This window comes from Triticum aestivum, chromosome 1D (assembly GCF_018294505.1).
Source record: "Triticum aestivum cultivar Chinese Spring chromosome 1D, IWGSC CS RefSeq v2.1, whole genome shotgun sequence".
Classification (NCBI taxonomy): Eukaryota; Viridiplantae; Streptophyta; class Magnoliopsida; order Poales; family Poaceae; genus Triticum; species Triticum aestivum.
The window spans coordinates 351,256,017-351,328,105 of record NC_057796.1 but is presented as its reverse complement, the minus strand read 5'-3'; the positions used below and the strand labels follow the sequence as shown (position 1 = coordinate 351,328,105).

General features: G+C 48.7%; 1 protein-coding gene across 1 annotated transcript; it reads right to left on the bottom strand.

Moving 5' to 3' along the window:
- Nucleotides 1–49,997: 49,997 nt before the first annotated feature.
- Nucleotides 49,998–51,467, bottom strand: LOC123182003 (probable carboxylesterase 15). Its single transcript, XM_044594436.1, has one exon. It carries the CDS (start codon nt 51,363–51,365, stop codon nt 50,289–50,291), a length of 1,077 nt encoding a protein of 358 aa, XP_044450371.1. The 5' UTR covers nt 51,366–51,467; the 3' UTR covers nt 49,998–50,288.
- Between the last annotated feature and the right edge of the window lie 20,622 nt (nt 51,468–72,089).

The window sequence follows — 72,089 nt, the reverse complement described above, 5'->3', positions numbered from 1 at the left end:
AGCCTCCCCTAAGCTTGAGCGATGCTTGCTCCTTCGCGAGGCCAAAAATTATATATATAATTGCGATCACGATGAACATGATGCATAGGATAAAACTTCTGATGAAATTCCAATTTCATTCGTTTGTAGTTCCATGATCCCATATCATCACATAGCCTATACCATGTCAATGCATCTCCCTTCAAAGATAAAGGGAAAACCTTCTTCTTAATAACATCATCGGGCACACCCGCAAGCTTAAATAATCCACAAACTTCATCCACATATATTAGGTGCTCATTAGGATGCATTGTTCCGTCTCCTGCAAAAGGATTAGCTAGCAGTTTTTCTATCATACCTGAAGGAATCTCAAAATAGACATTTTCATTTTCAGTAGATTCAGTAGGTTGAGGAGCAACTCTTTGCTCTACTGGTCGGGGTGAAGATACCTCGAACAAGCCCCTCAGAGGATTACTTTCCATAGTAACAAGTGACAGTAAATTTCAGCACACTATATAAAATTTTCCTTACCAAATTCCACCTACCAAAGGCGCTTCACTCCCCGGCAACGGCGCCAGAAAAGAGTCTTGATGACCCACAAGTATAGGGGATCTATCGTAGTCCTTTCGATAAGTAAGAGTGTCGAACCCAACGAGGAGCAGAAGGAAATGATAAGCGGTTTTCAGCAAGGTATTCTGTGCAAGCACTGAAATAATAGGTAACAGATAGTTTTGTGATAAGATAATTTGTAACGAGCAACAAGTAACAAAAGTAAATAAAGTGCAGCAAGATGGCCCAACCCTTTTTGTAGCAAAGGACAAGCCTATACAAACTCTTATATAGAGAAAAGCGCTCCCGAGGACACATGGGAATTATCGTCAAGCTAGTTTTCTTCACGTTCATATGATTCGCGTTCGGTACTTTGATAATTTGATATGTGGGTGGACCGGTGATTGGGTGCTGTTATTACTTGAACAAGCATCCCACTTATGATTGACCCCTATTGCAATCATCTGCAACTACAAAAGTAGTATTAAGGTAAACCTAACCATAGCATGAAACATATGGATCCAAATCAGCCCCTTACGAAGCAACGCATAAACTAGGGTTTAAGCTTCTGTCACTCTAGCAACCCATCATCTACTTATTACTTCCCAATGCCTTCCTCTAGGCCCAAATAATGGTGAAGTGTCATGTAGTTGACGTTCACATAACACCACTAGAGGAGAGACAACATACATCTCATCAAAATATCGAACGAATACCAAATTCACATGACTACTAATAGCAAGACTTCTCCCATGTCCTCAGGAACAAACGTAACTACTCACAAAGCATATTCATGTTCATAATCAGAGGAGTATTAATATGCATAAAGGATCTGAACATATGATCTTCCACCAAATAAACCAACTAGCATCAACTACAAGGAGTAATCAACACTACTAGCAACCTACAGGTACCAATCCCAGACTTAGAGACAAGAATTGGATACAAGAGATGAACTAGGGTTTGAGTGGAGATGGTGCTGGTGAAGATGCTGATGGAGATTGGCCCCCTCCCGATGAGAGGAGCGTTGGTGATGACGATGGCGATGATTTCCCCCTCCCGGAGGGTAGTGTCCCCGGCAGAACAGCTCCGCCAGAGCCCTAGATTGGTTCCGCCAAGGTTCCGCCTCGTGGCGGCGGAGTCTCGTCCCGAAAGCTTGCTTATTATTTTTCTTCGGACGAAAGACTTCATATAGCAGAAGATGGGCACCGGAGGTCCAACAGGGGGCCCACGAGGCAGGGGCGCGCCCAGGGGGGTAGGGCGCGCCCCCACCCTCGTGGCCAGGGTGTGGGCCCCCTCTGGTATTTCTTCCGCTCAGTATTTTTTATTATTTCCAAAAATAACTTTCGTGGAGTTTCAGGACTTTTGGAGTTGTGCAGAATAGGTCTCTAATATTTGCTCCTTTTCCAGCCCAGAATTCCAGCTGCCAGCCCTTGTAAAATAAGAGAGAATAGGCATAAGTATTGTGACATAATGTGTAATAACAGCCCATAACGCAATAAATATCGATATAAAAGCATGATGCAAAATGGACGTATCGGAGTTCTGGCCCCAGGCCAAACCCTCTAGTTGGGCGGCTTTACCATGATCGCCCGTTCGGCCGTTGAGCCTACGATGACCTCTCGGGCCATCGAAAATCCCCTTCGCATCAACTCCGAACACTCCAGGCAGATGGATCCGGCAGAGTTTTCATCCTTGAACGAGCTCCTAGATCGCATCGCCGCTTTGGGAATCGCCACAGGTTACGATCGGATCGGGCCTAAAACCGATCAAGGAGAAATTAAAACTCCACCGGTCGCCCACCAGATAGTGGTAGTCGAGGAGCAGGACGGCGAGTCTTCTTCTATATCGAAGACGGACTATTTCCGGATCGCCGATCTGGAAGAACCGGATACCCACCAGTGCTCTGAACATAGAATCGGACGGCAGTCCTAAACAATCAGAAGATACTCCGGAGCCCGGACTGTTGAGTCTGGAAGGTCTTCAGACTACGGGTAATCAATCGGGTCAGGGTTCGGATTTAATTCCACCCACCCACCCGGACATAGACGCTCTCAGGAGCATCAAAGAAGCAGTCTCAGGAAACGGTCCACCACCTCTGGGCCAAATTCCTCCTTGTCAAAGATAAGGTAAAAGATTGCCGTGACGAGGACGCGATATCAGCGTTCTGCAACAACTGCGCGGACGAAGGTATCCTTAACGCCATCAATCTCCGCCGCATACTGAAGTTCGCTGACTTAGCAACTATCATACAAAAGTATAGTGCGATGGAAAGCGCCTGGAAAACTTAGGCAGCTTGCTGGGAACCGTCGGTCCCAACTCAACCCCTCCTACAGGCGAAGAGGGCGCACCCCCGTGGCACGCCCAGTCCAACAGTCAAGAAACATAAACCCATTACGCGGCACGACACCGTTCTGGAGGGATGGCTCGATGGCCCATGCAAAATACACACGATGCCAGATATCGTGGCAACCCACAGCCTTAGAGCATGTTGGATACTCCGGCAGGTCGCCAAGAGTGGCGAGGACATCCTTATCAAGGACACCCCAGAACGGCACCCTCCAGAAAACGACGACACAAGAGTACTGACAGTCTTCGAGACATTCGCTTCAAACAACAAGCGCAAAAGGGCACTTCGCGACCTTGCCGAAGTCTGCCAAATCGCTGCAATAAACCCTTGGAACGACATGGCTATAACATTTAATGTCAGTGACGAACCAAGGTACAGGACAGTCCGAGTGCCAGCCTCATTAGTCCTCAGTCCTATCGTGGACGGGGGTTTCGACTTACTAAGGTCCTCATGGACGGCGGCAGTGGACTAAATCTCTTTTATGTGGACACAGTCCACAAAATGGAAATAGACAGGAGCCGCATCAAGCAAAGTAGCACAACCTTCCAAGGAATCATTCCAAGTCGGGAGGCACGGTGCACAGGCAAAATCACACTGGACGTGGTATTCAGCACGTCGGAGAATTATCGGTCCGAAGAAATCACTTTCCAAGTGGCCCCTTTCAGCAGCGGATACCACGCCCTGTTGGGGCGGGATGCTTTTACACGCTTCCAAGCTATACCTCATTACGGGTATATGAAGCTCAAAATGCCCGGACCAAACGGTATAATCACTCTCGTCAGTGATCCGGACATAGCACTCCGCGCTGAAAACAAAACCGCATCCTTGGCCCTTGAGGCGCTACCCGAAGCCCTCGCGGCCGAAGAATTAACCGCACTGCGCTCCGCGGTGGACAGGGACGATGTGATACTCGACAAACGCCCAAAATCCACCTCCTTCAAACCAGCAGAAGAAATAGTCATATTCCAGGTCCACCCAACGGACCCTAAGAAGACAGCATCCATCGGAGCGCAACTGAACCCAACAGTTGACGCCGCACTACGAGAATTCCTGTGCGAAAACTGGGACATATTTGCCTGGCACCCTTCAGATATGCCAGGGATCCCACGCAAGCTGGCCGAACGTAGCCTCAATATATTAAAGGGATTTAAACCGGTCAAGCAAACACTGCGGCACTTTTCCGAACCCAAGCCACAAGCCATGGGGGAGGAGCTGGCCAAACTTATCGATGCCGGATTCATTAGAGAAATCAAACATCCGGACTGGCTGGCAAACCTGGTGATGGTACCAAAGAAGGACAAATCCTGGCGCCTGTGTGTCGATTTCAAAGACCTCAACAAGGCTTGCCCTAAGGATCCCTTCCCCTCCCCCACATTGATCAAATCATTGAGGCCACCGCAAGACACGACTCACTGTGTTTCCTCGATCCATATTCCGGATACCATCAAATCAAAATGAAGGAGTCCGATCAAGCTGCAACAACATTTATTACCCCAAATGGGCCATTCTGCTTCAAGACCATGCCCTTCGGGCTCAAGAACGCCGGCACCACATACCAACGCATGATTCAAACCTGCCTAGAGAAGCAGATCAGCAAGACAGTAGAAGCTTACGTCGATGACGTCGTCATCAAAACTAGGCATGTCAAAACACTAATAGACGACTTACGTCTTACATTCGACAACCTCCATGCGTATGACATTAAACTCAACCCGGAAAAGTGTGTCTTCGGCGTCCCTGCTAGAAAACTGCTGGGCTTCATCATCTCCAATAGAGGGATAGAAGCAAACCCAGCTAAAATCTGAGCCTTGTCATAGTTGGCTACGCCAACAGACCTCAAACAAGTCCAAAAACTAGCTGGTTGCGTGGCAGCGTTAAGCCGCTTTATCTCCAGACTAGGAGAAAAGGCACTGCCACTCTATTGCCTCTTACGACGCACCGATAACTTCGAATGGACAGATGCGGCGACTGCCGGACTGGAGGAAATAAAGGCCCTCCTAGCAAGCAACCCAATCCTGGCCGCACCAAACGCTGGAGAACCCATGTTGCTATACATATCGGCAACACATCAGGTGGTGAGCGCCGTGCTCGTCATCAAACGAGAAGAGGACGGACACAAATGTCCACTTCAAAAACCAGTATACTACGTAAATGTTGTCCTCACTCCATGCAAATCCCGGTACCCCCATTATCAAAAGATAGCATACGCGGTCTTCATGGCATCCCGAAAGCTACGACATTACTTCCAGGAGTGTTCAATCACGGTGGCTTCTGATGTCCCGCTCAATGACATAATAAACAACCGCGATGCCATGGGACGGATCACCAAATGGGCCATAGAGCTACTTCCATTTGACATAACATACAAGCCACGTCGAGCCATCAAATCCCAAGTACTGGCTGACTTCGTCGCCGAATGGACAGAGGTCGAACTCACTAAAGAGTACGGCGCATATTCCAATTGGGTTATGTATTTTGACAGCTCCAAAATGCTGGCGGGGCTAGGAGCGGGAGTCGTGTTAACATCCCCCACTGGAGACATCGTCCAGTATGTACTCCAAATACTATACACAGACTCCAACAATGCAGCTGAATACGAGGCCCTATTGCATGGCCTTCGGATAGCCGTAGCCATGGGCATACAATGCCTAGAGGTGCGCGGGGATTCAAACCTCGCAATATCTCAAATAAATGGAGACTTTGATGCCAAAGATCCAAAGATGGCAGCCTACCGTAATGTCGTCTTAAAAATATCGGCTCGGTTCGAGGGGCTCGAATTTCATCACGTCGCCTGGGAAGGCAATCAAGCATCGGACGTCCTTGCTCACATTGGCGCCAAGCGCGACCCTGTCCCGCCCAACATTTTCCTGGAAAGGCTTTTCAAGCCATCCGTGGTGTGGCAAGGGGAGGGCAGCAACGACAGTCCAGATCCGAATACAACCTCAAATCCCGAACACACCGATAGTATCGGGGGATCAGCTACCTAAATAACACCGTCGACCAATCTCATTATGGCAGTCATTGCCCCATGGACCGAACCCTTCTTGGCCTACATTAATAGGAAAGAGCTTCCCAAAGACCAGAATGAGGCTCGCCGCATTGTCCGGCGTTCGAAGGCCTACAAGGTCGACGACGGAGAGCTCTACAAGAAAAGTACTACCGGAGTACTTCAACGATGTATCTCCGAGGAAGAGGGGTGGCAGCTTTTAGCAGAAATTCACGCTGGTCTCGGCGGACACCACGCCGTAGCTCGGGCCCTTGTTAGCAAGGCCTTCCGCACTGTGTTTTATTGGCCGACAGCCCGAGCAGACGCGCAGGACCATGTCCAACGCTGCGTCGGATGCCAACTCTTTGCCAACCAAAGCCACATGCCCCCAATTGCCTTACAAACTATCCCCATCACTTGGCCTTTCGCGGTCTGGGGACTGGATATGATCGGACCCCTTAAAGGGGGAAGCCATAAGAAAAAATACCTGCTGGTCATGGTAGATAAATTCACTAAGTGGATAGAGGCCAAACCGGTCAAAATGGCCGAGGCCGGACCAGTGATAGATTTCACATCCGGTGTTGTGCACCGCTATGGTGTTCCACACAGCATCATCACCGATAACGGCTCCAATTTCACAGCCGACGAGGTAAAAACCTGGTGTGTTAATCTGGGCATTAAACTCGATTATGCCTCCGTCTATCACCCACAAACAAATGGTCAAGTCGAACGAGCCAATGGTCTCATTATGAGCGGCATTAAACCCAGACTAGTGCGGTCTTTGAAAGAATCAGACAAGCACTGGGTCGAGGAGCTCGACTCCGTACTTTGGGGGCTGCGGACCATGCCCAATCGCACTACCGGATACACACCCTTCTTCATGGTGTACGGCGCAGAGGCTGTGTTACCCTGCGACATTATTCATGACTCACCTCGAGTGCGCATGTATGAAGAGAGAGAAGCCAAGCTTGATCGGCAGGAGAACTTAGATGCCCTGGAGGAGGAGCGCGACGTCGCAAAAGCCCATTCCGCATTTTATCAACAGCAGGCTCAAAGATATCAAAGGAGAGAAGTACGGGCCAAAACTTATAATGTTGGCGAACTAGTTCTACGCTTGCCGGAGAAGAAAAAGGACAAACTCAAGCCCAAGTGGGAGGGTCCCTTCATCATCGACGAAGTTCTCACCGGAGGAGCGTACCGCCTGCGTGATGCCTCAGACAATCGCTTAGAGCCGAACCCATGGAACGCGGCCAGACTCCGAAGATTCTATGCCTAGCGCTGAAATCTTTGTTCGTCCCCTTCTCCCTACTATATACCCTATTTTTTTCTCTCATTTTTGCTTTCCTTTTCTTTTTAGCCTTAAAGCTTTCGCGTGGCTCAACCGCGCACTTGTGACGTATACATCTTTAAATATGTACGTCCATTATACCTGGGGGCTTCTGGGACAGAAGCTTTGTATTATTATTCCTTGAGCATCAAGCTCTTCACATATGAGTTTTTCCATATGTACCTTTTCTTCGCCACTATATGCACCGATATGACTTAAGTTTTGGCCAAGCTGGGTTGCCTGGCTCCTGTGCTTATGCCCTACGTTCCTGTTAGTTCGGCTAGGGCATAAAGGGAGCACCTCTGCGATTGTTACTGCCGGGTCATCCGGATGTGTACCTCAGACTGGGTGAAGCCGAAAGCTAGCGTTCTTAAGGGAATATTCGGTCGGTGAATTAAAGACGTTTTTGGCAATCACCCCATTGTGAACCCCCAGAAGATATACACACTGTGATTTTCACATCACACTTCAGACATGTACACTAATACATGCACACCCAAGGAAAGGAACCCTTAACGGAACTATTCTCTCTGGAAGATGTTTCTTACTATCTCAATGTAATATAACATAGCTAGCCGGATACAACTTGTCTGTTCAAGCAACTATGACCCCTACGCCTAGTTTCCGTGCATACCCCGGTCTATTCGGCCGTGCGGGTATTCGGAAACACTCCGCACCTTCGGGTCCGGAGGTTGAAGTGAAAAGGTCCGCCATGACAAATGCTATACAATTCAGCTAGAGTTACATATATCAAGGAAAGTACATACTCACTTGGACTCAAACACTTCCTCCTCTACACCGTCCAAAAGGCGGTCCAACTTACAATCCTGTTGGGAATATTTGGCGGCCACCTCTACTTGGTCATATACTAAACTAACAGGAATTTCTTCCCCATTCGACCCTAGCGGTCCGACACGGGCCATGTGATTAGGATACAGCTTGGTATATCGCGTCTTCACCATGGCCCAGGCTTCTCGCACACCCTCTCGGCAGGCCGATATCTTCCATAGTCGGATACGCCGCCGCGCTCCTTTGAACAGCTCTACAAGCTCCTCCATACTTCCTGGAGGGGAGGCGGATGGCCATAGGGCCTTGGAAACACTCCGCATCGCCAGCCGAGCCTGTTCGTGCACTTGCGACAGCCCTTGCAGCAGATCACTTGATGATCCGGATACCTCCTCTTCAGGATGGCCCGTCAATATACCTGCAATCATAACTATATCAGTTCCATCTATCTCCGAACTACTTTAAAATAGTTCAGACACATACTGAATATGCCGCCCCGCAGCTTCTTGTTCTCCTTCACGGAATCGGCTAGCTGGGCCCGCACATCCGTCAGCTCTTCGCCCAGCTGGGTCTTGCAATCCTGGAGTTGGTTTTTCTCAACAATGACCTGCTTCAGCACACGTTCGCCCGCAGCATATAGCCTTTTGGCTTCTTGTTCATTCTCTTGCGCGACTTCCAGTGCCTCCTTGAGTTCCTCTGACAATTATGTCATGGTATAGGCAACACTGTTAGCATTAATGGCATATAATTACATTTTCTTGATGGAGGGGAATATTACCAGGTGACGCCTTCTTGGATTTCTCCAGTTCAGCAGCGACAGCAGTTAGCTGTGTCTGACACCTTTTTAGCTCTTGGGCTAACAGGACGTTCTTCTTCGTAAGAGCCTGGTTAAACAACAATCCTCAAATCAGTTGTACCAACTACTTTAAGTCTCGGGGGCTACTGGCACATGGCTATCATATTTTGGGCACAGTAAACTTACCTGCACGTCTGTTAAATACTGCTTTGTGGCTCTACTAAGCCCGTTTCGAGCAGCTCGGATGTATGCGTCAGCCGAGCTGAAGGGATTGAATGCCTCTTCCGAGAACTCGGGGTCTCGTAAAACAGCCCTGCAGCGCCGATGATTCAGGGCGCTCTCTACTTCCGAGTTGGTAACGGACATATTTTCCGAACCCTCGGCCGAAGGACAGTCCGGTGTTGTTTCCGTACCGGCTCCCATTTCTCTGGGGGGTCTAAATCCCGGTTGTTGGGAGTACGGCTGGCCGGACCCCCGGACATAGTCCGGCGAACCTTTTTTCTGGTGCAAGACAAATGCACAAGTTACATTTGGATGTGACTAATAAAGTATACCTTCAAATTCGTACCTCTTCGACGAGGGACCGGTCGTGTCTTCACCGGCCTTCCTTTTAGAGGACTTGCTCGGCTCTAGAGCCGCTCTCTTTGGAGTCGCCCCCGGAGTAGCATGGCGTGCCGAACGCCTCCCTTTGGAGCACGAGGTAGTGCGGTAGGTGAGGCAATGCGAGGAAACTCTTTCGAGGGGGATTTTTCTTGATTACTTACGTGGGAAGCAGGAAGAAGACCAGGATAATCGGCGATAATGGCCACTTCAGTGCCATCGTAGCTCGCCTGGTAAAACACCCCTTCCGCAAGTACCACGAATATATCCGAGTCCTCTTCAAACCCAGGATCCAGCTCTAGGTTGTGGTTCTCAGGCTGTGGGGCGGGGCTGTAAAGCCCCTCGGTGATTTTTCGCCAATGCTGTTATAAGCGGATTAGAAATTTATCAAAGGTGATTTGGTAAGCGGAATGAGTGAATCAGAAGGATTGGGGCTTACCCAACTGGGAGGATTATACATAGAATACCCATCTCTGCAATTGATTCGGAGAAATTCCTCTTCCTCCCCTTTGAACAGCTCGGCTAGAGCGGCGGGGGTGTCCGGACCTTTTCGACCACAGCGGGATGCGTCATCCTCCCCGTTGTAGTGCCACATTGGGAGCCCTCTATATTGAAGTGGCTAAACCCCTCGTGCTATGGAGGCCGCCATTACCTCAACTATTGTTAATCCGGACTGGGCGAGCATCTTTATCTTGCTCATGAGCTGACCAACTTCCGCACTGTCATCCTCTTCAAGACTCCGGGGACGCCAACTGTGGCGTTTCTTCAGCGGAATGCTTGCAAATTCGGGAAGACCCTTTTGAACTGGGTCGCGAAGTGCGACGTCCTCAATGTAGAACCATTCGGAAGGCCATTCTTCAGATGCCCTCCTCGGTGTGCCGGACAGGTATCCGGTATCGGCGATGCGCCACACTTCGGCTCCGCCCATTTCAAATATTGACCCCTCATGGTTACGCGGGACAAGACAGAACAACTTTCTCCACAGTTCAAAATGGGCCTCAGCACCTAGAAATAATTCGCATAAAGCGACATAACCTGCGATGTGCAGGATAGAGGCGGGAGTGAAGTTGTGCAGCTGGAGGCCATAGTATTCCAGAAGCCCTTGAAGGAACGGATGGATTGGAAATCCGGCGCCTCTTAGCAGAAAGGGGACGAAACACACTCGCTCCCCTGGACGGGTTGGGGAAGTCCTCTGCCTGGGTCTCGCCATTAAAAGAGGCCAGCCCTGCTCAAACAGGGACGAGATCCGCCGAAGGAAGAAATCCCAGCGTTTGCAATTTCGCCAATTGACTGTGGGATACAGAGCACTTCTCCCACTCGCCTTTCTCTGGGCCGGAACGGGAGGAGGAGCTGGGAATGCTAGCCATGTCGGAATGGTTTCTCCTGACGATCTCTGGGGACTTTCTCCGTGTGGCGCCGAATGGATCTAAGATCCAATCTCTTTAAATAAACGCTCTTCCTTGACTAGACGGGGTGTTATTTGCAAAAATACCCTGACCTTCCGCATTCGCTCGACACGTGGAAGCCGGAGTTATTAGCGTACAGAAGCCGAGGGGAGCGATATTGAATCAACGGCCGCATACATTACTTGGAGAAGGAACCCGTCTTGCAATGCCGAAGACAATCTGCGCGCCGAACACCCCATCATTGAAGCTTGGTTCGGGGGCTACTGAGGGAGTCCTGGACTAAGGGGTCCTCGGGCATCCGACCTATTATCCATGGGCCAGACTGGTGGGCTGTGAAGACATGAAGACCGAAGACTATACCCGTGTCCGGATAGGACTCTCCTTGGCGTGGAAGGCAAGCTAGGCGACCAACTATGAAGATTCCTTCTTATGTAACCGACTCTATGTAACCCTAGATCCCTCCGGTGTCTATATAAACCGGAGGGCGTAGTCTGGAAAGGATATACTCGTTACCATAGTCATACAGGCTAGGCCTTTAGGGTTTAGCCATTACGATCTCGTGGTAGATCAACTCTTGTAATACTCATATTCATCAAGATCAATCAAGCAGGAAGTAGGGTATTACCTCCATCGAGAGGGCCCGAACCTGGGTAAACATCGTGTCCCTTGTCTCCTGTTACCATCGACCTTAGACGCACAGTTCGGGACCCCCTACCCGAGATCCGCCGGTTTTGACACCGACATCCCTGGAGCGGGCGCTGATCCTGACAAGGCTCCAGCCGCGACGCCACCCTCCTGAGGTCCTGCATGGCGCATCTGCTTCTTCTTCTTGGGGGTGGCCTCAGGAGGGCACTCGCTCTTGCTGTCAGGGTCGTCGATTGCTGTACCTTAAAAGGCACGCTCAAGGGAGCACACCGCATCTCTTTCTTCACATGGGACCGTGATGATTCCGCCGCTTCCCGACATCTTGAGGACATTGTAGCCGTGATGGGTCACTGCCATAAACTTGGCCAGGGCTAGATACCCGAGGATGGCATTGTACGGCAGGCGGATGTGCGCAACATCGAAGTCGATGAGCTCGATGCGGTAGTTCTTGCGTTCTCCGAAGGTGACGGGAAGGCGAACCTGCCCTATCGGTGTGATGGAGCCGTCGATCACTCCTGAGAAAAGCTTGGTGGGCTGAAGCTGATCATACGGCACTTGGAGGTTGTCGAACGTGTCGACAGACAGGACGTTGAGCCCTGTGCCGCCGTCGATGAGGGTCTTGGTGACTTGCACGTTGCTGATGACTGGGGAGCAGAGCATCGGGAGGGCGCCTGCGGTGGCCGCGCACTTGAGCTGATCCGCCGAACTGAAGGTGATGGCGCACTGGGACCACCTGAGCGGGCGTGTGGCCTCAAGCTTGGGGAGGACTGCATTCACTTCACGAGCAAACTGTTTGAAGATACGCTGCGAGGCTGGGGCCTGAGCTCCGCCCAAGATGCAGGCGATAGCACGCAGCTCCTGGAAGCCCCCAGCCCCCTCGTCCTGATGATGGTCGTCATTCCTTCTTGGTGGTGGCGACAGCGGAGGAAGGCCAGCGTTGCCTTGTGGACGGTCCTCACGAGGCTGATCCCTCCAGGCACCCTCGCGAGGGTGATCCTGCCAGCTGTCATCACAAGGCCGGTCGCGCCACTCCTGGCATGGGCCACGGTCGTCCCAGCGTCCGCCACCACGTCCTCCTCCTCGGCTATAGCCCCGGTCACTGCGCTCGGGGCGTCGACCGAGGCGTCCTTCCCGAATGGCTCTGAGCTCTTGACAGTCGTTGGTGTTGTGGGTATGCAGGTTGTGGAAGGCGCGGAACGGTCGGCTGCTCTTGGATGACTCGGGCTGATCTCTGCCTTGCTTGGTGTCCGGCTCCGCCGCGAGCACGGCTGCTCCCTTGCGCTTCACGTCCTTGGCCTTGGCTTTCTTCTCCTCCGGGTCCGCAGCCGGCAGCTCGAGGAGGGAGAGGCGCCCTTTCGCAGCTCTTGCGCACTTGTTCGCCAGGTTGAACAACTCCTGAGAGGTGCACAGCTCCTCGTGGATAGTGAGCTCCTCCTCCATCTTGACGTCGCGGACACCATCAGAGAACGCAGAGATGATGGCCTCGTCCGTCACCTTGGGGATCTTGAGATGAACGTTGTTGAAGCGCTGGATGTATTTCCGTAGGGTCTCTCCTGGTTGTTGCTTGACGCGGCGCAGGTCACCCGCGGCTGGCGGGCGGTCGCGAGTGCCCTGGAAGTTGGCGACGAAGCGGTCGCGCATCTCGTCCCAGGAGGGGATCGAGCCTGGAGGCAGGTTCAGGAGCCACGGACGGGCGCCGTCTTTGAGCGCCATAGGGAACCAGTTCGACATGACTTTCTCGTCCCCGTTGGCCGCCTCGATGCTTAGCTCGTAGAGCTGCAGGAACTCCGCGGGGTTGGGGGTGCTGTCGTAGTGAGGAGGCAGATCTTGCTTGAACTTGCCCGGCCAAGTGATGCTACGCAGCTCGGGAGTGAAGGTGCGGCAGCCGGCCGTGGTTGCCGGGGCCCGTCTTGGAGGCGGAGCTTGGTCTTAACGCCCACGCGCCGCTTCGGCAAGCTGTGCGGGGCCCGGCCGTGGCAGACGATCCTGGCGCGGTGGTGCAAGGAGTGGCGAAGCGTTCCCTTGCGGTCGAGGGACTTCTTGACAGCTTCTTTCTTCTCGCGCTGGCGCCGGGCACGGCGGGTCGCGTCATGGAGGCACGCGCCTTGGCGCCAGGGCGCCGTCTTGGGGCAGAGGTGGCGGAAGTGCTCCGTGAGCTACGTCGCCTGTAGCTGGCGGAGGGCGAGGCAGAGAGAGGGATGGCGCAGGGGAGCCCCCTGCGGCGCGGACAAGCTCGGCGATGCGGTCGAGCTAGTCCTCGTAGAGGTCATCGACCGGGCGGTAGCGCAGGAGCTCATGCGCCATGAGGAGCGCGGCCCGCGTGGCCATGGGAGCGCGAAGAGCGTGGGACGACGAACCTGCGGGAGTCGGCGATGGGGTGGCGGTGCGGCCGTCCTGCCGCACCGAGGGGTGCAGCGAGGACGCTTGGTGCTCGTTTCCCGCTGGGCCGGTAGCGGCGTTGGCGGCAGGCGACGGGGAACGACGAGGTGGCCTGCCGACGGGTGCAGCCCGGCGCTCAGCACGAGCACGGCGAGCGTCCGCCATGGAGACGACGGAGCAACTGGACGCGGAGCGACGGAAAGGAAGCTTCGGCGCACCCCTACCTGGCGCGCCAAATGTCGGATCACGGGTTCCGGCAAAACACTTAATGTTCAAACTCTGGGGTGCGCACGAAGTTCTTTCCTCCCTACCGATCCACGCCCTAGCTCGCTAAGATCTCGCGGACGAACTCGACGAACTCACAACACAAAAGACACAAGATTTATACTGGTTCGGGCCACCGTTGTGGTGTAATACCCTACTCCAGTGTGGTGGTGGTGGATTGCCTCTTGGGCTAATGAACAGTACAAAGGGAAGAACAGCCTCTTGAGGTTGAGGTGTTCTTATGCTCTGTGAGCTTGTGGGTGAGAGGATGGAAGATGGAATCTCTCTCCCTGCTGTGGTGGCTAGTTCTACTTATATAGGCCTTGGTCCTCTTCCCAAATATTGAGCGAGAAGGAAGCCAACAATGGCCAATTTGAAAGGGGACAGCTAGTACAGCTTATTCTACAAAAGTAGTCTTCGCCCGCAAAAGGCTCTGGTGGTGACGCCGCCTTGGGCTCCATGGTGACCTCCGTCTTGCCGTCCTGCTGGTCTTGGTCTCATTGCACTGATATGGAAACCTTTGCTTGACGCCTCGGTACTCTGCGCCTGCGCTTGCCCCCTTAGCACCAAAGAGGAAACAAGGATGCTGCGCGCGCTGGCGCCCGCCTGGTCTCGATCGTCATGGCTCACGTCACGAGAACCTCACGAGGTTTGCCCTGCCTTGATCTCTCCGCTCCTCGCGAGCCAACCTGGTGAGGTTGCTCCCGAGGAGGTCTTGCACCGTTCGCCTCGTGAGGCTTGGCCCCTCGCGCGGGTCTTGAATGCCTTGTTGATGAAGATGGGCCGTAGGGGCCTGCTAGCACAGCCACGTCGTGGGCCGCTAGCAGGCAAGTCTGGGGACCCCCGTTCCCAGAACGCTGACAAGTTGGTCATCAAGAAATTCACCTAGTGGCACAGTATTATCAAGCATAGGAGTAGTTTCATCATAAGTATCATGCATAGCAGAAGTGGCATCATCAATAACATGTGACATATCAGAATCAATAGCAGAAGCAGGTTTAGGTGTCGGAAGTTTACTCATAACAGAAGGTGAATCAAGTGAAGAGCTAGATGGCAGATTCTTACCTCGCCTTGTAGTTGAGGGATAAATCTTGGTTTTTTCATTCAAGTTCCTCATAGTGATCAGCAGATATAAATCCCAAGTGACTAAAATAATAGAGCTATGCTCCCCGGCAACGGCGCTAGAAAATAGTCTTGATAACCCACAAGTGTAGGGGATCGCAACAGTTTTCGAGGGTAGAGTATTCAACCCAAATTAATTGATTCGACACAAGGGGAGCCAAAGAATATTCTCAAGTATTAGCAGTTGAGTTGTCAATTCAACCACACCTGGAAAACTTAATATCTACAGTAAAGTATTTAGTAGCAAAGTAGTATGGAAGTAACGGTAACAGTGGCAAAAGTAACAGTAGCAGTTTTGTAGTAGTTGTAACAATAGCAACGGCAAAGTAACTAAGCAAAGATCAATATGTGAAAAGCTCGTAGGCAATGGATCAGTGATGGATAATTATGTCGGATGCGATTCCTCATGCAATAGTTATAACATAGGGTGGCACAGAACTAGCTCCAGTTCATGAATGTAATGTAGGCATGTATTCCGAATATAGTCATACGTGCTTATGGAAAAGAAATTGCATGACATCTTTTGTCCTACCCTTCCCTGGTAGCGGGGTCCTATTGGAAACTAAGGGATATTAAGGCCTCCTTTTAATAGAGTACCGGACCAAAGCATTAACACTTAGTGAATACATGAACTCCTCAAACTACGGTCATCACCGGGAGTGGTCCCAATTATTGTCACTTCTGGGTTGCCGGATCATAACACATAGTAGGTGACTATTAACTTGCAAGATAGGATCAAGAACTCACATATATTCATGAGAACATAATAGTTTCAGATCTGAATTCATGGCACTTGGGCCCTAGTGACAAGCATTAAGCATAGCAAAGTCATAGCAACATCAATCTCAGAACATAATGGATACTCCCTCCGTCTAGGTGTGTAAGTCATCTTACATTGCGCACCGTGACCAAGGTGGATGGGAAAACGAGAGAACTTAATGTAAGATGACTTACACACCTAGACGGAGGGAGTACTAGGGATCAAACCCTAACAAAACTAACTCGATTACATGATAAATCTCATCCAACCCATCACCGTCCAGCAAGCCTACGATGGAATTACTCACGCACGGCGGTGAGCATCATGAAATTGGTGATGGAGGAAGGTTGATGATGATGACGGTGACGGATTCCCCTCTCCGGAGCCTCGAACGGACTCCAGATCAGCCCTCCCGAGAGAGTTTAGGGCTTGGCGGCAGCTCCGTATCGTAACACGTGATGAATCCTTCTCTCTGATTTTTTTTCTCCCCGAACGTGAGTATATGGAGTTGGAGTTGAGGTCGGTGGAGCCTTAGGGGGCCCACGCGACAGGGGCGCGCCTAGGGGGGTAGGCGCGCCCCCTGTCGGTGTCAAAACTGGCGGATCTCGGGTAGGGGGTCCCAAACTGTGCGTCTAGGATCGATGGTAATAGGAGACGGGGGACACAATGTTTACCCAGGTTCAGGCCCTCTCTATGGAGGTAATACCCTACTTCCTGCTTGATTGATCTTGATGAATATGAGTGTTACAAGAGTTGATCTACCACGAGATCGTAATGGCTAAACCCTAGAAGTCTAGGCTATGAGTATATGGTCATGAATCTGTCCCCATCCGGACTACGCTCTCCGGTTTATATAGACATTGGAGAGATCTAGGGTTACATGGAGTCGGTTACATCAATGGGAATCTACATAGTCGGTCGCCAAGCTTGCCTTCCACGCTAAGTAGAGTCCAATCCGGACACGGGTGCAGTCTTCGGTCTTCATGTCTTCACAGCCCATCAGTCCGGCCCAGTAGATAACGGGCCGGACGCCCGAGGACCCCTTAGTCCAGGACTCCCTCAGTAGCCCCCAAACCAGGCTTCAATGACGAGGTGTTCGACGTGTACATAGTCTTCGGCGTTGCAAGGCGGGTTCCCTCTCCAAGTAATATATTCGACCATTGATCCAATGTCACCTCCTTGGCTTCTGTACGTTAAATAATCTTCACCCTCCACGTGTCGAGCGAATGTGGAAAGTCAGGGTATTTTGCGAATAACACCCCGTCCATGCAAGGAAGAGCGCCTATTTAAAGAGATTGGATCCTAGATCCATTCAGCGCCGCGCAGAAGAAATCCCCAGAGACTACTTAGGAGAAACCATTCCAGCATGGCTAGTGTTCCCAGCTCCTCCGCTCATCCCGGCCCAGAGAAAGGCGAGTGGGAGAGGTGTTATGTGTCTCATAGCCAATTGATAAAGTTACAAACACAAGGATTCCTTCCCCCTGCGGATCTAGTGCCTATTCAAACGGGGCTAGCTTCCTTCAATGAGGGGACTCAGGCAGAGGACTTCCCCAATCCGTCTGGGGGAGAGCGAGTGTGTTTTGTCCCCTTTCTGCTAAGAGGCGTTGGTTTTCCAATCCATCCATTCCTCCGAGGGCTTCTGGAGTATTACGGCCTCTAGCTGCACAACTTCACTCCGGCCTCAATTCTGCACATTGCGGGTTACGTCGCTTTATGCGAATTATTTTTGGGCGTCGAGGCTCATTTCGAGTTGTGGAGGAAGTTGTTCTATCTCGTCCCGCGCAATCACGAAGGGATCTATCCGGCACTCCAAGGAAGGGGCCTGATGAATGGCCCTCCGAATGGTTCTATATTGAGGACGTCGCGCTTCCTGACCCGGTTCGAAAGGGTCTTCCTGAATTTGCGTGCATCCCGCTGAAGAAACGCCACAGTTGGCGTCCCCGGAGCCTTGAAGAGGAGGACGGCGCGGAGGTTCGTCAGCTAATGAGCAAGATAAAAGAGCTCGCTCAGCCCGGGCTCACAGTTATTGAGGTTATGGCGATCTCCATAGCGCGAGGGGTCCAGCCGCTCCAATACAGAGGGCTTCCAATGTGGCACTACAATGGAGAGGATGACGCCTCTCGCTGTGGCCGGAAAGGTCCGGACACCCCTGCCGCTTGGGCAAAGATATTAGCCGAACTGTTCAAAGGGGAGGAAAAGGAATTTCTTCGCATCTAACTCAGAGACAGGTACTCTATATATAATCCTCCCAGTTGGGTAATGCCCAACCCCTCTGTTTTTGCTCCTTCCATCTCCGAATTGCCTTTGATAAATTTCTAGCTTGTTTGCTTATGACAGCACTGGCGAAAGGTCACCGAGGGATTTCATAGTCCCGCCCCGCAGCCGGAGGATCACGATCGGGAGCTTGATCCCGGGTTTGAAGAGGATCCGGATATATTTGTGGTGCTCGCGGAGGGGTTGTTTTACCAGACGAGCTATGATGGCACAGAAGTGGCCATCATCGCCGACTACTCTGGTCTTCTTCCTGCTTCACAAGTAAGTAATCAAGAAACACCTTCTCTGAAAGGGTGCTCTTACTCTGCCTCACCCACCGCATTGTCGCGCGTTCTACACGGGAGGCGTTCGGTGATACCGAGGAAATCGGTTCCTGCGCCGGACAGATCTTCGAAGAAGAGGGCCGTTGAAGGCACCGCCAGGCCTTCATCGAGGAGGTACGGATAAATATATATTTCAGCGGCCGTATCCAACTGTGACCTATGCGCCTGTTTGATTACAGGAAAAAGGTTCGCCGAACTGTGCCCGGGGGTCCGGCCGGCTGCGTTCCCAACAACCAAGATTTAGATCCAGTCGGGGAGACCGGGGCCGATGTAGGAACAAAGCCGGACTGCCCTTCGGCCGAGGGTTCGGACAATATGTCCGTTACCAACTCGGAAGTAGAGAGCGCCATGAATCATCAGCGTTGCAGGGCTGTTTTACGAGATCCGAAGTTCTCGGACGAGGCATTTAATGCCTTTAGCTCGGGCGACGCATACATCCGAGCTGCTCGAGATGGGCTTAGAAAAGCCACGAGGCAATATCTAATAGATGTGCAGGTAAGGTTACTTTGTCAAAAAAGGATAGCCTATGCCAGTAGCCCCCGGGACTGAAAGCAGTTGGTACAACTGTTTTAAGGACCGTTGTATGACCAGGTTCTTACAGAGAAGAACAACCTGCTATCCCAAGAGCTGGAACAATGTCGGACGTAGCTAAATGCTGCTACCGCTGAACTAAAAGAGTTCAAGAAGGCGTCACCTGGTAATATTCCCCTCCAACGAGAAAATATACTTACATGCCCAGAATACTAACAGTCTTGCTTATACCATGACATAATGGTCAGGGGGGGCTCAAAGAGGCGTTGGAAGTCGCGCAAGAGAATGAGCAAGAAGCCAAAAGGCTACAAGCTACAGGCGATCGTGTGCTGAAGCAGGCCATTATTGAGAAAAACCAGCTCCAGGATTGCCAGACCCAGCTAGGCGAAGAGCTGAAAGATGTGCGGGCCCAGCTAGCCGATTCCGTAAAGGAGAACAAGAAGCTGTGGGGCGGCATCTTCAGTACGTATCTGAACTATTTTGAAAGTAGTTCGGAGGTGGATGAAACTGATATAGTTGTGATCGCAGGTATATTGACGGGCCGTCCTGAAGAGGAGGTGTCCAGATCATCGAGTGATCTGCTGCAAGGGCTATCGCGAGTGCACGAACAGGCTCGGCTGGCGATGCGGAGTTTTGCCAAGGCTCTATGGCCATCCGCCTCCCCTCCATGAAGTATGGAGGAGCTTGTAGAGCTGTTTAAAGGAGCGCGGCGACGTATCCGGCTATGGAAGATATCGGCCTGCCAAGAGGGTGCGCGAGAGGCTTGGGCCATGGTGAAAACTCGGTACACCAAGCTTGATCCTAATCACATGGCGCGGGTCGGACCGGTAGGGTCGAATAGGGAAGAAATTCCCGTTACTTTAGTATATGAACAAGTAGAGGTGGCCGCCAAATATTCCCAACAGGATTGTAAATTAGACTGCCTATTACATGGTATAGAGGCAGAAGTGTTTGAGTCCAAGTGACTATGTACTTTCCTCACCATGTGGAATTTCTAGCCGAATTGTATATCATCTGTCATGGCAGACCTTTTCGCTTCGACCTCCAGACCCGAAGATGCGGAGTGTTTTCGAATACCGTCACGGCCGAATAGGCCGGGGTATGCGTGGAAAACTAAGCGTAGGGGTCATAGTTACTTGAACAGACAAGTTGTATCTGGCTAGTTATGTTATATTACATTGAGATTGTAAGAAACATCTTCCAGGAGAACAGTTCCGTTAAGGGTTCCTTTCACTGGGTATGCATGCATTAGTAGACATGTCCGAATTGTGATGTGAAAATCACAGTGTGTATAACTTCTGGGGGTTCACAATAGAGTGAGTGCAAAAAATATTTTTCATCCACCGACCGAATATTCCCTTAAGAACGCTAGCTTTCAGCTTCACCCAGTCTGAGGTACACATCCGGATGATCCGGCAGTAACAATCGCAGAGGTGCTCCCTTTACCACCTAGTCGAACAATTGGGAACGTAGGGGTAAGCACAGGAGCCAGGAAACCCAGCTTGGCCAAAACTTAAGTCATATCGATGCATATAATGGTGAAGAAAAGACATACGGGAAAGACGCGTATGTGTGATGAGCTTAATGCTCGGCAAGTAATATTAACAAGCTTCTGTTAAAAGAAGCCCCCATGTATAATGGGCGTACGTTTGTAAAAATGTGTACGCCAGCAGTATTCGGTCAAGCCGAATAAGAGCTTTAAAGCGAAAAAATGTGTAAAAGGGGGAAAGAGTTATGGAAATTGTAGGGCAGAAGGAGACTAACAAGGGGTTCGGCTCTAGGCATAGAATCTTCGGAGTCTGGCCACATTCCAGGGGTTCGGCTCTAGGCGATTGTCTAATGCGTCAGAAAGACGGTACGCTCCTCCGGTAAGAACTTCGTCAATTATGAAGGGACCCTCCCATTTGGACTTGATTTTGTCCTTTTTCTTCTCCGGCAAGCGTAGAACGAGTTCTCCAACGTTGTAAGTCTTGGCCCCTACTTCCTTGCTTTGATATCTTCGAGCCTGCTGTTGATAAAATGTTGAACGGGCTTTGGCGACGTCGCGCTCCTCCTCCAGGGCATCTAGGCTGTCCTGCCGATCCAACTCGGCCTCCTTCTCTTCGTACATACGCACTCGAGGTGAGTCGTGTATAATATTGCAGGGCAATACAGCCTCTGCACCGTACACCATGAAGAAAGGTGTGTATCCGGTAGTAGGGTTTGGCGTGGTCCGCAGCCCCCAGAGTACGAAGTCGAGCTCCTCGACCTAGTGCTTGTCTGATTCTTTCAAAGACCGCACTAGTCTGGGTTTGATGCCGCTCATAATAAGACCATTAGCTCGCTCGACTTGACCATTTGTTTGCGGGTGGTAGACAGAGGCGTAATCGAGCTTAATGCCCAGATTAGGACACCAGGTTTTCACCTCATCAGCTGTGAAATTCGAGCCGTTATTGGTGATGATGCTATGCGGTACACCGTAACGATGTACCACATCGGATATAAATGCAATCACCGGTCCGGACTCGGCCGTTTTAACTGGTCTAGCCTCTATCCACTTGGTGAATTTGTCCACCATGACCAATAGATATTTTTTCTTATGGCTTCCCCCTTTAAGGGGTCCGACCATGTCCAAGCCCCAGACCGCAAAGGGCCACGTAATGGGGATTGTTTGTAGAGCAGTTGGGGGAATATGGCTTTGGTTGGCGAAGAGTTGGCATCCGACACAGCGTTGGACGAGGTCCTGTGCGTCTGCCCGGGCCGTAGGCCAGTAAAATCCTGTACGGAAGGCCTTGCTGACAAGTGCCCGGGCTGCGGCGTGGTGCCCACCGAGACCGGCGTGAATTTCTGCCAAGAGTTGCCGCCCCTCCTCCTCGGAGATACACCTTTGAAGGACTCTGGTAGTGCTTTTCTTGTAGAGCTCTCCTTCGTGAACTTTATAGGCCTTCGAACGCTGGACTATGCGGTGAGCCTCGTTCTGATCTTCTGGGAGCTCCTTCCTATTAAAGTAGGCCAAGAATGGTTCGGTCCACGGGGCCATTACTGCCATGATGAGGTGGGCCGATGGTGTTACTTCGGTGGTTGAGCCTCCGATGATATCGGCGTGTTCGTTATTTGTGTTTGTGTTCGGAACGGGACTGTCGTTGCTATCTCTCCCTTGCCATACCACGGATGGCTTAAAGAGCCTTTCGAGGAAGATGTTAGGTGGGACGGGGTCGCGCTTAGCGCCGATGCGAGCAAGGACGTCTGCCGCCTGGTTACTTTCACGGGCAATGTGATGAAATTCGAGTCCCTCGAACCGAGCCGACATCTTCAAAACGGCATTGCGATAAGCTTCCATCTTTGGATCTTTGGCATCAAAGTCTCCATTAATTTGGGATATTGCGAGGTTTGAGTCCCCGCGCACCTCCAGGCGTTGTATGCCCATTGATACGGCCATCCGGAGGCCATGTAGCAAGGCCTCGTATTCGGCTGTGTTGTTGGAGTCTGTGTATAATATTTGGAGTATGTACTGGACGATATCTCCTGTGGGGGACGTTAATATGACACCCGCCTCTAGCCCTGCCAACATCTTGGAGCCGTCAAAATGCATCACCTAGTTGGAATACGCGCCATACTCTTTAGGGAGTTCGGCTTCTATCCATTCGGTGACGAAGTCAGCCAGTACCTGGGATTTGATGGCTCGACGTGGTTTCTACGTGATGTCAAATGGTAGGAGCTCAATGGCCCATTTGGCAATCCGGCCCGTTGCATCCCGGTTGTTAATTTTATCATTGAGGGGCACTTCGGAAGCCACTGTGATAGAGCACTCCTGAAAGTAGTGTCGCAATTTTCGAGATGCCATGAAGACTGCATATGCTATTTTTTGATAATGAGGGTATCGGGATTTGCATGGTGTGAGGACGGTGGATACGTAGTATACCGGCTTCTGGAGCGGAAATTTGTGTCCGTCCTATTCTCGTTCGACGACGAGTACGGCGCTCACCACCTGGTGTGTTGCCGATATGTATAAGAGCATTGGTTCACCGGCATTTGGCGCGGCCAGGATTGGGTTGCTTGCCAGAAGGGCTTTTATTTCTTCCAGTCCGGCCGTCGCCGCGTCTGTCCACTCGAAGTTATCGGTGCGCTGTAGAAGGCGATAGAGCGGCAACGCCTTTTCTCCCAACCTGGAGATAAAGCGGCTTAAAGCAGCCACGCACCCAACGAGTTTTTGGACCTGCTTGAGTTCGGTTGGTGTAGCCAGTTGTGACAGAGCTCAGATTTTGGATAGATTTGCTTCAATTCCTCTATTGGAAACGATGAAGCCTAATAGTTTACCGGCAGGGACGCCGAAGACGCACTTTTCCGAGTTAAGCTTGATGTCGTATGTGCGGAGGTTATCGAATGTGAGACGCAAGTCGTCTATTAGTGTTTCGACGTGTCTAGTTTTGATGACGACGTCGTCCACGTAGGCCTCCACTGTTTTGCCGATCTGTTTCTCGAGGCATGTTTGGATCATGCGCTGGTAGGTGGCGCCGACGTTCCTGAGCCCGAAAGGCATGGTGTTGAAGCAAAACGGCTCGTATGGTGTAATGAATGTTGTTGCGGCTTGATCGGACTCCTTCATTTTGATTTGATGGTATCCGGAATATGCATCCAGGAAGCACAGCGAGTCGTGACCTGCGGTAGCGTCAATGATTTGATCAATGCGGGGAAGAGGGAAGGGATCCTTAGGGAAAGCCTTGTTAAGGTCTTTGAATACCAAGTTCGCCAGCCAGTCCAGATGTTTAATGTCTTTGATGAATCCGGCCTCGATGAGTTTGGCTAGCTCCTCCCCCATAGCTTGTCGTTTGGGTTCGGAAAAGCGCCACAGAGTTTGCTTGACCGGCTTATATCCCTTTAGTATGTTGAGGCTATGTTCGGCCAACTTGCGCAGGATTCCTGGCATATCAGAAGGATGCTAGGCCAATATATCCCAGTTTTCGCGCAGGAAATCTCATAGTGCGGCGTCGACTGCAGGGCTGAGTTGCGCTCCGATAGACGCTGTCTTCTTCGGGTCTGTTGGATGGACCTGAAATTTGACTATTTCTTCTGCTGGCTTGAAGGAAGTGGATTTGGGTCGTTTGTCCAGGATCACATCGTCCTTATCCATGGTGGAGCGTAGTGCAGTTAGTTCTTCGGCCGCAAGGGCCTCAGACAATGCCTCGAGGGCCAAGGATGCGGTTTTATTCTCGGCGCGGAGTGCTATGTCCGGATCGCTGACGAGGGTGATTATTCCATTAGGCCCAGGCATTTTTAGCTTCATATAACCATAATGAGGTATGGCTTGAAAGAGCATGAAGGCCTCTCGCCCTAACAGGGCGTGGTACCCACTGTTGAAAGGGGCCACCTGGAAAGTTATTTCTTTGGACCGGTAATTCTCCGGCGTGCCGAACACCACATCAAGTGTAATTTTTCCTGCACACCGAGGTTCCCGGCTGGGAATGATACCTCAAAAGGTTGTGCTGCTTTTCTCGATGCGGCTCCTGTCTATTTCCATCTTGTGGAGCGTGTCCTCGTAAATGAGGTTTAGTCCGCTGCCGCCGTCCATGAGGACTTTTGTAAGTCGAAAGCCGTCCACGATGGGACTGAGGACTAGGGCAGCTGGCGCTCGGACTGTTCTGTATTTAGGTTCGTCACTGGCGTTGAAGGTTATGGCCGTGTCGTTCCAGGGTTCAATTGCAGCGACCTGGCAAAATTCGGCGAGATCGCGCAGGGCCCTTTTACGCTTGTTGTATGAAGCGAATGTTTCGAAGACTGCCAATACTCTATTGTCGTCGTTTGCCAGAGTGTCAGGACCCCGATTCCAAGTCACATCGATCTAGCCGGTAACACCTCATATCACTTTGCGGCCTCACGCATGGTATTCCCACGGGTGTCGCCTTACCATGGCCCGGGACCGTTTGCGTCTTTTGGCTCAAGTATATGATAGTGTCGCTAGCATCCATATGACAGAGAACCCGGGCCGACATGACTAGTCGTGAACCCAAAGTGGCACTAACTTATGGGGACAGGCATACATGAATCAACATCGAGCATGTCGGTCAGCAGCGTGCGAATCCGGGCTGTAGCACTGGGCTAACAGGACTCCGGTGAACCGGGCTATAGCAGGCTGGGCAGGACTCCGGATGTCACCGCGTGACATTTCCCCGAAGGGTCAGACATAGGAACGAAGTGAATCAAATGCCGGCTAGTCAAGTGTTCCGGAGCAGTAGTGCTGGGCTAGCAGGACTCCGGTGAACCGGGCTATAGCGGACTACTATGGCTCATGGAAGCACAAGACTACATTTCCCCATAAGAGAGGCTACCAAGGATAAACAATTAGGTTGTCGGATCCCACACATACCAAGCATTTCAATCATACACACAATATGCTCGATATGTGCAAATACAACATGACATCACAACAAGACTCTACGACTCAGAGTATTATTCATTAGGCTCCGAAGAGCGAGATATTACAGACATGGGTCTCATGACCCAACATTCAGAGCATACAAGCAACAAGCACATGCGGAAGCTTAACTTGTCTGAGTACAGACAAGTACACAAGAAAAGGCTGCGAAGCCTGACTATCTACCAGATCCTGCCGAGGGCACAAGATCGTAGCTAAGGTATCAAGCTAAACATCGAAGTCCACACGGAACTACTAGCAAGACTGACGTCTCTCTGCAAAACATAAAATAAGCAAACGTGAGTACAGATGTACCCAGCAAGACTTACATCAGAACTATCTACATATGCATCGGTATCAACAAAGGGGGTGGTGGAGTTTAACTGCAGCAAGCCAGCTTTGACTCGGTGGCTATCCTGAACTACGACTGCAAGTAACTCTTTTGAGGTGGCGCACACGAGTTCACATATTCACCATATCAATACACCACTATGGATCCGCTCCCGTCTCCCTACGAGGACGCCATCCATAGCACTCACACTTATCTTGCGCATTTTAGAGTATCCACTTTCACTTGTCTATGAACTGTACAGGCAACCCAGAAGTCCTTTACCGCGGACACGGCTATTCGAATAGATCATATTAACCCTGCAGGGGTGTACTTCGTCACACACGGTCTCGCCACTTACCACCATGTACACATCGTGTACCTCGGCAACCTTCAAGCGGAAGCCTGGCGTGGGAGTCGGCCACGACCTGACTAACCACACAAGTCTCTCGTCCAGGTTTATCGCCTATTCGGGTTCCATCCGCAAGGAGATCCGGCCGGGGTGTCTCTCACGGCCCCAAACGATGTGTGCAGGGTTCCCAAGCCCACCATCCGGGTGCCACTCGGTACACCAGGCCACGTGTGCCTAGTCTGTCCCAAGCCCACCTGTATCGGGTGCCACTTGGTAGACTACTAACACTACCTACAAACACCAGAAACTAGTTGCAACTCCTGGACAGAGATCAAGTTGATTAATAAGTCGAGAGGGGCACTTAAGCATTCCAATGTGTGGTAGTAACTGTTCATGGATCACAAACACAGAACTCAGTTCCTGAGGACGGCTGCAATGAGACAACCCACCATGTACTCCTACATGGCCTCTCACCGCTACCTTTACCAAATCGTGTTCACACACTTAGCTCTCAACAGTAGGACATGTTCACCACATTCCAGTTCATCCCCGATGAATCAGACCTGACTCAACTCTAAGCAATAGCAGGCATGACAAACAGGCATGAATGAGTAGGCACATCAGGGCTCAAACAACTCCTACTCATGCTAGTGGGTTTCATCTATTTACTGTGTCAATGACAGGTCATGCAGAGGATAAGGGGTTCAACTACCGTAGCAAGTAACAGATGAATCGTTGTTGTCCTAATGCAGTAAAAGGGAGCAGGAGCGAGAGAGTGGGATTGTATCGGAATGAACAAGGGGGTTTGCTTGCCTGGCACTTCTGAAGATAGCATTGAGTCTTCATCAGTGTCAACGATCACAGCGTCGGAACAGCGTCTACCGAGGGGAACAAATACCGGCAACAGAGAAAGAAAACACGATCAATGCAATGCACAATATGATGCATGATCATGACATGTCAATATGCTGTGTTTTGAGCTAATGCAACTAGCAACATGTTAAATGGAGTTGGTTTGAACCCTAGGTTCAAATTCAAACTCCATATGTGAGGGTTTAAATGCCATTTATATGATTTGGCCTAAACAGCAGCCATAAGTTGTTCTAACATGCATGAAAATGGTACAGATGGACAGATTGGATTTTTCTGATCATTTTTCATATATAAATGTTTTCCATCTGAGTTATAGATTATTTTCTATGATTTTTAGAAGTTTATAGGATTTTCTGGAATTTCCTGTATAAGAATAAGTCCAGAAAATCTATTACTGCGTCAGCGTTGCGTCATGCTGACCTCAACAGGTCAACAGGCGCCGTCCAGGTCAAACCTGACCAATGGGGTCCACTGGTCATTCACACAGTGTTGTCTGGGTCACTGACAGGTGGGGTCAGGTCAACAGCCACGTCAGCAAGTCAACGCTGACGTGTGGGGTCGGTCAACAGGTGACGTGGCCAGGTCAAACTGACCTGTGGGCCCTGCGGGGTTAGTTTAGTCTAAACAAATCTAAGCCGTGGTTAATTAGGAAGTGGGGCCCGTCTGTAAGTGGCTCTAGGGTTAATTAGCGATGTCATTAGCTGCTAATGATGGGACCACGTCGACCTCGCCGGAGTTCAGCTGGCGGCGACCACAGAACACGGCGGGGCGCGCCGGATTTGCGCTAGAGGCGTCGGGTCAGCACGCTGAGGGCACCAGGGCATAGCCCTTGCTCGCCCGCATCAAGAGGAGGCGGAGTTGGGTGCGGGGGTCGCCGGAATCAACGCCGGCGACGAGGTTTGCGGCTGCCGTGGTTCAGTCAAGCTTGGAATCGGTGTTGTGGTGCACGGCGGGTCGAGCGGTGGGGTGCTTCGTGCTCCTGCAGACATGCTGAGCACGGTGACGCGCTTAGGCTCGAGCTGCAGTGGCTGCAATGACGACGGCGACATGGCCGGCGGCAGGGGAAGCTCGGCCACGGCGGTTACGAACGCCGGAGGTCGCAAACGACGAAGATAACGAGGGGGAAAAGACGGAGAGCTCACAGCAGTCAGGTATACAAGCTCAGCGGGCTCGGGGACGTCCTGCGTGCGGCGAATCGATGACGGCGATCACCGGACAGGGACGAGGAAGATGGCGACGATGGCGGCTCCACAGGGCCTCCGCGTTAGCTTTCTTCGATGGAGAGGCGTGGTGCGAGGTGGCGGAGGTGTTGGACTGATCAGGGAGGCAAGGCATCGGGGGTGGGCGCGGCAGCAACGAGCGGCGGCGACGGTGGCGCTCGGGTTCGAGCGAGAGAGAGGGAGCAGAGGGGAGGAGGGCCTCAGGGAAGAGTGAGAGGGGTCGGGGGGTGCGTGTCGACGTCCAGGGCGTCCAGAGCGACGTCGGGGAGGCGGCGGAAGCAGGAGGTGGCCGAGACGCGTGGCCGCGCGCAAGGGGCACACGCCCGGCGTCCTTCTGTCCCAAGGAAGGGGACGACTGGCACGGCCAGATGGACTGGGCCGTGCTGGGCCGGACCAGTGGGCGCCAGGTCAGTTCTCTCTCTCTAACAATAATTTGTTCTGCTTTTCTATTTTTGTTATTTTGTTTTGATTTAGTTTATAGCCCAAATCATTTTAATAAATCCTGAAAATAATTGTGGGCATTAAATGAATTATAACAGAGGCCCTTAACTATTTTCAGAATTGTTGGAGCATTAGAAAATATTAATAGTATTAAAATGCCCCAATTCAAATAAAATATGGATTAATTCAAAGACCATAAATGCCTTGGAAAAATGTGCATGACCTCTAGTAAAGGTTTTAACCTTTTTCCATAAATAATGAACATTTTTGAAGGGCATTTTGGGTTCATTGAAAATATTTTTATTTTGAACCTAGTTGAATTCATTTGGTGCTAGGGTTTAACAATCCCCAATTCAACTTTAAATGAAATTTAGACATGATGCATCAACCAAGCTAGTCCAAGTGCATAGAAAGGCTAGGGACGTGACACGGAGGGTGTTGTTCTGGGGTGTCCTTGATAAGGATGTCCTCGCCGCTCTTGGCTACCTCCCGAAGTATCCAACATGCTCTAAGGCTGTGGGTTGCCACGGTATACGGCATCGTGTGTATTTTGCATGGGCCATTGAGCCATCCCTCTAGAACGGTGCCGTGCAACGTAATGGGTTTATGTTTTTTGACTGTTCGGCTGGGCGTGCCACGGGGGCGCGTCCTTTTCGCCTGTAGGGGGAGCCGGGATGGTTCCCAGCAAGCTGCCTGAGTTTTCCAGGCGCTTTCCATCGCGCTGTACTTTTGTACGATAGTTGCTAGGTCAGCGAACTTCGGTATGCGGCGGCGATTGATGTCGTTAAGGATACCTTCGTCCGCGCAGTTGTTGCAGAATGCTGTTATCGCGTCTTCGTCGCGGCAGTCTTTTACCTTGTTTTTAACAAGGAGGAATCTGGCCCAGAAGTGGTGGACCGTTTCCTGAGACTGTTGTTTGATGCTTCTGAGAGCATCTATGTCCGGGTGGGTGGGTGGAATTGAATCCGAACCCTGACCCGATTTTGGATCCGGAATTTGGAGGTCTACCGGGCCGGACAGTTCGGGCTCCGGGATATCGACTGATTTTTTAGGCTCATCATCCAACTCTATGTTCGGAGGAAGAGACATGCTTTTCTGCCGGAAAATATCCGGCTCTTCAAGATCGGCGATCCGAACATAGTTCGTCTTCAATATGTAGTGACCCCCAAGGCGGCCATGCGATCCAGGAGTTCATTCAACGACGATAACTCCATTGGATCCATGCGGGCGGAGTATTCGGATCAACGCGGAGGCGATTTTCGATGACTTGAGAGGTCATCGTCAGCTTAAGGGCCGAGCCGGCGGTCATGACGAAGCCGCCGAGCCGGAGGGTCTGGCCTGGGGCCAGGGCTCCTCCGGAGATGATATTATCCTTGACAACAAGGCGAGCCATCAACCCTCTTGGCGACGGCACAGTGGAACTCTCAATGAAAGCACCAATGTCGGTGTCAAAACCGGCGGATCTCGGGTAGGGGGTCCCGAACTGTGCGTCTAGGATCGATGGTAACAGGAGACGGGGGACACAATGTTTACCCAGGTTCGGGCCCTCTCTATGGAGGTAATACCCTACTTCCTGCTTGATTGATCTTGATGAATATGAGTGTTACAAGAGTTGATCTACCACGAGATCGTAATGGCTAAACCCTAGAATTCTAGCCTATGAGTATATGGTCATGAATCTGTCCCCATCCGGACTACGCTCTCTGGTTTATATAGACACCGGAGAGATCTAGGGTTACATGGAGTCGGTTACATCAATGGGAATCTACATAGTCGGTCGCCAAGCTTGCCTTCCACGCAAAGTAGAGTCCAATCCGGACATGGGTGCAGTCTTCGGTCTTCATGTCTTCACAGCCCATCAGTCCGGCCCAGTAGATAACAGGCCGGACGCCCGAGGACCCATTAGTCGAGGACTCCCTCACCCCCACCCTCGTGGACAGGGTGTGGGCCCCCTGGTCTTGATTCTTTCGCCAGTATTTTTTATAAATTCCAAAAATATTCTCCGTGAAGTTTTAGGTGATTCCGAGAACTTTTATTTCTGCACAAAAATAACACCATGGCAATTCTGCTGAAAACAGCGTCAGTCCGGGTTAGTTCCATTCTAATCATGCAAGTTAGAGTCCAAAACAAGGACAAAAGTGTTTGGAAAAGTAGATACGATGGAGACGTATCACCCATTTGTCAGGTGCAAATGTAGTTAGGAAAAAGGTTGTCGTGGCTGTGAGGACGGAGTTGATTAGCTGCAGCCTAGCAGTCCGGTTCATAAGCCTGGCTTTTCAACATTTCATTCTTGCAGCCCTTTCTCAATAAAAGGTTGAATGTCAACTCTTGTAACCTTTCAGGAGGAAAGGGGGAGCCCCAAGTATTTGCATCACCTTAATTGTATGGTGTTCATAGCTAATGTAATTATGTATTTTGGACTAAATTTCTAACACTAGTGCAGAACCCTGCTATGAAGACACACCTATCGCACACCCTTAAAATTGAACTCTGTGCAATTCACGCATCACAAACGGTAGAAAATGAAATCCTCTGATATATAAAAAGAGATACATGTGCGATGGTTGATCCACAGGCACGATCCAGAAAGGAGATGTGTGTGCGATATACGACAGTACAACACATAATTTTTTGAGCAGAACTGTTTGTGGTATGTGAAAGCAACACAGACGCCTGCACAAGTCGTGCATGCATTGCTGGCAAACGATTGCTAGGAAATTGTATGTGATTGTGGTAACCATTGCACATGAGTTCAATGTGACTTGCGCTGTCTGCACAACAACAACAACAACATGCTCTGAATAATAACATATGTATAGGGAAAATACATCCTACTACTAGGTGTTGTTACATCCTTGTCTCATGTACTACCATGTGATAGTATATATACTACATTATTATTTTTATTATGTTCATATACTATATCTAAGATACTCCAAAGTGAGTAATACGAAACAATTGCAAGTGGGCCCATATTTTTTATTATATTGTGCAATACATACATATTTGTACATACAGAGGAGTATGCTCCAAATATGATACATATTATCTAAAAAGTAGCATATATACTACCTGAACATTCTTATATACTACATACTGTGCGTACAAACACTCCGATGTGATAGATACTACCTATAACTTACAAAACAAAAGTGAAAGATCGAGGATGTCGCCTAGACGAGGGGTGAATAGGCGCTTTAAAATAATTACGGTTTAGGCTTGAAGAAATGCGGAATAAACATAGCGCTTAATTTGACAAGCACAAAACCTACAACAACTAGGCTCACCTATGTGCACCAACAACTTATGCTAAGCAAGATAAAAAACTAAGTGATAGCAAGATATGTAACATGAACCACTATGACTAGCACAATGTAAAGTGCATAAGTAAAGGGCTCGGGTAAGAGATATCCGAGGCACACGGAGATAACGATGTATCCCGAAGTTCACACCCTTGCGGATGCTAATCTCCATTTGGAGCGGTGTGGAGGCTCAATGCTCCCCAAGAATCCACTAGGGCCACATTAATCTCCTCACGCCCTCGCACAATGCAAGATACCATGATTCCACTAAGGGACCCTTGAGGACGGTCACCGAACCCGTACACTTTGGCAACCCTTGGGGGCGGTCAACGGTACCCGTCAAACTGCTCGGGCAATCTCCACAACCTAATTGGAGACCCCGACGGTTGCCCGGAGCTTTACAACACAATGATTAAGCTCCGAAGCACCACCAACCGTCTAGAGCGCCCAAGCACCCAAGAGGAACAAGCTCTAGGGTACCAAGCACCCAAGAGTAATAAGCTTCTCAACTTGTAACTTCCACGCATCACCGTGGAGAACTCAAATCGATGCACCAAATGCAATGGAAAGGGCACACGGAGTGCTCAAGTCCCTCACTCCCAAATCCCACCAAAGCAACAAAATCTATGGAGGGAAATGAGAGGAAGACCAAGGAGGAGAGCACAAAGAACTCCAAGATCTAGACCCAAGGGGTTCCCCTCACATATAGGAGAAAGTGATTGGTGGAAATGTGGATCTAGATCTCCTCTCTCTTTTCCCCCAAAACTAGCAAGAATCGATGGAGGGATTGAGAGATTGCATGCTTGAAGAATGTCAACAATGGGGGAAGAACACGAGCTAGAAGGATAAGGTTGAATGGGGAAGAAGACCCCCTTTTATAGGAGGGGAAAATCCAATCGTTATGTGCTCAGCCCGCACATGAGCGGTACTACCGCTCTAGCAAGCGGTACTACCACTCAGGCGGTAGTAACAGGAAAATAGAGCAACAACTATGAACCTTGGGGCGGTAGTGCCGTCAGAGCGGTACTAGCGCTCATCCCAGCGATACTACCGCGGGAGAAGCAGAACACGGGAGCAGAGGAGGCAGGGCAGAGCAGAGCACGATGGCAGTACTGCAGTAGCGGTACTACCGCCCGACCGGGGTGATACTACCGCTTATAGGCGGTACTGCCGCACTTCACTGCCACCCTACAACCACTAAACCCGACACGAAAAACAGAACCCTCAGAAAAGCAGCGGTAGGAGCTGCGGAACTGGACAGCAGAAGCACCACTTACAAGCGGTACTACTACCGACAGGGACGGTACTACCGCTTATAGGTGGTACTACCGCTGCCCAAAGTGGTACTACTGCAGGGGTGCAACACGCAAGCTCCAAGCAAAACAAATGCACCAGGAAACCCAGAACTGCCACAACTTCTGCATATGAGCTCCGAATTGAGCAAACTCAAGCTTATTGGATAGATGACGACCAGTAGCATCCAACGGCGATGTGAAACCTCTATGAATGAAGAACCGACAAAAAACCCAACATCAAAAACATCATAGAAGATGCATGTGAACTCCGTTTTTGATGAACTCGAGCTTGTCATGAAGATGACATAAGCTCCAAATCTCACAAGGAGAAGAACCAAACAAGAACCAAGAAAGATGATGCAAGGATGCAATGGTTTGAGCTCTCTATGAACGATACGATCAAGCTACCAACTTGAGAGCCCCCCTTGGTAGTACGGCAATCGATCCTATAACCCGGTCTCCCAACTACCACCATGAGACTGGTAATAGAAAACCTATCAAGGGCAAACCTTTGCCTTGCGTATAATTCACTTGAGCTAGATGATGAAGATCTTGTCCTCCTCAAGATGGACCACCTTTCTTGATTGCGTTGGGTCGATGAAGACTTGTTGATTGCTCCCCCATACTCCACTATGGGTGAGCCACTCTTCGGCACATCTTCACAACTCCATTGTCACCACAATGGACGGCAAGCGTCAAGCACTTGATCTCTTCGTGATGCTCCACTTGAACTTGCACACCGCAATCTTGATGGCGATCACCAGATGTCATCCTCTCCATGGGTTGTATGATATCTTTCTTTTGACGCAAGCCCATGGAAACATACCTAACCTCACATACAACTCTCACGTAGACCATGGGCTAGTACACAAAGCGTAATGGACAATGCTTACCATACCATGGGATCACTTGATCCCACTCGGTATATCTTCTACGCTTTGTGTGTTTATCAAACTGAATCACTCTTGTACTTAGTCTTGATCAACCTTTAATCTTTCCAACTCTCTTCATTAGGATGATGTCTTGAAGGTAAACATGAATGTTCACACAATCTTCTTCTTAAGACATGCTTGCAATAGGCTCAACTCTCACATGGCCAACCCAAACTTTGGATAATTCCTTGAAAAGCACCTTGGCCAACACATAAACTACTTGAAACCAACACATGGACTTCATGACAAGCCTATGGACAAATCCTTCAAATATAACTCAAGGCAACCATTAGTCCATAGAGATTGTCATCAATTACCAAAACCTAACATGGGGGCACCACATGTTCTTGCAAAAAGTGAGAGTAACTACACCCGGTCGTAGGAAACATTTCTCCATGTATAGAGAAAATATACATGTACATGGCGATGGACCAATATATATACACACTTATAAAATATGATAGACAACATTGTCCCCCTTCCCGCCGAGAAAACATTTGCCCATCAGTATAATATATATACACACTTATAAAACATCGTTGCATAATTGAACCGAATATCCATCACATAAGTAACTAAACGTCACATTGCACATTTTAATGCATACTTACATAAACTAGGAATCAATCATTGATCATATACCACTTCTGGAATAGGCCAACCCAAAAACTCGTCGCTCCCTTCGCCAGGTTCACTCGGTCGCTCACTTGTTGGGCTTTTTTCACTTGTTATTTCTTCAACCTCGACCGTTGACCATTGATTTAAAAACATTGATTTGCACAAAAAGTTCATGAATTTGAAAAAAATCATGGATTTGTAAACAAAAATTAAATAAAAAAGCTCGTGAATTCATAAAAAAATGAATGAATTTAAAAAATGTACCCAAATTGAAAAATGTTAACCGTGGGCTTTTTGAAAACCCCATGAATTAGAACTAAAAGTTCACATATTTGAAAAGTGTGCACGAATTTGTAAAAAAGTATGCGTAGTTGAAAAGTAAGTTCACAATTTTTAAAATTTCATGAATTAAAAAATGCACAAATTTGGAAAAAAATATATTCATGCATTTGATATAAGTTCATGCATTAAAAATGCACGAACTTGGAAAATATATTCATGAATTTGACATAAGTTCCCGGATTTAAAAATGTTTGTGAATTCAAAAAAAGTTTGTGAATTCTTTAAAAAATTATGAATTTGTAAAAATCTTATAGATTTATAAAATAATCTCAAATTTGAAAAAGTAGGTGAATTTAAAAAACAAAAAAAGTATATATCATATAAACCATGGATAAAAACACAGAAAACAAGACAAAGGAACATTCTAGAATGTTTCCAATACCAGGAAAGCCGATATTGTTTCTTCATTACATGGGCCAACCCATTAGCGATCTGAGGGTGTGCACGTTGCACGAAATGAGCTTTATCGGGGAGCGACTAAGTAACGTCCACTCCTTCCGGGGAATCCCAGCGGGTGCTACGGAGGCGCGCAGGAGCTGCTCCAGCCGCATTCGCATGTCGTGTGCTAGGAGCACTGATGACCCACAAGTATAGGGGATCAATTGTAGCTCTTTTCGATAAGTAAGAGTGTCGAAACCGAACGAGGAGCAGAAGAAATGACAAGTGGTTTTCGGCAAGGTAATGTCTGCAAGTGCCGAAATTATAAGTAGCAGAGTAGTTTGATAGCAAGATAATTTGTAACGAGCAAGTAACGATAGTAGTAACAAAAGTGCAGCAAGGTAGCCCAATCCTTTTGAGGCAAAGGACAGGCCAAAACGGCCTCTTATGATAAGCAAAGCGTTCTTGAGGGTACATAGGATTTTCATCTAGTCACTTTCACCATGTTGGTTTGATTTGTGTTCGGTACTTTGATAATTTGATATGTGGGTGGACCGGTGCTTAGGTGTTGTTCTTACTTGAACAAACCTCCTACTTATGATTAACCCTCCCGCAAGGATCCACAACTACGAGAAAAGTATTAAGAATAAATCCTAACCATAGCATTAAACTTTTGGATCCAATCGGTCCCTTACGGAATAGCGCATAAACTGGGGTTTAAGCTTCTGTCACTCTTGCAACCCATCATCTAATAGCTACTCTACAATGCATTCCCTTAGGCCCAAATATGGTGAAGTGTCATGTAGTTGACGTTCACATGACACCACTAAGGGAATCACAACATACATACTATCAAAATATCGAACACATATCAAGTTCACATGATTACTTGCAACATGATTTCTCCCGTGACCTCAAGAACAAAAGTAACTACTCACAAATAATAATCATGCTCAAGATCAGAGGGGTATTAAATAGCATATTGGATCTGAACATATAATCTTCCACCAAATAAACCATATAGTAATCAACTACAAGATGTAATCAACAGTACTAGTCACCCACAAGCACCAATCTATAGTTCCGGTAACAAGATTGAAGACAAGAGATGAACTAGGGTTTGAGATGAGATGGTGCTGTTGAAGATGTTGATGGAAACCCCCCCCCCCCAAGGTGGGAGAGTTTTTGGTGATGATGATGACGATGATTTCCTCCTCCGGGAGGGAAGTTCCCCTCGCGGAATCGCTCTGCCGGAGGGAAAAAGTGCTCCTGCACAAGTTCCGCCTCGAGACAGCGGCACTCCGTCCCGAAAGTCCTCTCCTTATTTTTTCTAGGTCAAAATGACCTATATACCAGAAGATGGGCACCAGAGGTGGGCCTAGGTGAGCACAACCCACCAGGGCGCGCCTGGACTCCCTGACGCGCCCAGGTGGGTTGTGCCCACCTGGTGGGCCCCCTCTGGTAGTTATTTGCTCCAATAATCCTCAAATATTCCATAAAAAATCCTTGTGGAGTTTCTGCTTGTCTGGAGTTGTGCAGAATATGTGGCGTGACGAACTTTTCCAGGTCCAGATTTCCAGCTGCTGGAATTCTCCCTCTTTGTGTATACCTTGCATATTATGAGAGAAAAGGCATTAGAATTACTCCAAAAAGCATTATTATGGATTAAAACATCATAAATAATAGTAAGAAAAGATGATGCAAAATGGACGTATCAACTCCCCCAAGCTTAGACCTCGCTTGTCCTCAAGCGAAAAACCAAAATCGAAAAACATGTCCACATGCTTAGGGAGAGAGGTGTCAATAAAAATAAAATACGAACATAGAAGCATCATGTTTATTATTATAACAACAACAAACTTAAACATAAGACTCTTGTCATAAAACTCTTATCATAGACTGCTCATGAATAAGTGACAATTCATCACACTATTGAAGTATAAAGCAAAAACTCTATTAAAAACCAACAAACTATGTTCTCAGTCAACTTTGCAACTACAATTCATCATCTTTTCAGGAAGGGTCATGTATCGGAGCCTTTAGGCAAGTCCACATACTCAACCATCATATAGTCTTCTATGATTGCTAAGAGCATCTCCAGCCGCGCCCCCAACAGGCCCTCCCCAGGCGTTTTTGCCGCGCCGACGCCGAAAAAACGGCCCAGTCACCCCCCTAGAAGCCCGTTTTTCGCTGGCTCGGGCCGAAACTGGTGCCGGCGGACCCAGGCAGAACCTGGCGCCCTGGGGGCGCCTGGGGCGCCGGCACAAGCGAAAAGGGCGCGTGGGTCCGCCCTGTCGGTGAGTCCAGCGCCTATTCCCACCGTTTCTTCCTCCTTTTCCCCCACTTCCCTCCCATTTTCTCCTTTCCTCCCGGCAACCTCCCTCCCGCTCGCCTCCCAGCCGGCCACCATGCCACCGAAGAAGCACGTCGTCCCCCGCCAGGCGGCAACCGCGATCGCCTCCGTCGCCCAGCCGAAGCAGAGGAAGCCGAGGGCGCCGCCGTCCAAGTCGCCGGGCATGCCAAACGCCGAGTGGAGGGTGAAAGTTCAGCGGCGGGAGGCTGTGACCGCCGACCGGCGGAACAGGGCCATCGCCAAGAAGGCCCGTGACAACGCGGCGCACACGGCTGCGGCTGCGGCTTCGGCGGACCAAGCCGAGGCCGAGGCGACTCGCGCGGGGATGATGAATCCTCCCGGCAGCCACGCCCAGTACGCTCCCTGGGGCCAGCAAAGCGTCGGCTCTCCGTGGCCGCAGCCATGGGGATCACCCTCGCCGAGCTACGCGGACGGGGGCGCGCACGGTGGGTTCAACCCAAACGTCACCTTCCCCCATGGACACCCGGCCCAGCGCACGCCCTCGCCCGCGTGCAGTACCCTCCACACAACTACTCGCCACCCGCCTACGCGTCCTCCCCGACGCCCCATATCCGCCGTTGCACGCTACCCTTCTCGCACCTCGGCGACACCGACGAGACCGAGGGCGACATGGACGACATCATCGCCGCAGGTTCGGTCGCGGCCGCCGCGTCTCTCGGGTTCGACACCCCGGACGAGACGGTGGATCTCAGCGGCGGCATGGACGGCGAGCTCGGCTATGTCTACGGCGAGGAGGAGCAGGAGGAGCAGGAGCAGGAGGAGGAGGATGACGAGGAGGAGGAGGTGGAGGAGGAGCCGGCAACTGTTTCGGCGAAGAGGCGCAAGAAGAAGAAGCGGGCGGCCAGGTTAGGCGAGCCGCGCATCAAGTGGGCGTCCAAGGAGGAGGAATGCCTCGCCGAAGCATGGAAAGTCGTCTGCCTCGACCCGACCACCGGCACGAACCAGAGCATCGAGACGTACTGGGAGCGCATCAAGGCCGAGTTCGACGAGCGCAAGCTCGTCGACCCCTACTTCAAAGGCTTCTACATGCAGCACGGCTCGAAGGCGATGGCGAACCATTGGGGGCGTATCCAGGGGGCGTGCAACAAATGGCATGGGGTCATCGAGGAGGTCGCGGCTCGCCCGGAGAGCGGCGCCAGCGTTGAGGATCAGGTATGCCACGCCGGTCTCCCGCCTCTCTTCGCCGTGTGCGCCCGCCAACTGTTTGTTCCTCCGCGCAGTTGCTGCGCATGTTCGCCCTATACCGGCAGAGCAACAGCGACGCCGAATTCAAGTACCTCCACGTTTACAAGCGCATTGACAAGTGCGAGAAGTGGGCGGAAGTCCGGCGCACCCTCGACAAGGCCAAGGAGACCTACAAGCCCGACGCGCCGACTCCTGGTGCATCGGAAGGGCGGCCGGACGGCAACAAAGGTGCCAAGAAGGGGAAACACGCCGACGCGGCCACCGCTCAAGTGCAGGAGTCCAACGAGCACTGCCTCGCCGACGCGCAGGCCCGAGCCGTCATTCGTGAAGAGAAGACCGATGTGCGGTGGTCGGCTTTGATGTCGAGCAGCGCCGTCAAGCTCGACCTACTCCGGACCAACGTCGCCGTGAAGAAGAGAAACACCAACCTGGCTTTCCTGCTGGGCGGGGCGGACATGCTCCAGAGCACCGATGAGGCGGTCAAGGCGTGGTACTTGGTGGAGCGCGGCCTCATGCTGAACCAGCTTCCCTCGACGACGCCCACGCCGCCGCTGCCGCCAAGCCCGCGTGATGACGCCTCCACGACGCCCAGCAGCACCGAAGCCGCGCCGACAACGCCCAGCGCGGAAGCAGCTCCGACACCGCCAAGCCCGCGCACACCGACTCCGCCGACGCCTGTGGCCGACCCCGCCGAGTGATGCATTGCGCACGCGAATGTGCCGCTCTATTTTTTGTACGCCTGACTATATCCGATCGCCGAACTGTGACTTGTGATCGCCGGACTTGTGGCGTCTTTTGTGAGCGGGAACGACCAAGTTCGAATTTTCCGCGCCCTGGGGCCGGCGCCTGGGGGCGTGACTGGGAGCTAGGTCGCCCCCAGGGGCCGAACTAGCGCCGGTTCGCCCCCAGACCGCTCTTTTTTAGCGCCCTGGGGGGCCGAACGGCTGGAGATTCTCTAACACTCACCGCGTACACATGAGCAAAACGTTTTAACCGGACACATAGAAAGATAGGGATTATAGTTTCGCCTCCCAATGTATTCACCTCAAGGGTGATGTCAACAATAATAACTCATGCTATCTATATTCAACTGGACATATGTGCCTAGTTCTTTCCTCACCACATGATGCTTGCCAAAGGAGAAAAATAAAAAGGAATAGAAGGAAACTTTGACTCTTTGCATAAAAGTAAATACATAAAAGTAAAAGATAGGCCCTTCGCAGAGGGAAGCAGAGGTTGCCATGCGCTTATTTGTTTGTATGCTCAACACCTTAGTGCAAAAGAATGTCACGTTGCATTGCCCCTTGTGATAGCGACCTTTATTATGCAGTCTGTCGCTTTTATTCTTCACCATCACAAGTTCGTGCAACGCTCAATTTTCTCTTACACTAAATGATCTCACACATTTAGAAGCAATTTTTATTGCCTTTTTGCACCGATGACAACTTACTTGAGGGATCTTGCTCAATCCCTAGGTAGGTATGGTGAACACTTGAAAATAAGATTTGGGTTTAAGGGTTTTTCGATGCACAAGTAGTATCTCTACTTAGTGCGGAATTTTTGGCTAGCAAAGATAGGGGGCAAGCACCACATGTTAAAGGATCCATGACAATATGACTTCTATGTGAATATAAACAAACATAAACCATTAAGTTGTCTTCCTTGTCCAACGTCAACAATTTTGGCATATAATATTTTGATGAGGGCTCACAATCACAAAAGATCTAGGATCGTATATTTATATGTGAATCTTCTCTTCCCTTATTAATTCTTTCATGAGTTGCATCATTGACTAATGCTATGTTTGTCAATCTCTAATAAAATTTTCTACTTATACTTTTCCTTATGTGGTGTCATCACCTACCATAAGATTAGTATATGATCTTTTTCATTATTTCTTTCCTTTTATTTATTTCCTTTCTCTTTTTTCTTTCTTATTTCCTTTCTTTTATTTGCAACATGAAAGTAAAGAAAGAAAAAACTCAAACTAAACTTTATTATATAACTTGCACATGATTACAAGGATAGATCACTAAGCAAACTCTCAAAGAAGAAAGGATCGAACTAAACTTTTATTCATCTAAAGCAAAAGACCGAACTAAAATATGTAAAGGCAAAAAGATAGTGGGATGATACGATACCGGGGCACCTCCCCCAAGCTTAGCGGAAGCCAAGGGGAGTGCCCATACCCGATACTCAATTCTCTTTTGGTGGTGAAGAAGAAGGTGGTGGTGATGACAATTGTGCCTTCAAATTTTTCATGTTGTAGTTGAGGAGAGCAATTTCTTCCTTTAAATCATCAACTTCCAACTCCATCTTCAAGATCTTGTCACATAAATCCCCTTTGTTTTTCTGCCGAAAACGAAAAGGAATAGATTGGTTTTAGACCAGTTAGCTCTCTTAGGGAGACTTGACTTCTTGAACTCCACGTGCATATCCCCAGGTTGAGGTAGAGGAACATCCTCCTCCTCCGAGCTTGAATCATCGATCCTCATCAAGTGAGCATCCTCCTCATCATCTGTAGGTCGACCATCAGAAGATCGGTCCCCATAGGTCTTTGGGTCAGCAATGAGATGTGAGACATAGCCCTCTCAGAGTCTTGGGACGACATATTTTCAGAACTACGCAGAAAACAACAAGAAAATAGAACAGAGGATTTCTCCGCGATACGGTGGTTAACAGGTTTGGGGAGTATATATAGATTTTTTTTATCTTGGGAGACAAGCAAAGTATAGAAACACGGAGTCCGGAAGGTGTCCCAGGTGTGGCGCGCCCTGGTGTCTTGTGCCCACCAGGGTACGCTACCTGCAAGTTTCTTATTTTCCTATTTTTCTAAATATTCCAAAACTGACAAAAAATATTTTTGCGGATTTTTCGGAGTCCATTTACTTATCGTATCACGCACCTCCTTATTTTCACGATTTTGGAGTGTTCCGGAAGGACTCTTTTATGTGTTCTTCCGGTGTCAAAGTTTGGATAATATTACTTTCAACATTAATGGGCGTACCTGAGATATAATGTTTTATTCGTTGTCCATTGACAACCTTCGGGTTAGTACCTTCGACATTATTTATTTTGATGGCTCTAGACCGATAAACCTCCTCGATAACGTAGGGGCCTTCCCATTTTGAGAGGAGTTTTCTTGCAAAGAATCTGAAACGAGATTTGTACAAAAGAACATATTCTCCGACTTTAAACTCACGCTTTTGTATTCTTTTGTCATGCCATATTTTAACCTTTTCTTTGAATAATTTTGCATTTTTCATAAGCTTGGGTTCTCCATTCATCTAATGAGCTAATACCAAATAACCTCTTTTCACCAGCAAGTTTGAAATCATAGCTGAGCTCTTTGATGGCCCAATATGCTTTATGTTCTAATTCAAGAGGCAAATGACAAGCTTTTCCATAAACCATTTTATAAGGAGACATACCCATAGGATTTTTATATGTTGTTCTATAAGCCCAAAGTGCATCATCTAATTTCTTAGACCAATTCTTCCTGGACCTATTGACAGTCTTTTGCAAAATTAATTTTATTTCTCTATTTCTAAGTTCAACTTGACCACTAGACTGAGGATGATAAGGTGATGCAATTCTATGGTTAACATCATACTTGGCAAGCATTTTACGGAAAGCACCATGAATAAAGTGTGAACCACCATCAGTCATCAAATATCTAGGGACTCCAAACCTTGGGAAAATAACTTCCTTAAGCATTTTAATAGAGGTGTTGTGATCACCACTACTGGTTGGAATAGCTTCTACCCATTTAGTAGCATAATCAATAGCAACCAAAATATGTGCATACCCATTAGAGGAAGGAAAAGGTCCCATGTAATCAAATCCCCAAACATCAAATGGTTCAACAGCAAGTGAATAGTTCATAGGCATTTCTTGACGCTTATCGATATTACCTATTCTTTGACATTCATCACAAGATAAGACGAACTTATGGGCATCCTTGAAGAGGGTAGCCAATAAAATCCAGATTGCAATACCTTGTGAGCAGTTCTATCTCTAGCATGATGCCCTCCATAAGCTTCGGAGTGACATTTCCGTACGATTTGTCCTTGTTCATGCTCAGGTACACAACGTCTAATAATACCGTCTACTCCTTCTTTATAAAGATGCGGGTCATCCCAAAAGGAATGTCTTAAATCATAGAAGAATTTTTTCTTTTGTTGGTATGTAAAGCTAGGTGGTAATATTTATCAACAATGTAATTAGCATAGTGAGCATACTAAGGAGTACTATGAGCAACATTTATTGCAGCTAATTGCTCATCAGGAAAACTATCATCAATAGGTAGTGGGTTATCAGGCACATTTTCAAGCCTAGATAAATTATCCGCTATGGGATTCTTAGCTCCTTTTCTATCAATGATATGTAAATCAAATTCTTGTAACAAGAGAACCCATCGAATAAGTCTAGGTTTAGCATCTTTCTTTTCCATAAGATATTTAATAGCAGCATGGTTTGTGTGAACAGTTACTTTGGAATCAACAATATAAGGTCTAAATTTATCACAAGCAAACACCACAGCTAAGAATTCTTTTTCAGTAGTAGCATAGTTTCGTTGAGCACTGTCTAGAGTTTTACTAGCATAATGAATAACATTCAATTTCTTATCAACTCTTTGTCCTAGAACAACACCAACAGCATATTCACTAGCATCACGCATAATTTCAAAAGGCAAGTTCCAATCAGGTGGTTGAACAATAGGTGTAGAAATTATGGCTTTCTTGAGTGTTTCAAAGGCTTCTAAGCAATCATCATCAAAAACAAAAGGAATATCCTTTTGCAAAAGATTCGTGAGAGGCCTAGAAATTTTAGAAAAATCTTTGATAAACCTCCTATAGAAACCAGCATGACCTAAGAAACTACGAATACCTTTTATATCTTTAGGACATGGCATTTTATCAATTGCATCAACCTTAGCTTTGTCCACTTCAATACCTCTTCCAGAAATTTTATGACCCAAGACAATGCCTTCATTAACCATAAAGTGGAACTTCTCCCAATTCAAGACAAGATTTGTTTGTTCACATCTCTGCAAAACTCGATCAAGATTGCTTAAACAATCATCAAAAGACTTCCGATAAATAGAGAAGTCGTCCATGAAAACCTCAACAATATTTTCACTGTCAGAGAATATAGCAGTCATACATCTTTGAAAGGTAGCAGGTGCATTACATAAACCAAAAGGCATACGACTATAAGCATAAGTTCCAAAGGGACAAGTAAAAGTGGTCTTTTCTTGATCAGGTTGAGAAACACATATTTGTGAAAAACCAGAATATCCATCAAGGAAGCAAAAATGTGTGTGCTTAGATAATCTTTCAAGCATTTGATAATTAAAAGGCAGAGGGTAATGATATTTTCTAGTTGCTTTGTTTAGTTTTCTAAAATCAATTATCATTCTATAGCCTATGACAATTCTTTGTGGAATAAGTTCATTCTTATCATTAGGAACAACAGTTATACCTCCTTTCTTAGGGACACAATGAACAAGACTTACCCATCTAGCATCAGCTATAGGATAGATTATACCTGCTTCCAGAAGTTTTAATATTTCCGTTCTTACCACTTCTTTCATCTTAAGATTTAACCGACGTTGGTGGTCAACAACGGGTTTAGCATCAGGTTCCATATAATTTTGTGCTAACATAGAGTGGGACTAATGCCCTTTAAATCATCACGAGTATATCCAATAGTAGCTCAGTGCTTCCTTAGAACTTTCAATAATCTTTCTTCTTCATGTTCTGAAAGGTTAGCACTAATAATAACAGGATATATCTTCTTTTCATCAAGATAAGCATATTTCAACGTGTCTGGCAATTGTTTTAATTCAAACACAGGATCACCTTTAGGTGGAGGAGGACCTCCTAGAGTTTCAATAGGCAAATTGTGTTTAAGCAGAGGACATTGTTCAAAGAAAATCTTATCTATTTCATTTCTTTCATGCATATGTAAATCATTTTCATGGTCTAGCAAATACTGTTCTAAAGGATCAGTAGATGGCACAACAATAGAAGCAAGACCAATTATTTCATATTTACTAGGCAATTCTTTTTCATGAAGTTTTCTACTAAACTTGGAAAAATTAAACTCGTGAGACTCATCACCAAAACTAACACCGACAGTTTGTTCCTCACAATCTATTTTAGCATTAATGGTGTTCAAGAAAGGTCTACCAAAGATAATGGGACAAAAGTCATCTTGTGGGGAACCAAGAACAAGAAAATCAGTAGGGTATTTTATTTTCCCACACAAGACTTCAACATCTCTAACAATCCCAATTGGTGATATAGTGTCTCTATTAGCAAGTTTAATAGTAACATCTATGTCTTCTATCTCTGTGGGTGCTATGTCATTCGTAATTTTTTGATATAAGATGTAAGGAATAGCACTCACACTAGAACCTATGTCACATAAACCATGATAACAGTGATCTCCTATTTTAACTGAGACAACGAGCATGCCAACAATAGGTCTATGTTTATCTTTTTTACCAGGTTTGGCAATTCTAGTAGCTTCTTCACAGAAGTAAATAACATGTCCATCCATATCTTCTTCCAAGAGATCTTTAACCATAGCAATACTAGGTTCTACTTTGATTTCTTCATCAGGTTTAGGTGTTCCAATATAGCTTTTGTTAACCACAGTTGAAACTTTAGCATGTTCCTTTATCCTAATAGGGAAAGGTGGTTTCTCAATATAAGCAGAAGGAACAACTGGATCAACATTGTAAAGTATAGTTTCTTCTTTAACTGGTACTGGTTCTTTGATTTCTTCTTTAATAGGTGGGTGATATTTAAACCACTTCTCTTTAGGGAGATCAACATGAGTAGAAAATGATTCACAGAAGGAAGCTACTATCTCAGAGTCAAGTCCATATTTAGTGCTAAACTTTTGAAAAGCATCGGTATTCATAAAAGATTTAACACAATCATACTTAAGCTTAATACCCGACTCTTTACCTTCGTCGAGTTCCCAATCTTCAGAGTTGCCTTTAATTCTTTCCAAAAGATCCCACCGGAATTCAATAGTCTTCATAAAAGAACCAGCACAAGAAGTATCAAGCATGGTTTGATCATTACGAGAAAGCTGAGCATAAAAGTTCTGGATAATAATTTCTCTTGAGAGCACATGATTGGGGCATGAATATACATTGACTTAAGCCTCCCCCAAGCTAGAGCGATACTTTCTCCTTCACGAGGCCAAAAATTATATATATAATTCCGATCACGATGAACTAGATGCATAGGATAATTTTTTTGGTGGAACTCCAATTTCAAACGATTCCAATTCCAAGATCCAATATCATCGCATAGCCTATACCGTGCCAATGTTTTCCCTTCAAAGATAAGGGAAAACCTTTTTCATAACTTCATCCCTGGGTAAACCTGCAAGCTTGAACAATCCACAAATTTGTTCTACATATATCAAGTGCATATCAGGGTGTTCGATTCCATCTCCTGCATAAGGATTAGCTAGCAGTTGTTCTACCATACCCGAAGGAATTTCATATTCAATATTTTCAGTAGGTGCAGTAGGTTGAGGGGTAGCTAATTTTGGTTTCGGTCGAGATGAAGACACCCCGAACAAACCCCTCAAAGGATTGTTTTCCATAGTAACAAGTGACAATAAATGTCAGCACACTATATAAATGTTTCCTTACCAAATTCCACTTACCAAAGGCGCTTCACTCCCCGGCAATGGCGCTAGAAAATAGCCTTGATGACCCACAAGTATAGGGGATCAATTGTAGCTCTTTTTGATAGGTAAGAGTGTTGAACCGAACGAGGAGCGGAAGGAAATGACAAGTGGTTTTCAGTAAGGTAATGTCTGCAAGTGCTGAAATTATAAGTAGCAGAGTAGTTTGATAGCAAGATAATTTGTAACGAGCAAGTAACGATAGTAGTAATAAAAGTGCAGCAAGGTAGCCCAATCCTTTTGAGGCAAAGGACAGGCCAAAATGGTCTCTTATGATAAGCAAAGCGTTCTTGAGGGTACACGGAATTTTTATCTAGTCACTTTCACCATGTTGGTTTGATTTGTGTTCGCTAATTTGATAATTTGATATGTGGGTGGACCGGTGCTTAGGTGCTGTTCTTACTTGAACAAACCTCCTACTTATGATTAACCCTCCCGCAAGCATCCGCAACTACGAGAAAAGTATTAGGAATAAATTCTAACCATAGCATTAAACTTTTGGATCCAATCGGTCCCTTACGGAATAGCGCATAAACTGGGGTTTAAGCTTCTGTCACTCTCGCAACCCATCATCTAATTGCTACTCCACAATGCATTCCCTTAGGCCCAAATATGGTGAAGTGTCATGTAGTCGATGTTCACATGACACCACTAAGGGAATCACAACATACATACTATCAAAATATCGGACACATATCAAGTTCACATGATTACTTGCAACATGATTTCTCCCGTGACCTCAAGAACAAAAGTAACTGCTCACAAATAATAATCATGCTCAAGATCAGAGGGGTATTAAATAGCGTATTGGATCTGAATATAATCTTCCACCAAATAAACCATATAGTAATCAACTACAAGATGTAATCAACACTACTAGTCACCCACAAGCACCAATCTATACTTTCGGTAACAAGATTGAAGACAAGAGATGGACTAGGGTTTGAGATGAGATGGTGTTGTTGAAGATGTTGATGGAAATTGCCCTCCCCAAGATGGGAGAGTTGTTGGTGATGATGATGACGATGATTTCCCCCTCCAGGAGAGAAGTTCCCCCGGCGGAATCGCTCCGCTGGAGGGCAAAAGTGCTCCTGCCCAAGTCCCGCCTCGAGACGGGGGCGCTCCGTCCCGAAAGTTCTCTCCTTATTTTTTCTAGGTCAAAATGACCTATATACCAGAAGATGGGCACCGGAGGTGGGCCTGGGTGAGCACAACCCACCAGGGCGCGCCTGGGCTCCCTGGCGCGCCCAGGTGGGTTGTGCCCACCTGGTGGGACCCCTCTGGTAGTTATTTGCTCCAATAATCCTCAAATATTCCATAAAAAATCCTCGTGAAGTTTCAGCTTGTTTGGAGTTGTGCAGAATAGGTGGCCTGACGTAGCTTTTCCAGGTCCAGATTTCCAGCTGTCGGAATTCTCCCTCTTTGTGTATATATCTTGCATATTATGAGAGAAAAGACACTAGAATTACTCCAAAAAGCATTATTATGGATAAAAACATCGTAAATAGCAATACAAAAACATGATGCAAAATGGACGTATCAAGCACCCGCGTGAACACTTGTTTTCTCTTGTCTGCATGTTTTTTGTTTAGGTTTTTAAGTTTTGCTTGGTTTTTCCTTGGTTTCTAATAAGAATGTCCAGTGAAGCACATTGTGTGAAAAGGCAAAGTTGCGCTTCACGGCAAAGAATAATTGTGCTTTCACGTGAAGTGCAACTATGCTTCCTAAGAGTGAAAAGAATAGTTATGCTTTCGAAAAGTGACAGATACAATTGTGCTTTCTTGAAAAGTGAAAAACACAGTTGTGCTTACAGAAAACTGAATAACCATAGTTGTGTTGCCCCAAAAAGTGAAAACCACAATTGTGCTTCCAGTTTTGCATTTGTTTCGACGTTCTTTGGGTTTTAGTTTAGTTTTTTTGGGTATTTTAGGAAAGAAATACATCCACATCTATTAATATGTGATATAATTTCAAAGATTTTGGTGCAAGAAATGCAACGTGAAAACGGTTCACGATTAGAACGTACGGTTAAAGAGATAAAATGTTTTGAAAAAAAATCTACAAAAGAAGAGCACAAAACTCCCAGGCTGTGATAATTGTGCATATTTATTTGAGAAGAAATTAGTGTCGCACATGCATTGCGTCACTTGTCATCACGAGAGGAGTTTTTTTTTAACATCAGTACAGACGCAAGCGCTCATATATACACACATACACTCATCTCTATGAACGCACACACGCACATCCTACCCGGCTGAGCACCTTCTAGAGACCGAGCCGGTATATCATCTTGAGATTTACGAAGTCACCGTAGGCGCCTCGTCGTCGACGGGAACGTCTCCTCCCACTGAAAGCGTATCGCCGAAAATCCTGAAATAAATCAGGGAATAATGCGAGCACCAGGATTTGAATCCTGATGGGCTGGGGATACCGCTATCCCTCTAACCATCCAACCACAGGTTGGTTCGCATCACGAGAGGACTTAACAGTAACTTTTTGTAAAAGATACCTCTAATTAGTAATTTCGGATTTATTCAGCGCATTAGGCGCGGAATAGGTATGTTGCTCAACAGAACCTATGGGCCGACTGCAGATTCAACCCACGTAGTGGGACTGGGCCTCTGACCGACTGCATTTGGTGTGAAAATGGATCCCATTTCAGCCTACCCTCGTAACCCTCCCAACTTTTCCGAACTGCCATGTGATTCGAATTGTGTGCTTTCAAGAATGTCACTTGATTCTGCTCGCAATCCCATATGCTGTGCTAGGTATGAGCGATGCATCTGTAGTTTGTTTTTATTAGAGTGACTTATTTTATGAACATTTTACAATAGATGCAGCTATACATACCTTGCACATCGTATGTCTGAATTTTGAACTACGATGGTTTTTTTCTTCTTCTTTTTGCGGCAAACTAAGATGGGTTATTACAGTGACTTGAAACAGTTCCACACTTAGACAATCTGATACCGAATGCTGGTGCTTCATGGTCTGATAACCAAAGACGTTGGTCACATATGTACTAAGGCAAGGCGACATGATACAAATCCAGAAGCCACCAAGTATATATGGACGTCAAGCTCAGTAGCCCACTCATAGGTCGATTCAACTCAATGGCAGACATACCTGATACTCACAGTATAACGCATAACACATATAAGCAGTGCGGCACGTGTGGAATACTATATGCTTTTTATGCTTTAATACTGCAAACAGTTCCCATGATTACGACTGGTTATTACAGTGACATGAAACAGTACCGATCACGAATGCTGCTGCAGATGGCCTGATAACGAAAGACTCTGGACGCATACACTGATAACACACGAGGCGACCGGATACAATCCAGAAGCCATCACGGTTAAAACTCACACATAGACATATGGTCGATCGACTTAATGGCAGACACACCTTGATGTTAATAACAGTGATGCGGCACGTGTGGGATACTGTATGCTTTATTGTTAGTGGCGGGCGACGAAGCTCTTGATGGCGTCGATAAGCTCCTGGGCTCGCTCCCCGGTGGTAGGGTCCATGTCGACGGCGAACTTGTTGAGGTAGAAGGAATGGCTCATGCCGCGGTTGATGAGCACCTCCACCTCCTTGCCGGCGGCGCGCAGCGCGTCGCAGTACTCGAGGTTGGTGTCGCGGATGAGGTCCTTCTCCCCGACGGCCACCAGCATCGGGGGCAGGGGAACGGACTCCAGCGGCGGCGCGTTCGGGCCCATCGGGCACGTGTACGGGTGGTCCTTGGTAGCGCCCTCCGGCAGCGCCATGGCCATGAACTTGTCCAGCATGTCCAGCGTGAAGAACACCGAGTCCGGCGTCTCCTCCAGCTCCGACTTGCTCCGCGTGGCGCGCATGAACCCCGGGTGGATCGGGACGCCGCCCGCGACGCGGAGGGGCGCCCAGGCGTCCGCGCCGTCCTCGCCAACGCGCGCGGCCACGAGGTGGACGAGGTTGCCGCCGGAGCTGTCCCCGACGAGGAAGACCCGGGACATGTCCGCGGCCTCGCGGAGGAGCTCGGCCGCGGGCTCGTCGAGAGCGCCTTCGTCGGACACGGCGATTGACCGCAGCCGGCGGAGCACGTCGACACCGGTGTCGAGCTGGGCGGGCATGCGGTGCTCTGGGGCTAAGGGTAGCTCGGCGGTGACGACCACGGCGGGAAGGGCGCAGGCTAGGCGCGCGTAGAAGTGGTGGTACAGGACCCAGGACGGGTGGGAGATGCAGAAGCCGCCGCCGTGGAGCTGCACGATGACGGGGAGGCGGCCGGCGCTGCCCGCGTCGACCTCGGGGAGGTACACCCGGAGGCTTGGCTCCCCCTCCCCGGGGAGGTCGTGGAGCGTGTGGCCGTCGCGGGGCACGGCGTAGGGCTGCACCGGCTCCATGAGCGGCAGGGCCTCCGGCGGGCCCGTCCACGTGCGGTCGATGCTGCCGTCGTCCATCACGCGCAACCAGCCGGACACCTCGTCCACCACCTTACGGCCGCTCGGCGGCGCCGCGGTGGTCGCCTGGTGCTGCGAGGCGGCGGCGGGGGCCATCGGTCGTCGCTGTGTTGGAGTATGTTACACGCTCTACGGTGCGGGTCGCGCGGTCTGGCAAGTGCGCGGCGTCGTGTGTAGAGCACCGTGTGAGAGTGTGATGGTTTGGTGGTGGCAACAGGGGAGGGGATGTGGAGTTTTATAGGCGGTGGCGGAGCAGGGGAGCGATGGTAAGGTGGTCGCGTCGAGTTTTGCCGTTGAATTTTTTGGAGGGAAATTTCGCAGCGGGTGGCAGGGAATTTGATCAGAACTGTCACGGCAGCAGACCGGCAGAGCAGTTGGAGCTGGTACGGTGTGTGGGCTAGCTTGTAATGAAGCGCGACCGAGATGATGGATGTGGACGTGTACGTCCTTGTCATCTTGTAAACACGCGTTACCCAGTCTGAAAAGTCTTTGAACTGGGGTTCCAGACCGCGCCGTGGACTCGACTACTGCACCTGGGTCAGTCTCAGTCAGGTCCGGGCAATCACTTCTTTCTCACTACCAACAGCAAAAGTGAAGAAATAAAACGCCTGTGGGGCTTGACACATCGGATGCGAACGAATTCAATCGTCCTGGGCATTTTCGCGGGGCTGGCCAGGCGCGCACGGGAACGGCTGCATGGGCGCAACGTGATTTTTAAGTGGGGATACACGACTGCTAGTAGACGTGACCCTCACATATCACATCAGAGGTGTATATTTCTGCGTGGTTCACAAGTAAATGCGTCCCGGACCGATGAGCACGATTGCTACTCCCTCCGTCCCATAATGTAAGACGTAGTGTTTAAAAACGTCTTACATTATGAAACGGAGGGAGTAAATCGCTACAAGTATATGTGATGTGTCACATCAGGATAATTTGTCACATCAGGATAATTTCTGCTTGCTTCACGCTTAGACGCGTCCCGGAGCGATGACTGATTGGTAGGCACAAGTTTTGATCTAGTATAGTACTGTGAGATCAGTGAAAACCACATGTGTAGCTCTATAATTAAAGTTACAACTTTCATTTATCCAAAAAGGCTTACACTTCGTTTTATATACTCCCTCCGTTCCGAAATGTAAGTCTTGTTAGACATTTCAAATGGACTATAAATATGGATATATGTAGACATATTTTAGAATGTAGATTCACTCACTTTGCTCCGTATATAGTCACTTGTTGAATTTCACTTGTGGGAATTTCTAAAAAGACTTATATTTGAGAACGGAGGGAGTATAAAGCAACAAGGCTGAATCATGTTGGGACGGCATTGTGATGAGGTCGTTCACCTTCTTCAAACTCTTGGAAGATATTCAATGACGACGCCATCGTATCGCCACTGCCGACCAGCGACCAAACCCTACATTTCACCCAACTCTACGGCCACCAGACCGAAGCATTGGGGTGCATGTTCCCTCACCGAAGCGACAGACGTGAGGAGATGGAACTCATGGTCTAGACCAGCCACCGCCCTTTGCTAGGTCACAGGAGCACGAAATAAAATATTATTGAGTGTTGTCATGCATCATGCCCAGAAGGCCCTGCAACCCTCTTGCCCTAATACAAATGGCGTCGGCCCGTCAAACGATAGAGAGCTCAACCAAATTACAAATTGTAACTTGAAACTAGACCACTAAGAAGAAATGTTGAGCCCCACAATAATCGATAGCCACATCATGCCAAGAGCAACATCGTTCTCACCCCTTCAATCCACACCTTGGCAGCCATATGAGAGGGGAACAAGCTCTCAAGAAGGCGCCTCCAAAGAGGGAACGACGCAACACGCTAGCTGCTGCCCACCAGTCCAGCAGGTCGGACCTAAGATTTTTGCCCTCAAGCCATGGTGGATGAGGACAACCCACATTGACACATGTTGTTGTCGACTGAATCATAATTGGACCCAATCTTCAAGTGTGCTCTACTCCAATGCTCTGGACTTGTGTTCATCATATCTCTCGCTCCTTCCGGTGTTATCTGAGCCAACCTAGCTCTATTGTAGTTGAACAAGATTTGGTTGGGAGCTTTTGCACACCTCCAAAACCTCTTTTGTAGGTCATGGCCAGGTTTTTTCTTTTTCCAATTTGCATATATATGTCTTGCGCACATCCTGTGTTCAACTTTGGGAATTATGTCCTCAATAGCACCAATTAGACCTTTTTGCTGGTCGAATATTACCGCCCAACCTTCTCCTTGGTTTGGTATTTTCAGATCCTTGTTCAACAGTGCAAGAAACCAAAACCAAGAGTCATATGTTTCCTTCTCAACTAAAGCCCATGCTATCGGATAAATCTGGTTATTTGCATCTCTGCCCAAAGCACATAACAACTGCCCACAGGTAGCACCCTTGATGAAACATCCATCTAGGCCTTTTACCCTTCGACACCCAGCTAGGAAACCTTTCTTACATGCAGCAAATCACATATAAAATCTCCGGAAAACATGTTGGTCATCTCTCATCTCTGGATCAAGTGTTATAGCAACTGTACTACCTGGATTGCTTCTCATAAGTTCCTGCTGGTAGTCAAACACTCTGGAATACTCCCCATGTTCGGAATTCCACATCCTTTCTAGCACAAGCTTCTTTGCTCTTTTGCTATATGAACATCAACACCCAAGTCCTCCAAGACAGTTTGTTTAATATTCTCAAGTTTCCATGTGGGGTTTGCTTGTATCAACTTCCCATATATTTTAGCAATAACTTCAGCAGTCACTAGCTTGTTGTCTCTCCTAGGGACACATTGATGATCATCGATAAGAGTCGAAACTTCAAGCCACTTGTTCTTGGTTGTTCTTGATGCATAGATCATCCATGGGCAACCTGGCCATGTGCAATGAGCTCTAACCTTTGCTTCCTCGTCCTTTGTAAAAGCCAAATGAATGCGCTCTTTAATTCCATAGTTTATTATGACCTTCTTCATTTGCTCCTTACCTCTGAACACCATTCCCAGCAATAACTTTGGTTTTTCAGCTGTATTGTCATATCTAGGCCATTGACTTTTTCTCCTAACCATAGTTGTACCTGCTTCACCATCACTTTCCTCGTCGTATGACCAATCATCATCTGAGTCATAATAAGGTGTTTCATTTCCTTCTTCATGACATTCTTCACCAGCCTCTACCACTTTATTGTCTTGCACAATTGGACCTACTACATCTCCTCTTTTCTTGGCTCTCCTTTGTTGCCTCAGGGCTCTTGCCATCTTTCTCAACTCCTCTGCCTCCAAATCCTCGCCTGAACTGCATTCAATAAGAGGAAGATAATCACAATCTGAATCTTCTGAAATCTCAACTTCTTTCCTTCTCTATCTCTCTTCTTGTTAGCTTTAACTGGTATTTGCAAAGGTGCTTCAACACCAGTTGTTGCTCTTGGAGTACCAGGAGGTGAGCTAGTTGCTGCATTGGCAGAGCTAAAACCAGGAATTGAGCTTGCTGCAGAGATGCCAGACCTTGTTGCTGCCTTGACAAAGCTACAACCAGGAGCAGAGCTTGATGACCTTGGGATAGGAGTTGCATGTGCTTCTTCTCCAACTTGGGGAACCGCAACATCACACTTCAGCAGTGCTTCAACATATATTGTATCAACAACTTCAACACTAACAAGTGGCAGTTTTGTTCCTTTGTGTGCAGTGTATATTTCACCAACTGCAATGTCAAACATACCATCTCCTGCAGTCTGATTCCCTGCCCCTTATGATTGGCACCAGAATTTCTGTTTGCTTCTAGTTGATCTACATAGATATCTGCATACTCACCATATGCAATGGAACTATCCATTTTCTAAACTGAGTCATCATCACAAAGAAAACATAGGCCATCGACAAATGATTTCCCTGGCAAGAGCCAATGCAACTTCATCTGTCTGTCCTTAATGACATATTCCTCTTCCACATCATATAAATCTTTAGTAACCTCCAAGAGTACTTGTAACTGAGTTGATCCCTCTCAATTGATGCCTCCGCTTCTAACTGACCACTGTAATATATAATTCCATCTTTCTTCACAAAGTGCCCATTATAGTGATATCCGACGCCAAGGTAATCGAGAGGATCGAAGACATCCTGCATGACATGAAAATAAATTCAGCAAGCTCCATCTCCAGTACAACAGATTAAGCTAACTTCATTTGTTTTCTTAGCAGAGTAGCTATAGTAGCAAATAAACTTTGGCCTACATAATGCAGATGTAGCAGCAGATGCAGAAGAGTATGCAACAAAAAACAGAGTTTTCAACTGCCGTCGGTTTCAGTTTCATGCATAAGTTGAATAGTTGAAAAAGAACAAGCTTGATTAATTTTTTGTGCTGCTACATAACTAATGTCAGTACTCAAAAAACAGAGCGACCACACAACTAGAGTGACCACACATGGAACAAACAACAAGTTCTAGCTCTGTTTTACTGAGTTTATTATTTATTTAATTCCACATAATAAATCCTTTGACCACAGAGAGAACAAACAAGCTCTTCACTTTTTCATTCTTCTGAATTTGACTAGACAGAGAACAAACAAACAATGTTCTTTCTTCAGAATTTGACTGTGAAATAGAACTACTCCAAAAACAGAGTTTCAGACTTAAAACTCTTCACTTTGCTTTCTTCAGAATTTGACCCCATAGGGAACAAACTGACGAAAGACAATCAACAATATTCTCTTCACTTCTCACATGCTACACCAATCAACCTCTCACTTCTCACTATGATGAAATAACAGACTGACGAAAATCACTCATTATCTCCACAAAAACCATCTTCATCTACAGGAAAAACACAAGCTACTTTGAGCACTTGCTCATGGCATGATTGCGTCACTTATGGGCATCCCCTCCTCCAACCAACCGCTCCAAAATCATGCCTGAACCGATCTCGAAAACCCTATCTCCTGCGCCCGACAGGGGGTTTGTGCACTACTCCCTCCATTCCTTTATCTAAGGTCTATTATTTACAGCACGGTGACCAACGCACATAATTATGCACTAGATAGGACAAAATTACCCTTCTCTAATTTGTAGATTAGCGGCAAGTAAATCATTTAGGCTAGAAAAGGTACACACAACCAGGAGAGAGATAGTTTCCTTTTCTTTCTCTACAAGGAGAGATACATGCAATCAGGTGAGAGATAGTTTCCTTTTTCTGGAGGCCAAGATTGGAATTACGAGAAATTAGAACAAATGCACCTTACATTGTGAAATTTTATCAAAAAACAAATACACCTTATATAAAGGAACGGAGGGAGTATGAAATAGAGGAGGCACGGCAAAAATCGTGGGGCATTGGATTCACATCACGTACCTCCTTCCATGGCTTCAATCGGATCACGGATTCATTGCGCCGGCTGCAACCCACGACGGCGACGATGAAGGTGGCTGGGGAGAAGGGGTGAAGCGACCAGGGAGGCGTAATGAACTGACCCAACCCAACCATGCCATGTCAGCTCCCTTTACTCCGTCTACCTACTCGCCACGTCAGAAGCTGAAATCGGAAGCAACCTAAAAATGGAGAAAACCCAGCTTAGGGAAAGATTAGCCCGATTTTGGAGATTGGGGGTTAAAATTGAACCAAATTAGATTTCAGGGGGGATTCGTCCCTCTGGGCACATTTGGGGGTGAAAAATGGTCTTCTTTCTATCTTTATAGAAGAAACTCTAAGCACCACGGGGCACTCCGTGACTCGAACAGATAGGTAGGGATTAGACTCAACCCCATGAATGTGCAGATATTTTACTTCAGTTTTCCAACTGCTTCCTCCCTCGAGGAATTCTTAGGTGGTTGAAACATATGAACTTGAAAGCCGGGTGTCGTGGTACTAAGTCTGACAGTAAGAATAGGGGGTACGTATGAGGAGGAAAGGTCCTAACTACGGCGAGGTTGTACACACGAGTTTACGAGTTCAGGCCCCTTTCAGAAGAGTCAAAAGCCCTACGTCTCGGTGCCCTGAGCAGTTGACTGGAATATGAGTGTGTGTGTTACAGGGGGTGCGAACCCTTGTGCCAGTGGAGGGGGATGGCTTATATAGAGTGCGCCAGGACCCCAACCATCCCACGTTACACAGGGTTCAATGTATATTAAGACAGGGCGTTACTGGTAACGCCAGCTATAAAGAGCTATAAAAGACCTTTAAGACTACAGAGTGAACGCCTGACCATTGCCATCCTGAGTGACTTTAGATCTTCTGTACTCCGAGTGGTTTCTTGTATGGTCGAGTGACTTCATCCTAGTCGAATGGAATTGGGGTATCCGAGTGAGATAATTGGTCAAGTGGATTGCACTCAAGGTTACTTCAGTCGGTATCCTTTGTTATACTTTGAATGTTCTTTATTCTAGGGTAGTGACCTTGGGTAGGGTGTCTAGGTCAGGCCTGTGACCCTACCCTAGGTCCATGGCATCGTCATTAGCCCCCGAATGGATTGAGGTCCGAGTGAAAAGAGAGTTGAAATTGATCCCGCCCTGATTCTTATGCTTCGGAGGCATTTTTCTTAAGTCTGGGAAACATGCTGAACCTTCAACTTTATTTCAGTCGCCTTGATCGATTCAGAAGTCGTCGAGTTAACTATGCTGGTAATCTTCGAGTGTCAATATGGTACAAAATCTTCGGCGCGATTGATTACTCTGCGGTTCCCGGATCTCACGGGATTCAAAATTTCAGGGAAGCGCGCGGGACGGAGCGCGCCCAGTAAACGGAGTGGATAGACAGGGGCGCCTCGATTCTTGTGCCACCTTTTTCGCCATGTATCGGGTGCGCGACTGTTACGGGATTTGACAGGATCACTTGGGCCCACGAGTCAGTCAGTCGAAAACAGGCCCACAAAAGGCGTCGAGGCCGAGGCATTTGCATAGTGCGCCTTATTCCCCTTCTTCCCCTGCTTCCCCACCGTGTCCTCCTCCACCCTTGACGCCGCCGCCCCGCCAGTGCATAGTTCACCACAATGGGAAAGGACAAGACGGCGACTCTGGAGCGCGCGAAGAAGGCGACGGCGACGGTGAAGAGCAAGAAGACGAGTCGGGGGTCATCATCGAGGTTTGGATTGCCTCCTGGTTGGATCCAGGGGGACTGGATTCGGTCCACGATCCGGGAAGAAGATTTGGAGGATCTTGCCAGCATGGGCTTGATTGCTCACGGGTCATGGAGGTTGCCGGGGAACGAGACCGAGCCTTGACCGCAGGAGGGCGAGTGCGTCCTCCTCGCAACCCATGTCGACCGCGGTTTCACTCTGCCTCCGCATCCTTTTTCCGGGGTTTCTTGAACTTCTTTGGTGCTCAACTTCATCACTTCTCCCCCAACACAATCACATACACTACAAAAAAAAAGACACATCCGTGACATTTTGGGCCGAACGAATTTTTTTCCTGTCATACTTATGACACTTCTATGACGATAATTGTGACAAAACCCGGTATCATCATAGATGTGGTGGGGTCCTACTTCTATGACAAAAAATCATGACAGAAAATGGGCTTTTCGTCCTGGGTGGGCCGGAGACGCAGCTGCATGACATTCTTTCGGCCGTCCATGACGGAAAAACCGTGGTAGAAGCGAGGACGAGGAAAATATCGGGGTGTTCCCGGTTACGGTGGGTGGTCGGGGCCGAGCGATGCGCGTTTCTCTCATACACGCACGCGCGTGGGTGCGAGGGGTTGGGCTCTAACTGAACCCGAGCGAGGCGTTGGGCTCTAACTGAACCCGAGTGATTGCACTGCAGGCTACGTGTTACTGAACCCCAAGCGATCGATCGATGGCTGTTAACTGAACCCGATCGAGCGATTCCTTCGCTACTGCTGCTAACTGAAGCCGATCAATGCTGCCTCTGGATGAATAGTGAGCATTGCTGGGGGGTTTGGATGAACAGTTCCCGGTGGGGTGGATGAACAGGACCCCGTGGTGTTGCCTCTGGATGAACAGGACCCCGATCGATCGAGCCGGTTGGGGCTGGATGAACAGGACCCCGTGGAGGGCAGGATGAACAGGACCATCCCGTGGAGGGCAGAATGAATAGTAGACGGTGGAGGGCTGGATGAACAGTAGCCCGTGGAGGGGTGGTTGAACAGGAGCCCGTGGAGAGGGCTAGTTGAACAGTAGCCGGTGGAGTAGCACGTGGTGGAGGCTGGATGAACAGGAGCCTGTGGATGAACAGTCGCAGGTGGAGGCTGGAGGAGGTCGACGGTGGATGAACAGTAGCCCATGGAGGCTGGAGGGGGTCGACGGTGGAGATGAACAGTGTCCCGTGGAGTCCTGTTTTGCAGTACGCCACACCCCCCCGATGAACAGGACCCCCGTTTCGACCGTAGCGCTCCAACACAAGTCCGTTTCCTCCGTTTTGCAGTACGCCACACCCCTCCCGATCAACAGGACCCCCGTTTCGACCGTAGGAGGTCCGTTTCCTCCGTTTTCCGGTACGCCAGACCCCTCCCGATGAACAGGATCCCGTTTCAAACGTGGCCGGTCGAACACAAGGCTGTTTCCTCCGTTCTGCGGTACGCCAGGCCTCGTTTCCATCGGCTGTTCCGTCCAAACCCTCCCGATGAACACGACGACGCATTCCGTTCCGACCCAGCCAGTTGGCTCCCCATGAACACGACGACGACGCTGTTTCTCCGTTCCGACCCAGCCATGTACAGGATCCCTGGCCGTACGTATGCGCGAGTAGGCGTTCGAGACCCTGCCCGTATGTACGTACGTGGCCGTATTTTCTTTCTTGCACACTGGCCGCTGTACATACGTGTACATGCTACGTGCGCGCCTCTACTACGACACGTGCACGCCTCTACATCGACCAGAATGACAATGCTACGTACGCTTCGACCAGGTGGGTCCCGACTGTCAGGCACTTCCTTGCCTGCGAAGATGTAGCTGGTGGGTCCCAGCAGTCAGGGGGGCGAATCGTTTTTTTTTTGCCCGGACGCACTTCCTTGCGTGCGAAGATGTAGCTGGTGGGTCCCTGCAGTCAGGGGGAAACGTTTTTTTCGTGAAATACGGTGGCCCGTCCGGTGGGTCCCTGCTGTCAGGTGGAGGAATCCTTATTTTCCGCGTAATAAGGAGGCACTTCCTTGCTGCGGCCGTGGACCCAGCTGTCAGCCTCTCCATGTACAGTCCACGTCCGATGGAAGTCATTCCTTGACCACGTTGACCACGCCGCGCCGAGAGCACCAAGGCGGTGGACGACGGCGAGGCCTAGGAAGGGGACGATGGGGAGCCGGGGAAGACGCGGCAGTGGAAGCCCGCGCGGAGAGGAGTACGGGGTTCACTGGTTCGGCTGCGGTGTGAGGCTGCCGTCGCCGCAGGGCCTGGCCAGCGGTGGGAATAGTAGGGGGCGGTGAGGCCTCCGCGGCAGCACAGCCGGCCACGGGAGGCAGGAGCATGCGGCACGACCGGCGCTGCTTTGGGCGGCTGGAGCAAGAAGACCAGAGGTTGAAGAAGCACTACGGCCGTTGGATGGACATCGTACAGTCACTAGAGCTAGAATCGTTCATATTGACTAAACTTGTCAAAGGCCCCCGTCCCAGTCAACTTAGTAGGCCCACAAGTCAGCCTCCCACCATGGTGGGTCCCAGCTAGCAGGGGGAGTATTCATTTTTTTTGTGCGTAATAAGGATGCACTTCCGGTGGGTCTGAGCTGACAGCGGGGGGAACGTCTTTTTTCGCGAAATACACTGGCCCGTCCGGTGGGTCCCAGCAGTCAGGGGGGAAACGTTTTTTTCGCGAAATAAGGTGGCCCGTCCGGTGGGTCCCTGCTGTCAGGTGGAGGAATATTATTTTACGCATAATAAGGAGGCACTTCCTTGCGGCCGCCTGGACCCAGCTGTCAGCCTCTCCACGTACAGTACTCTTCCGATGGAAGTCGGTCATTGACCACGTTGACCACGCCGCGCCGAGAGCACCAGGGCGGTGGTCTGGACAACGGCGAGGCCTAGGAAGGGGACGATGCGGAGCCGGGGAAGACGCAGCAGTGGAAGCCCGCGCGGAGAGGAGTACGAGGGTTCACTGGTTCGGCTGCGGTGTGAGGCTGCCGTCGCCGCAGAATAACAGGGGGTGTGGGTGAGTAGAGGGATGGCCTGGCCAGCGGTGGGAGTAGTACGGGGCGGTGAGGCCTCCGCGGCATCACAGCCGGCCACGGGAGGCAGGAGCACGCGACACGACCGACGCTGCTTTGGGCGGCTGGAGCAAGAAGACCAGAGGTTGAAGAAGCACTACGGCCGTTGGATGAACATCGTACGGTAACAGGAGCTAGAATTGTTCATATCGACTAAGTTGACAAAGCCCTCCGTCCCCGTCAACTTGGTAGGCCCACAAGTCAGCCTCCCACTATGCTGGGTTCCAGCTGGCAGGGGGAGTATTCATTTTTTTGTGCGTAATAAGGAGGCACTTCCTTGCGTGCGAAGATAGCTGGTGGGTCCGACATGTCAGCGGGGGGCACGTTATTTTCGCGAAATACAGAGGCCCTTCCGGTGGGTCCCAGATGTCAGGGGGAGGAATCATTATTTTGCGCTTAATAAGGAGGCATTTCTAGTGGGTCCCAGCAGTCAGGGGGCGAATTGTTTTTTTGCCCGGACGCACTTCCTTGCGTGCGAAGATGTAGCTGGTGGGTCCCCGCAGTAAGGGGGAAACGTTTTTTCGTGAAATACGGTGGCCCGTCCGGTGGGTCCCCGCTGTCAGGTGGAGGAATCATTATTTTGCGCGTAATAAGGAGGCACTTCCTTGCTGCGGCCGTGGACCCAGCTGTCAGCCTCTCCACATACAATCCACGTCCGATGGAAGTCGTTCCTTGACCACGTTGACCACACCGCGCCGAGAGCACCACGGCAGTGGACGACGGCGAGGACTAGGATGGGGACGACTCGGAGCCGGGGAAGACGCAGCAGTGGATGCCCACGCGAAGAGGAGTACGAGGGTTCACTGGTTCTGCTGCGGTGTGAGGCTGCTGTCGCCGCAGAATAACAGGGGGTGTGGGTGAGTAGAGGGATGGCCTGGCCAGCGGTGGGAGTAGTAGGGGCGGTGAGGCCTCCGCGGCATCACAGCCGGCCACGGGAGGCAGGAGCACGCGGCACGACCGGCGCTGGTTTGGCCGGCTGGAGCAAGAAGACCAGAGGTTGAAGAAGCACTACGGCCGTTGGATGAACATCGTATGGTAACATGATCTAGAATCGTTCATATTGACTAAGTTGTCAAAGCCCTCCGTCCCTATCAACTTGGTAGGCCCACAAGTCATCCTCCCACTATGCTGGGTTCCAGCTGGCAGGGGGAGTATTCATTTTTTGTGCGTAATAAGGAGGCACTTCCTTGCGTGCGAAGATAGCTGGTGGGGCCGACATGTCAGCGGGGGGCACGTTATTTTCGCGAAATACAGAGGCCCTTCCGGTGGGTCCCAGATGTCAGGTGGAGGAATCATTATTTTGCGCATAATAAGGAGGCATTTCCTTGTGTGCGGCCGTGGACCCAGCTGTCAGCCTCTCCACGCACAGTCTACTTCTGATGGTGTCGTTCGTTGACCACGTTGACCACGCCGCGCTGAGCGCATCCAAGGTGGTGGACGACGGCGAGGCCCCGGACAGCAACGAGCCGGAGATGGGAAGACGCGGGAGTAGAGTCACAGACGGAGAGGTGTACGAGGGTTAACTGGTTCTAGTGCGGTGTGGTTCGGTAGTCGATGGAGAAGAACAGGAGGTGTGAAGGGGTGGAGGGATGACCTGGCCAACGGTGGAGTAGCGCTTCATAGTGAAGCGTGCTAAGCAGAGCTGCTAGCTGCAGGAGGCGGGAGGTGGTCCCGACGGCGCTGGAGGAAGAAGACGAGAGATTGAAGATGGATGCCGGTCGTTGGATGTAAATCCAACGGCTAACATGTGAGAATCATTTGTTGACTAAATTGACAACGACTTGCGTTGGCTTCGACCTATTGGCCCACATTTCAGCCTCCAAAAATGTGGCACGTATTCAACCCATTTTTTCAGAATTTACAGTCTTTTTTTTGCGCGGTAGAATTTACAGTCAATTTGATCTTTTTTTTGAATTACAGCCATTAGCTGGGCTGGGTGAACAAATAATGTAGCGTCCATGCGGCCATTTATTTTATTTCCTAAAAAATTACAGGCCATTTGCACTTTCTCGAAATACACGATTTTGCTGGGCTGATTCTAATTATAATGTTGGGTTGGGCCAGCAATGTTATCAAAAAATAAAAAAGGGCTGAGCATTTGTTATAAATATATTTAAATAATAAGTGATATTATTACATTCGTCCTTAAATCTTACCAAGCTTTTGTACACAATCACTAGGATTTTCATGCCAAAACAATCCAGGATTTTATTTGTTAAGAAATTATTTTTATAAGTTAATAAGATGTGGGATATTGTTTTCTTACATATGTAAGTATCTGTTAAATATATGATGACAATAAAAATAATATATAATAACATATAAAATAATTTAAATATATATAATATAGTTAGAAGGGAAACATAAGTTGGACCTGGCGTTCCTATTCTTATATAGAAAAATAGAACAGACCTCTGCGTTTTCTTCAAAAAAATACATAAATTGGGCTGCCAAAAATAAAACCTCGGATGGGAGGTCCATAGGCCGGTCGATACATGACGGCCCTAAGAAAATACAAACATGCCTATGGACCTCCCATCCGAGGTCGTGGGCTGCGCATGTTAAAAATGAAAGCCTAGACGGGGCAGCCCAAAACCACGTCCAACACTTGCCAAAACTTCGTCCCTCGTTTTCTCTGTGTTTCGCACACTCGACATTGTGTGGGCATTTTGACTGTGCATCATATGAAGATGTGCTATGCATGAATGTTGATCAGCATGATGTTAACTGGCTGGTAGTTCCATTTTGGACCATGAATAAAACTTCCAACATGATGTTAACCCTGTTTGAAAAGGCCGTGTTAATATAAATGCTCTGCCTCTGAAAGTTGCAGTTTCTTATCTGAAACTGAACTTGCAGTTTCTTATCTGAAACTGAAACTTGCAGTTTCTTCTCTGAGAATCACATTGTCTGCACTTTTATACTCCTATGAAACTACATTTTTTAAGTGCTAAAAATAGATCTCTAGAATTCATAAAATACTTCATATGCTCAATACTGCAAATCTGAAATTCAAAAGACATTCATATCTGAAAGTACTCTCAAAATACACAACACAAAACACAATTCACAACCTGCAAATACTGACAACCCTAAGCTCCTCCTGACAATTCACAACCTGCCCGACTATTGGGCTGGGGGGGGGCAGCCCCCTCCTATTCCTCGGCGGCAGACAGCCGCCCCGTGAGACGATGTGAACGGCGAGGGAGACGATGGCGGGGAAGCGTCGTCGGGCCAACTGCTTTTCTCCTCTTGCAGTTGGGTTATGTCGACGAAGACTCCATCGGCTCGCTCTGGCAGGACACCCTCACAAACGGCACGCTGTAGATGCTCGATCCTTCAATCTCTGGTGGATGCTCCATCTGGGATCGATACTCCCACCACCGCTCCCTCATGATCGGATTCGGTGAATCTGTTTGCTCCATGGCCCAGAGAGCAACTCTAAGTACTCCAGCGCGACTCCCTCCGGGAGTATCACTGCCTTTTCGCCCTGTTGCAGATATTTGGCCATGGATGTCGCCGTCGCCGCTAGTTGGTCCTTGTTGTCAAACCAAGACTGTATCTCCAACATCCTAGCTAGCTTCACAGGGTCGCCGTCTACGATCCTCACGTATCGGTTGTAGTCCTCCATCGATCTACTTGTCCACATCACCTTCACTCGCCGGCGGTGGTTTTTGAATGGAAGAGGAGAGGAGCAGCGCTGGTTTTGGATTAGAACGGGAGAGGAGCGACGCTGGTTTTGGACTGGAATAGGAGAGGAGGGGCGATGGTTTTGAAATGGAAGAGGAGAGGAGCGGCGCTGTATTTAGATTGGAACAGGAGAGGAGCGGCGGTGGTTTAAGAGGAGAAGAGCGGAAGAGCGGCGCTGGTCTTGGAAGTATTTTTTTGTTGTTTCGCGTATTTTGGGTCAAAGTTTGACCACGTACTGTATTTGACAAGCAAAATGTGAATGCATGTCCCCAAAAATTGTATCGTTTGGTTCGTATCTGAATGTACTTTCAAATTATATTATTTTTGCAACGTATAACATATATTTTATGTGCGAAAATCATGGTCAATTATGACCCAGAATAAAAGGGAGACTAGTTAATGTGGGGTCGCTTTCTTAATTGAAGGGTAAATTGATTTTGATTTTGATCCAGTCACAGCGCGCCGGCCCTCTCGTCCAATCCTAAATCGCTGCCGCACGCTCCTCTCCCTCTTCTCCATTGCAAAACCACCTCCTCTCCTCTCCATCATCTCCATTCCAAAACCACCGTCTCGCCTCTCCCTCTTCTGATCTTCTCCACTGCAAAACCACCTCCTCTCCTCTCCATCATCTCCATTCCAAAACCACCGTTTCGCCTCTCCCTCTTCTGATCTTCTCCATTGCAAAACCACCTCCTCTCCTCTCCTCTCCATCATCTCCATTCCAGAACCACCGTCTCGCCTCTCCCTCTTCTCTATTGCAAGACCACCGTCTCTCCTCCCATCTTCCAAAGCTAGCACCGGACCACTCAGAAGGACATCTATGGATAGGATGCAGCAGCGAATCTGGCAGATCGCCGGCGGCGTCCAGGCAAAGTTAGCCAGGTTGAAGGAGATCCTTAGTTGGTTTGACAATGAGTGGGAGATTTCGAGGATGGTGCGGGCCATGTGGCAATGTATGCGAAAGAGCGAGACGGCGGCGATGAGGGCGGCGATGTACATGTACTCCTCGGCGGCAGTCACGCCGCAGTCCTCCGAGTTCATCGAGTATCTCCTCTGGGCGATGGAGCAGACAGATTCGCCCGAGGCGACAGTCAGGCGGAGGTGGTGGGCGTACAGGTCGAAGGTCGAGCACCCAGAGGATAACGAATCGATCGAGTATGGTGTGCCGTTCGTGAGGGTGCAGAGCCAGCCGGAGCCACAGGAGTATTCGTTCTCCCACCGCAAGAGGAGGCCGGATGGCGCGACGTCGCTTCCCCGCCGTTCTCCACGGTTCCCTCGACGCTCGCCTCGTTTCAACGGCGGCAGTAGGGTTTAAGGTAAGCTTCGGACTAACCTAATCTTCCACCTGCTGATGCTTACAATCAGTGTGACAGCTAATGAAAATCATGCTTACAATCAGTCTCCGAGTACTACGCCAATCACCCTAAAATAGCTTTGGACCTTTGGGTCAAAGTTGTGACACAGTGTACAAATAAAGAAAAATAGATTGGTGCTTCTTTCAGAAAAGAGTACTCCCTAGAAAACTGCCAATATAAGCTACTAGTATTTGGTTAGATGATTTGCTGCCGAGAAAGATCCGTCCACAGAGAGCGCCACACATCCCACTGGTGGTGGTGGATGCCAATGCGTGCATGCAGCATGGTTGGTGTCGGTAATTTTTACTTGGCACACCTCGCACTCTGCATATATGCCGGTTCCATACGTACATTTGTGCAGTTCCACCAAAATGCAGCTGAATAACCCTGTTTGCACAGATAATGAAAAAGCGTGATTACATTATAGTGGCACTAGTTGATGAAACACACAAAATAAATAGAAGAAAATATTGCAATAGTATCATAGTATGCCATGTTGCAAGGGCGAGATGGGCACTACGACGCCTCATACGGTACGCCTCATACTGGACATCGTCCCAAGTCTCCCAGATACACCTTCTGCCAGTGATGAACATCAGTGTACAGCGGTAGTACAAGGAGGCGCCTTGAGACATTCAAATCTCTATTTTTGTACATATCAACTAAAATTAAGCACCCCAGTTTGCAGAAACGCTTAAACATTAACAATGGGACTAGTTGATGAAACATACATTAACAAAGAGAAGCACTTTCTTTATCTACATTGGAAATGAAATGATAGAGATGACACTCGCTCTATTTTAACTGTATTATTACTTCATTTTAGCAGTGACACTAGGGTCGAGCAGGTGGCAAACGAGGTGTACCGTGCGTCGCAAGGATGGAGGCCGGGGGTGCTTAGACTGGGATGCTGAAGCTGGCTCTTTCAGTCACCGACATGGATGATTCAATTCATGGGACCTTTTGATGTAGTTCACCTAAAATGAAGCAATGTCCCGTGAGCTAGCAGCTTCTTCTTCAATTTTTTTTAAGAAAAAGGACTCCAGCCCCGGTTCCATTTCCATCAGAAAAGGAAACCCACAGAGCTTCTTCTTCATTAGTTGCAATAAAATGGAGCAACATCAAGGTTGGTTGTGAAGCTCCTGGAATGCTCAACTATATTTTGGATATCATTTGTGCAGTTCAACTAAGATCGAGCGTGAAATGTATATCTCTGTTTGCACAAAAAAGGTGGAAAGGAGGGTGACTAACAAGTGATGAAACATGCATCAAATGAAAAGAAGCATGTTCCTTATCTGAATGGCAATCCTACAAGGGCAGTAGCAATTTCTAAAGCACCGGCATTGCTAGATATTAGTGTGGGCATTAGGATTAACTATGACAACCGTTAAATACGACATTACTTTGGGCACGGGAGAGTAGGCGGACCAGGACAGTTGCATTTCTAACGAAAAGAACCAACTTATCTTAATGGGAAATTTTAGCAGGACATGTAAAGAAGTGCCATTGATTCATATTACTGGAGGCATTACATTGAAAACAACATTGGTTTAACGTGTCCTTACTTTTAACAGTGCGACTGCTACATTTTACCAGTGGCATTACATAAGAGTGGCTCGGGGCAACAAACATCAGAACAAGATATCTGGGTTGGTCCTATTTTTGTTCGGTATAGCCACCTTATACTGTGTGAGGCTAGCAAATCTAGTGCTGGACTTACTCTGTTGACTTGTCCCCCAGTCCCCACTTTCTTTCCTTTTTCAACCAATAGATCGGGTTTATATTGAGTTTGCACTGCGTTTCCCTTTATTTCCCTATTAGACCTAGAGACCAGTTGGATAGCCAGTCTCTGCTACTTTTCGCCACCATTATTTCCTCTTTCGACCAAGTCCTAGATTCAGGTAACAAATCCTCCCCCACCCCCACCCCCTTTCTTCCTTGTTTGAACCAAGTAGTACTAGATTCGAGTGCATGAACTAGTTTTACCTCTTAAACGTAAAAAAATTAGGTGGTTTTCGAACAGCCGATCGATCCTATCTACGAGGGGGCCTGAGAAATAGTAAAAGATACAAATGCAGCAACCTCAGGAGCTCGGGAAGTAGAGCAAGGCCGGTTTCGAAGGAAGTTATACCTGATGGTCGCCGGGATGTCGCTAGGTGGGCGGCGGGAGGCCGGATCTGCCCACACTATGGCAGCGAGGAAGAAGGGGTCAGAGGCCCTCCCTCTCCAGCGGTGCCTGGGAGAGAACGGCAAGGTAGGCTGATCGAGACGTGCCCAGCAGTGGGTAAGAGCCGTCGCCGAGGACGACCGCGTGAACGTTGCACCTTCTCACCTTCCCCGGCGGAGAGGATCCGGCTGGATCTGTGACCAGCGGTGAGCAGAGAGAGAGAGAGAGAGTGTGGCCACCGCTGTCGTGTTTAGATCTGGAGAGGCCGAGACAGTGTGAAGAGAGCAACACTAGCAAGCAAGCGCGGAGGCTCCTGCCTATATAGTGGAGTAGTACTAGTTTTCTTTTGTCTACCGGAGCCGGCTTGACCTTGTCAATGACTGTCGAGAAGTCTTCATGCACGTGGCCCGGAGGCGCAGTTGTCGTCATTTTGATCTGAAGCGCCGGATTATAACATATAACACGAAAAAATGCCACATGACAAGAAATCATAACCTCACTGCCCAAAGGAGACAACATGAATCCCGACGAACAAACTAGACGAGGAACAAAGCTCAAATTAAAGATAAACTCATAGAAAAGGGGTCCGTCGATAGATGTCCTAATTAACATAGCCGGCTTGACCTAGATGGCAGCCGAGTAGTCACTGTTCGTGCATGTGCCCCCAATGACTAGCCCAACTCAGTTGTCGCTGTTTAACCCTCGCAGTGATCCGAAGCACATGACACCTAATTTTGCGAGATGACAAGAAACCTTTTTTTAGATTTCTCACCGCAACTACAACCATGTACAACACAACCTACACGATATGTAGACGATAGCCAATCCAGGCGTGTCTGTTGGAGTCTGGTCACATGCATGGACGAACTGATCTTCCGTGTCTTGCAGGGATCGTCCAGGCACCAACGTAGTACAACACTTCTCTAGTACTATCGCTCGTCTCCCTCTTCTATTAAGTCACCCGACTTGCGGGGCCGGGGAGTGTGCCTATGGTCGGTTCTCAATTGCCGTCCCACATGTGTGTGCAAACGCAATATGATGCGCGTTCCATTCGGAGAGCAGCGTGCCAGACCGACCGACCGTCTGGGGTGCGACGCGAACGCGACGGGCTTGCTGTATACTCCGTACATGTGTACCGCCGTTTTCTAGATGCTTTGCTCCATGGCGCGGGCGCAATCCATGTATACAAAATTAGTATACTGTATACTATTTAAAAGTCGAGGGCGGGGCTTTTCCTGCGCGGTAGGGGGCGGGGCTTTTCCTGCGCGGTAGGCGGCGGGGCAGTTCCGCCTAGTCGGTTCGACAGAGACGTGAGAAGATGAGGGAGACCCCTACCCTAGGGTGCCCTAGGTAGCTGCCGCACGCATCATTGTTTTCTCTTTTCTTTATGCTCTTGCGCCCTAGAGTGAAATGATGGTTGCTTAGTCCGTCCAGCTTAATGCGGGAAAGGTGGGGCTTTGTGATTTGACCCCTCATCGCTCATTTTCTACTACTGCGGCGCTACGACCAGGGTGCCTCCAATTCCAACCGCTGCTCCGAACTGTAATTTGGTGCATCACACATGGAACAAGACGGTGGATGAGCCACATGTCGGCCAAAGGGGTCCTGTTAAGTGTGTCGCCATTTCGTGTGCGGACTGACCCTGCTTGAGTTGGTACGCCAACACGACAGGAGCAGCATACCACTTGGTTTTGCTCCTTGGTGAATCCCGACTATATTGATCTAAAAAGATACGTGCTGAACTACCCTCTCCATCTCGGGTTTTTTATTTTTAGGCGTCTCGGTTTATAGGGCCTGCACGTAGTTCTAGGTCATCCATTTGACTAACTAAATATGAGTTACTATGTCACAAAAAGTATATCATTGGATTCTTAAGCGGATGTAGTTGTATTTAAAAGTCGAGGGCGGGGCTTTTCCTGCGCGGTAGGCGGGGCAGTTCCGCCTAGTCGGTTCGACAGAGATGCGAGAAGACGAGGAAGTAGGCTGCTGCAAATGTAGGGCTGTGTGATTTGACAGCGAGTTACTGCTGGACAGGTGGGGCCCCGTGATTTGACTTGTCATTATCATTTTAACTGCGGCGCTACGACCGGAGTGAGTCTCCCGATTCCTGACCACCTCCATACAGGTGCCTCTCCCAATGCTCCACCATGTAGTAGAGGCTAGCTCTTGCATGAGAGCCCACTTCTCCACTTTTTCCTTGCCTCTCTTTCCTCCACATATGCAAAAATGCCATGTAAAGCGCACTATTGTACTTACTTGCTCCTACAGGTGCTTAAGCTTGCCACATAGGCATAAAGTCTGATGTGGCAAGTTAATCAAGAAGAGAGAGACTAGTTTGGTGACCCAAGGAAGAAATGGTGCTAAGCGCGTGTACCTAGGTGAAAAGACAATTTTGAGTCTATAGCTAATTAAATGAAGCAAACTTAGCAACACCATTTCATTGGAAGAGGTCACTCCTTGGCAAATGCAATAAATACTAGTACTCCATGTGTCCCATAATATAAGAACGTTTTTGGCACTACACTAGTGTCAAAAACGTTCTTATATTATGGGACGGAGGGAGTACGAAGAAAGAGATAGAGAGGAGTAAAAAAAAAATACACTTATAGCCAACCTTGTTGTAGTATGAGTGACTAAGTTATGACTATGTATGACATGCCAACATCAGATAGCCTAACGCACTGTGTTAAATCTCCAAGGGCGCGACTGCGCGAGCGACGCGACGATCGTGGTAGGCGCGACCATGATACAGGCTGCTGGCAGCCCTTGGATCTGAGATCAAACGGTCGCATGCTAAGTTGCTGAAAATTTGCAGAATAACCCTCCAGGATAGGATATTCACCCATAGGTCTAGAATCACGCCATGCAACCGTTCGATCTCAGATCCAAGGGCTCTCGGAAGCCCGTATCATGGGAGAATGGAAAGCCACTACCCTGCCGTTCGCACACTGGCAGTTCGCTCCTACTCGTCCCCGCACGTCCTTCAATACTACGGCGGTTCGCTCCTAGTCGTCCCGTCCATTCACATTACGGCAGTTCCACTAATCCTAACCCTCCTCCCAAATCCATGGCGTCTCAAATCTCCACGATCGGCGGTGAGTACAAGGTTAGAACCATCACCGGCGATGAGTTCGACGTCATCTACACCCGTTCTTCCGCGACGGTGAAAGGATGCCTTTCTCGCTTCAGACGCATGTTCGAAGACTCAGATAATGAGTGGGTCGCTGGGCTAGATGTTGAGTACACCACAGTCCTGGGACGAGAGAAGGATCTAAAGGACGAAGAGAGGAAGAAGCCCGCCGTGATCCAGGTTTGCGTGCATGACTTATGCTTGGTCTACCACATATGCCATGCCGACGTTGAGTGCCAGGATTTAAGGACTTCCTCGAGAGCAACCTAGTCAAATTCGTTACTGTAGACTTTGGTAACGACAAAGAAGTCCTGCGTCAGATAGGCCTCGTTGTAGG

Bases quoted from the DNA above. Each gene is read 5' to 3' on its own strand.
- LOC123182003 (XM_044594436.1), bottom strand. From the start codon at position 51,365: ATGGCCCCCGCCGCCGCCTCGCAGCACCAGGCGACCACCGCGGCGCCG.